Below are 72,089 nucleotides of genomic sequence, written 5' to 3'. Positions count from 1 at the left end.
ACCACAAAATGCAACTGAAACAAAATTTTACATTGTCAATGGCTTTTATAATGTCTGGGCGTCCCTATGAACAAAAAAGAACCAAAATGAACAAAAAGTAATTAGAGGATTCTTTTATGCTTAATGATAAAGAGAAAATTCTCGATAGTAGAGGCTTACATGATGAATCAGATTGTAGTTAAAGCAGATTTTGTTGGACTGTAAATTAAAGTAGAGAGACCCTAAAATATCCACTAGACAAATTCCTAAAATAAGTAGTTGGAAATTAATTTTTGTGACAAAACAAAGAGCTCGGGGCCGCACTTGTACCTTAAATGAAAAACATATCCACCTCTAGGCTGTAACATATTCATGTTTAATGGTCCCAATGGATCTAGTGGTCACAACGAATATTACATATAATCTTATTCCTATACCACACGTTAAAGAGAAAGAAGTAATGTAATGATTTTCAGAACTTTCTGGCTCGAATGCTGCAACACTATCAAAATATCTGTTAATGTTTAATGTTGTTATTCGGAGTAACGTACGTAATATATAAATATAAGATTTTTCTAGATCAACTAGGCTCCTTTTTTTTTTTTTGGTGAATTTATTCCAAAATTCGATCTGCAGGCTATCAAACGTTAACCTTCAATTAGGTACGTGATGGATCATCCGCATGGATATCGTGATCTAAATATGTGGCTCTTGGAATACTTCCATTTTATATTCACATGATCAGAAGATTGCACAAGCTGATTTTATTAGTCGTCTCTACTCTCTTATGTATCAACATGACTACAACTTGCAACACGAAGGACCTTTATATATGTTGCAAAAATGAAGTGTTCTTTTCATATTTTGTTATGTTTGTTCTTTAATTCCTTTCAGAATGTTGAAGACCAGTATTATAATAAAGTATATATATTTATGTTTTTAATTAGGTCTCCTCTTAGAATAGTTTGTACTTCTTTGCACCTTGTGAATCGTTACATATAATTGCTTCCTGGCAGATACGTACTTAATATTTTATTTTATGAGTTTTGAATTATAATTATTTTTGAATCAATAATTTATATATTTTAAATATATTTTTCAACATCATTATAGAATTTGAGTCAACGCTAGTGAATTATCGGAATTATCGAATTCAAGGGCATATTCAAAATTTGAAGAACATGGATTTTGATTTCTAGCCCAACCTTTATCTTTTCCTCTATTTCCAACTCTGATCAAACTCGTGAACATAACGGTGGTTCCACCCATACAAGCTCCCTGAGACATGGCAGAGGAGTTGGGTAAAGTTGAACATTTATCATGAGTTCCAATTTGTTACTTCTTCTCTCGCGAGTTATGTGACATTTTCGCTTATCGAGAGTCAATTTGATTAATTCTAAAGCTAAATTCGATTAGATTATATTCTAAAATTAAAAATACTACGAAAAGTACTACAAACTACAATTCTTTTCATGTCAAAATGATAAAAATAAAAAAAAGTTAAAATATTAATTAAAGTTTACGTAGCTTGAATCTCGATAAATAAAAGAAAAGTGTCACCTAAATTGAGACTGAGGGAACAGATGATAGGACGTTGAAATCATAGAGGAATTTGATGCATGCATGGCCGGCGTGTAAGGTTCTCATCGACACGCTATATATGGTTGCAAACGTTTGTCCACAATTCCATATATTCGGCCGTAATTAATATAATTCCTTTCAATACCCAACTTTGGGCTAATAATAAGCTAAAAAGGTACCACTAATATTACGTTTCCCCTTGAGCCTTGACTTAATCCTTACGTAAGACATGTATTCATGTTCAACTGAATACAGTTAGGAGTTAGGACCAACAACTTTTTCTGTTACAAGGTCGAAAACTTTTCTTTTATGTGTTCTGTTTTTCTTTTAAAGGAAAAAAAAAATATTACCCTTTAGATATGTATAGCCTTGAGGTTATTTTTCAAAACATTTGGGACAAAATAAAGCTTCTGAAAAATAACAAAAATAATCTCAGAATAAATTCGATGTAACATTTGATTGGCAGCAATGATCAGCAACATAAGAAAAAATAGTTTCACATAGCTTATGCAACATCTGGTTGATATTATTAAGTTTCGCAATGCTAATATATAGTACTCCTTTAGGTTATGCAATAATTTCTGTAGTTTCAATGTAGAATAAAATATGAAATAACATCTATATCACTAATATATTACCTATATTATCATTTGTCACATAACGATCTTTACATAATTATTCATGGCATGAATAATTTATTTATTATAATCTATGCACAATTAGATAGTGAGCAATCATATTCTGAGTGTCTGAACAAATCAAATAAGAAAAGAAACGCAAGCTCATAAGAAATCATACGCTGTGCTTTTTGGCAAATTATGGAACACTCAATTTTCTCCAAATTAGGTTAATGTTTAGCAAGAAAAAAAATCTGAGATATTTGATATGGCATTTAATGCAAGTTCTGCTTTGCAATAAATAACTTGAGCAGAAGTTGGGTGGATTTGGTTTTCAGCAATTTATAGATATTTTTCTCAGTAGAGATGAAAACAAAAAAGACTAGTACTACCACAAGTAAGGGACAAAATAATTGGGGACTTCCGTTTGGGTATAATTATCCTGCTTTCAAAATTTATTGATCAGACTAATTTAAATTTACACAATGTAAAACAATCTAAAGGATTCTCCCTATCATGAATTTTGCATTCCAGAACTCAAAACTCGAACCCTAAGTGCTTTTGGGGACTTCAATTGCTAAAGTGCCAAATTTCTGATCTTGAATTTGGGTTTCGTCCAAAAAGAAAATGAAGTACAACAAATGCCGGAATTTTGGCTAATTAAACCATGTTTGTGTGACCTCCAAAATATAAAGCTTGAATTTTAAAAGGAAATCTTAAGTTGTTAATATTTTAGGGCTACCCTTTAATTTAGTATATACCCTTATGATTTGACAAAGTACTTCCTCCGATCCTTTTGATCTGTCACGTTAGCAGAAAAGTTTCATCCAAAAGATATGTTTAAATTTAGAAAGCTGACCAAACATTAAGGGGAAAAAAAAATCGACTATATACACTCTGTAGTCTTTAATCTAAAAAGACATCACACGACCAGTATCAACAGTAATCAGAGCCAAATCCAGATCACTGATCAGTGACCACACCAGCTTAATTATTTAATTAAATGACGTTTCCAATTCAAGCCTAACTTCAATTAGTAGGCTAACACCATCGCTATAGTCGTTAGTCAACAAGAAAAAACAGCAACTCTTTTTTTTTTTTTTTAACAAATAGAAAATTATTCAAAACTGAAAGATGAATTTGGACCAAACATTTTTTTTTTTTTACAAATAGAAAATTATTCAAAACTGAAAGATGAATTTGGACCAAACATTTTAGAATATGTGGTACAGTAGCCAAACAACTACTTACAATTTATTATAACTCTCGGGACATTTTATTCTCATTTCTTAACATAGGTACGTAGACTTTCCCTTGTAAACAAAGCGAAACAAAATAATTAAAGGGTTCATTTCTGCTTAATTAGTAATTAGGTGACAATTCTCGAAAATAGTAGAGGCTTACAAGATGAAGAAGATCAAAATGTGAACACTCTTGAAATTAAGCACTTTCCATTGAGAGACAATAAAAGACCCACTTACTAATTGACAAATTCCTAATGTTAGTTCTTGGAATCGGAGTTTAAATAACACATACCGTCAGTAAAAATAATTTTTATGTTACCATATAACTTTTACCTCTTTTAGCAGATGATGTATTTTTTTTAAACATTAATTCTTATATTTTAGAGAAGATTACGTATAAATATCATTTGAATGCCTTGATGGTATAAAAACAGTACTCCCTCCGGATAAAAAAGAGTGTTCATTTAGCCGTTTACACAAGGACAAAAATAGGTAACTTGACTAAACTACTCCTAAATAAATAGATACAGGGATTTGAACACATAATACTTAATAAGGACAAATGTGAAAAAATAAGATTAATTCTTTCTGAATTTGATAAGTGAACACTCCTTTTGATTAAAAAAATAAATTAAATGAACACTCTTTTTTATTTGGAGAAAGTAATATATAAAACTTAAACTCTTCATTTTTTTGGCATCAAAACAAGACAAAGAGATTCGGGCCACACGTGCCTAAAATTGATTCTTCGAACTCCGAGTGATTCTACCGAGCAAATAGATCTCCATCTTTTAGAAGTTAGAACTACTAAAATTGTGGTTCCGCTGTACCCCACTCTAAAGAAAAAGAAGAGGGTCATTTGCACGATTGTCCCTCAAAAGGCACTTGTCTTTAATTTTGACCCTCAAATTGATGGTCGTTAATTTATACCCTTAGCTAAAAATCCTTTAATTTCGGATTTAAATTATTCAGTCAAAAAAAATTAAAAAAATCGCAAGGTAAAATTTAAATTCGCAAGGCATAGGCTAAATGCAAAACTCTCCCTTAGGCAGAGTTTCAAATCTCTACCTTAAGATAGAGTTTTGCATGCAAAAGAGTCTACCTTAAGGTAGAGTTTTTTCATTCAAAACTCTGCCTCAGTGAATTCAAATCTTTGCCTTGTGATTTTTTTTTTCTGAGCTGGGGTTCGAATCCAGAACCTCGGAATATTAGATGAAGGACAAAAATTAAAGACTACCAATTTAAGGGAAAAAATTAAAGGTCACTGCCTTTGAAGGGCAATCCGCAAAAAAAAAAAAAAAAAAAAAAGATATGAAAAATAATATTCAGAACTTTCTGGAGTGCAAAAATATCAAATATGCATGTTGTTGATAGATATGTAATCTAATATCAATTTATGATTATTCAAGGCTAGACTGTTGGGCAAAGATAACTCAAAAATTACTTTAAAAATGATGTGATATTATTCATTTAGATTAAGTTCTCGCGATTTTCTCAAAAGTCTTCGTACTATTATAAAAATTTAACACCTTATAAATAGCTAAATTATTTTCCCACCAGCAATATGAAATTTCATTCACGCAAACCCAACACATACATCATATGGCAGGCTCTCAAACATCTTCAAGTTATAAAAATCTTAACGGAGCAACAAACGTGTGGCTTATAGTGGTACCATTTTATTCATGAGGAGATTGATCTAAGGGTGTGTTTGGTACCAAGATTTTTTTTTTTTAATGAAAAATGTTTTCCTTGAAAAGGAAAATAAGTGGATTACCTTTCTTAATTACTTATTTTCTAGTGTTTAGTAAGCAAAAAAATATTATGCCAAAAGCATTTATATGTAATCTAGCAAAACACTATGGAAGGGGATCGGGTGGGGAGTATGAGTTTGGGGTGGGGGGCGATGATCAAGGGGTGAGGGGGCATTGGTTGGGAGGAGAAAATGAACTTGGAATGTCACGTATGAAAATTATTTTTTCCTATTTCCATTAGGAAAGTCATGATTTTCCTCATTTTTAAGGAACTTGTTTTCCTAAAAAAAAAAAAATTAAAATATTTTGACCAATCAAATTCAAAAAATTGAAGACTTTCTGAAAAAATATTTTTCTCCATACCAAACATGATGGGAATAAAATAAACCCGCAAAAATAATATTCACGGTATTAGTGATAAACGCGGAACACTAAGTTATGGTTAAATCAACAAGAATAAAAAATGCAGTAATAATGACACCAAGATTTTACGTGGAAACCCTTCTGAATAAGGGAAAAACCACGGCCAAGAGGAGCAGATGATATCACTATAGTAAGGAATTTTACACTGTGTAGTCACGAGTATAAATACTCCAAAGACCACTACACACTCAAAAAGAAATAACAAACACTCTTTTCTTTTTCCCACCTCACTACAATATCCCTTACACTTTGATTTTCTTCATAGACTATTTTCTTACAGTCTATGGAATACCTTGCTCTCTATAATTTTTTCTCTCTTTTCTGGTGTACCTAGCAAATGAGAAACTCTGCTCTATTTATAGCAGAGAATTACCTATGATAAGGTAAGCACTTACATCAAAAAAATGTGAACAAAGAAATTGGCTTGTCCGCCAATTCCACAATTGCTGCCATCTACAGACTTCAAAACAGAAAACATGCAACTTTCATCTTCTTTTCACATATTGCATTTATGGGCTGGACCTCACAAATCTCCCCCTCCAGACCCTTTCACCTGAAGGAGGGTACACCAGGCTTCTAGTTTGAGTGCATGCCGATAAGTTCTTTGCACAATTCGAACTTATCCCTTGGTACCACCTTGGTCAGTATATCTGCAGGATTCTCATTTGTAGAAATCTTCTTGACTTGGATAGATCTGTTCTCTATCTTTTCCCGAATCCAGTGATATCTCACATCGATGTGTTTTGTTCTCGCATGGTAGATGGAATTCTTACTCAAGTCTATTGCACTTTGACTGTCGCAATAGACAACATACTCCATTTGCTGCAATCCAAGTTCTTGAAGAAATCTCTTGAGCCATATCATCTCCTTACCAGCTTCAGTAGCCGCAATATACTCGGCTTCAGTTGTAGACAGTGCAACACACTTCTGCAACTTCAACTGCCATGATATAGCTCCCCCTGAAAAGTAAAACTGAAATTCCAACTGAGTCCTCACCTTTGTATGGACAACGGCAGATGTGCAATGACATGGTCATTGCTTGGCTATTGAACTCATTAAGTAAAGACATCTTTAAAAGTGTTATTTACTCTCAAACAGCAGCTGAGTTATGGAGTGAATTAGAAGAGAGGTATGGCCAACCTGATGGTTCCAAATTATTCCAGCTGCAAAGAGAGCTAAATAATATCAGTCAATGGACCAGTGACGTCGCATCATATTTTACTAAGTTGAAAAGGATTTGGGATCAGTTAAAATTTTTAAATACCTTTATGACATGCACATGTGAGTGCAAATGTGGAGCAAAAGCACATAACCACAAAAATAATGAGGACATGAAGTTAATACAGTTCCTGATGGGTCTAAATGAAGGTTATTCAGCAACAAAAGGCAACATACTGATATGAAACCACTGCCTACTGCAGCACAGACTTATTTTATTGTGTTACACCAGGAATCTCAAAAGGAAGTGCACTCAAGTAACCAGGTTTCTATTGAATCCTCGGCTTTTAATTCTACTGCTGGTTATAATTCTTCTAATCAAGCCTCTAAAAAGTGGGGAGAAGCAAGGGAAGTTCTGGTTTCAGGGGTAATACACAAACAAATGCTGGGAAGAACAACCTATTTTGTACTTACTGCAAGAGGATCAATCATATGAGGGAAAAATGCTACAGGTTGATCGGTTACCCAGATGACTTCAAGTTCACTAATCCCAAGGTCAAAAGGAATCAAAATGCCAAAGCAAATATAGTAGAAGCAGAAGAAGCTACAGGTTATAGAACAAAATCTGTTGCAGCAAAAACAGTCTCTGATTTGTTCAACTCCCAAGCTTTCACAAATGAACAATGTGATCATTTGGCACACATGTTTCAGTCAATGCATTCAAGGGATTATCAGGAAGCTTGTGCCAACTTGGCTGGTATTTTGGTTGCTTTACACATTTTTTCAAATTGTTCAAGCACTATGTTCAAAGACTCCTAGATAATTGATTCAGGAGCTTCCCAACATATGACTCATGACAAATCTTTATAGCATAACATAGAAATCCTTTCTAACCCTATATCTGTGACTCTCCCAAATTCCTATAAGGTTCAAGTTAGACAAGTTGGGTATGTTATTTTGTCCAGAAAGATACACTTAGAGAATGTTCTCTATGTCCCATCATTTCAGCACAACCTACTCTCTGTTAGCCAGTTTTGTGATCAAACTGATTTTGGTGTTCTTTTCACTAAGTTTGGTTGTTTCTTTCAGGACCTTTCCAACTTGAAGATGAGTGAGAAGTTTGGTGATTGTGCTGTAGGACTCTATGTACTCAAGGATGACACTTCCTTTTCCAGCAATTCCTCCAAGTTTTCTGTTTCTAAGTCTGTTTTGGTTTCTCCTAAATGTATTCCTATAGTTTTATCTGATGTCTCAAATGTTCAAGTTGTAGAATCAGATTTAGACAATGTAGTTTGTCCTGTTTTGTTATCCAAGTTTCCTATCAATGAAATAAATTCCAGTTTTGTTAATTCAGTCTCAAACAAGCTTTGGCATTTTAGATTAGGTCATCTACCTTATCCTGTTATGCACAATATTAAAGGTTTGATGATTTCTAACAAACAAGAACATGAATTCCTTTGTGATGTTTGTCCTATGGCAAGACAAGCTAAACTTCCTTTTCCTCCTAGTACAATTTCTTCTACACACTGTTTTGAGTTACTTCACATTGATACTTGGGGACCTTACAAGATTCCTACCTATAAGGGAGAGAAATATTTTTTGACCATTGTGGATGATTTCTCTAAAGGAACATGGACATACCTTTTGTCTACAAAGTTTAATGCATTTCCAGTCCTTAAATCCTTTTTAGCCTATACAGAAAGGTATTTTTCCAAGAAAGTGAAAATCATAAGGTCTGATAATGCTTATGAACTAGGGACAGGAAATTTAGAATCAGATTTTTTCACATCTAAGGGGATCATACACCAAACATCTTGTGTTGCTACCCCACAACAAAATGGGGTAGTTGAGAGAAAACACAAACATCTACTTGAGGTAAGCAGGGCTTTGCTTTTCCAGTCACATCTTCCTACCAAATATTGGGGGGAAAGTCTTTTGACAGCTACACATTTGATAAATCTCTTGCCTTCTAAAGTCCTGAATAACCGAACCCATTATGAAATTCTTTTTGGGAAGAAACCTGATTATACTAGGTTGAGGTCTTTTGGATGTTTATGTTTTGCATCTACCCTATCAGCTAATAGAGACAAATTGGCACCTAGAGCCATCCCTTGTGTTTTTCTGGGCTATCCTTTTGGAAAGAAAGGTTACAAGGTCTTAAATCTGAAAACAAATCAGATCTTTGTTACTAGAAATCTAAAGTTCCATGAACTAATTTTTCCTTTTAATCACTCTCAACCTATGGCTAAATTATTTCCAGCATCTTTTCCTTCTACGGAGCCCATTTATCCTAATTCTTCACTTAAATCTACTACAAATCACATAGCTTCTAATATGTCCCACTCTCCAGTCATGAATCCTTCTCCTCTTCCTCTCCGAGGAACATCAAATCCTACTTCTTCTCAACAATCCTATCTTGATACTACAAATTCTTCTCCTTCGCAGGTCATGTCTCCTGAAGTACAGGTTTTGCGCAAATAAACCAGAACTATGACCACTCCCTATTATCTTTCTGATTATATTTGTAACTTAGTTTCTAAAATTGTTACTTCTGATCCTCCTACTGTACCTTTGCATTGTTATTCTTATTATGTACTAAATACAGCAAATCAGCATGCTATTAACAATGTCTTGAACATAAAAGAACCTTCTTCTTACCAACATGCCAGTTCTCATCCAGGATGGAGGATGGCAATAGAACAAGAGCTTGATGCACTTAAAAGTAACTCCACTTGGGAAGTTGTAGTTCTTCCTCTTGGTAAAACACCTCTACCCTACAAATGGGTATACAAGATCAAGTTGAGATCAGATGGAAGTTTAGAAAGATTAAAAACACGATTAGTTGTAAGAGGGGATATTCAACGAGAGGGTATAAATTATAATGAAACTTACTCTCCGATGGTTAAAATGACGACAGTCCGTTGTCTTCTTAGCGTTGCAACCAAGCAAATGTGGGATCTTTTTCAGTTGGACGTCAACAACGCTTTTCTCCATGGCGACCTAGATGAGGAAGTCTATATGAGATTTCCTCCAGGTGTTGAGCCACCTTCATCTTCTCATGTCTGTAGGCTTCGTAAGTCGCTTTATGGATTAAAGTAGGCCTCACGCCAATGGTATTCATGACTATCAGCAGCTTTGGGAACCAGGGGATTTGCACATTCCCTCAACGACTACTCCCTGTTTACTAAGTCTCAGGGAACTCTCATCACTATCATTGCGGTTTACGTTGATGATATCCTATTGACATGCAACAATCACAAGGAAATTCGTGAGCTAAAAGACTTTTTTAATACAGAATTTTGGATTAAAGATTTAGGTAGAGCAAGTTATTATGGAGATTTTACCTGAATCAGATGGATTGATTGTGACACAACGCAAATTCACTCTTGATTTGCTCTCTGAGTATCCAAACATTGGTTCTCGCACTGCATCTATACCTCTTGATCCTTCCATCAAACTGAAGTCAAATTCAGGAACTCTTTTAACTGATGCCACTTTCTATCGACGACTTTTGGGGCAACTCAACTTCTTGACTCATACGAGACCAGATCTTTCGCATGCGGTTCAAACTCTGAGTCAATATATGCAAGCTCCACACACAGGCCATTTGCAAGCAGCTTATCACACTCTCAGGTACTTGAAGAAAGATCCAAATCTTGGTCTTTTCTTAAATTCTTCATCTTTTTTTCAAATCAAAGCCTTTTGCGATGCTGATTGGGCTGCTTGCTCAGATACACGAAGATCAGTGAGTGGTTTCTACCTCAGTTTAGGTGATTTCCCCATTTCTTGGAAATCCAAGAAACAATCTGTTGTCTCTTTGTCCTCGGCCGAAGCTGAATATCTTTCCATGCGACGATTGGTGGCAGCAATTACTTAGGTTGTTCGCTTACTCTCAGATCTGTCTATTTCACCTTCTCTTCTAGTAGATCTTCACTGTGACAACCAAACAGCCATACATATTGCTAAAAATCCCATTTTTCACGAACGAATGAAACATATCGAACTTGATTGTCACTTTGTTTGTGAAAAACTCTTAGATGGGCTTATTTCTTTATCTTTTGTCCCTTCATCTTCTCAAATAGCAGATCTCTTCACGAAAGCTCTTGCTGGACCTCTACACCGTCATTTTATTAGCAAGTTAGGAGTCCGATCACCGAACTCCTACTTGAGGGGGGATGTTGACTGTACAAGAATCCTAAATTACAATGAGGAAGAAGGAAGAACAGAGGACATATCTGGTCGTTGAATACAAGGTTCAAAAGGTGTCGGTCTAATGAAATACGTTTGGGCCTAGGTCATTAGTTCGATTGGGCCAAAGTAAATTCATTTACTCAACTAGGCTGATTTCTTACGTTTGGGCCTATTCGGTCACTTTCTCATTTAGCCTTGTACAGATACAACAAAATACATACATAGTATAGGAATATTCCTATCCTCAGATGCTTCTAGAATATAGAATAGGTGTACATATTTCTGTTACAATTGCTTAACTGTAGGGTTTTCTTTACAATTTATTTATTTACACTTAGGTCCCAGTTACATGTATAAATACATAGTCATAGTTTGTAATAGAGTAGAGAAGAAATACAGAAGGAATCTGTTTCCGAAAATGTCCATCTAGCTTGTTAATTTCTGCAACTTTCTTCAATGTTTGACAAGAAAAAAAAATCTGAGATATTTGATATGGCATTTAGTGCAAGTTCTGCTTTGCAATAAATAATTTGAGCAGAAGTTGGGTGGATTTGGTTTTCAGCAATTTATAGACGCGTTTCTCGGTAGAGATGAAAAAAAAAGACTACTCCCACAAGTAAGGGACAAAATATTGGGGACTTCTTTTTGGGTATAATTATTCTGCTTTTAAAATTTATTGATCAGACTAATTTAAATTTACATCGTGTAAGACAATCAAAAGGAAAACGCTCCCTATCACTGATTTTTGCATTCGGAACTCAAAACTCGAAACCTAGCAATCCAATCATTATATTACCCAAAGTACTTTTGGGGACCTCAATTGCTAAAGTGCCAAATTTCTGATCTTGAATTTTGGTTTCGTCCAAAAAGAAAATGAAGTACAACAAATGCCAGAATTTTGGCTGATTAAACCATATCTGTGTGACCTCCAAAATATAAAGCTTGAATTTTAAAAGGAAATCTTATGTTGATACTCCCTCCGTCCCATAACAAGTGTCACCTTAGCCAAAACACGCATATTAAGAAATCAATGATGAAGTGTAAAGTCTACCAAATTACCCTTATGTAAAAATAAAATAAAAAATCCTCTTGATGATTAGAGCATACACAAATAGTTCATCTTTTGACGTTGAGAATCGAACCATCATCATTTAGAGTACTGCTACTTCTTCTACCTCTTACTAATCCTATCTTACATAGGCTAAAACTTTCATTTTCTCGTGAAATCCAAAATTTGACATTGTGAATCCAAATGTTGGCCTTGAATAAAGAAACTTGTTATTTTTTGTCCAAAGGCAAAGATGAAAAAAACTAGTCAATATATGTATCGGTATCCTAAGATGAGTAGATGACACTTATTATGAGATGGAGGGAGTAATATTTTAGGGCTGCCCTTTAATTTAGTCATATACCCTTATGATTTGACAAAGTACTTTCTCCGATCCTTTTGATATGTCAGGTTAGCAAAAAAAATTGATCCAAAAGATATGTTAATTTAGAAAACTGGGAAAACATTAAAAACAATTCCAATAAATTTTAAAATAAAAACAATTTTTTTGTCGTTGTAATCCCAAATAATGGTTGTAGGTTAGCCAGCACAGCACAATGAGTTATGTTGGACGTGGAACTATCGAACCCTTAGCTAACGTACATGGTCGGCAACCGGCTTGTTCACCTGCAAATAGAGGCGGAGTCAGGATCTGAAGTTTGTGACTTTGGGGTTACTAATTCTTTAAAGTCATTGGGTTCTAAATTAATAATCTGTACATATTTAATAAAAATTCAATACTAATATATAGTTTGGACAAAAACTACTGAATTCGACTGAATACACGCCCGAAGGGCTAGCTCCGCCCCTGCCTGCAAATGATTCCATTCGGCATTTACTTCAATGTCCATCTTCTGTTGATACTATTAAAGCTAAAAATTAAAATAGTATTATAATTCAAATTGACTTAATCTCCACTAACATGACAGCTAAATAAAATTAATTAGATTAAATATCTTCAAGAAGTATACACGTTTTATTTGTGTGTTTATTAGTTGGTTCTATTTTAGTTTAAAAAAATTCACAAAAAAAATAATATAGAATAAGAGCTTTTTGCATTTTAAAAATTAATAATATCGACTTCATTGAAGAAAATATTCAGGATGAACCTTTTATAAAAACAATTATTGTACTAAACAATGTTGTTTTAGATTTTTTTTTTTATAAAACATGCATACTGCAACAAAGACCGATCTAATTACCTTAATGTATTGAGTCCGTGTGAACTTTGTTGCTTTTGTCCAAAACATGTATTTATATTAGGAGTAAGAAATTTACTACATGTATAAATTTTGATTTGTAAGCTTTTATTAGTATATATTAACTTAAGGTTTTTATAGAAAGTTAGGAACCGTTGAACTTTAATTTTTGAATCGGTCTTTGTAATGTATATATATCTTAAAAATTTCCCTCAAAACCAAATATTGACTGAATGCAAAGTACCCAACAAAATCTTAAAAAAAAAAAAAATCGCAAGCAAATGAAAAGATAGAAAGGTATCTAATTGTGGACTCGAACACGCATATGGTTGTCTTTAGTAAAATCAGCATCAGTGATAAGTAATGATACGACGAAGACTAATAAATTAATTAGTTTAACATATTTCAAAAAGAAATAAAGAATACACTTTTACCCTTGAATGTGAAAGCCAATTATTTTTACTATTAAGAAGAGTGAGTTCAACTCACTTTCTCGTCGTCCGTTTTCAATTTAATTAAAAAAAAAAACTTGTGGGCCCCACCCATATATATTAAAAAATAACACTTAATATATAAAAAAAACTGTGGGCCCCATAATTCTATGGCATATATATATCCGTTCCAATTTCCAATTTAATAAAAAAAAATTGTGGGCCCCACCCATATATATATTAAAAACAACAACTAATATAAAAAAAATTGTGGGCCCCATAATTCTATGGCATATATATATCCGTTCCAATTTTTTTAAAAAAAAGTTGTGGGCCTCATATATATTAAACAACAACTAATATTAAAAAAATAGTGCAAATTAATAATGTAAAAAAAAAAGTGTACCCCGTATTAAAAAATCAAACAATATTCATGTAATTTCTAAAGTATCTCATTAAGTCAATAATGATGGATTCATTGCCACGTTTGTATTCGTAGCAAACACTAATATAATAAAATTTTAAATACGAAGCACAAACTACAATATTATATTAATCGTGTTTTGAACATAGTATCACATATTGACAAAATCAAACAATATATAAAAAAAAAAGTTAATCCCATATTAAAAAAAAACAATGTCAAAAAAAAAAAGTGCACACTTTGTATTCGTAGCAAACACTAATATAATAAAGTTTTAGATACGGAGCACAAATTACAATGTTATATCAATCGTGTTTTGAACATAGTATATATATATATATTGTATGCATAAAAATAGTGCAAACTAATAATGTCCAAAATGGTGAGCCCCATACTAAACAACATTAAGCAATATAAAAAATAAAAATAAAAAAAGGAAGAAACTATATAAAGGATGGGTTTAGACCCATGCTTCGTCGTTCGTTGTTCCTTAAAAAAAAAGGGTGGCCCCATACTAAATAACATCGAGCAATAAAAAAAAGGGAAGAAAAAAAGGTGGAACTCGCCATCTCCAAACTCATGGGAAAAAAAAAGTGGACCCTATATTATCAAAATCAAGCAATATCAAAAAAAAAAAAAAAAAGTGAACCCCATATTAAAAAAAATATAATGTTAAAAACAAAAAGCGCTGGCTTTGTATTCGTAGCAAACACTAATATAATAAAGTTTTAGATACAGAGCACAAACTACAATGTTATATTAATCGTGTTTTGAACATAGTATATGTATATATATTATATGCATAAAAATGGTACAAACTAATAATATCAAAAAAAAAAAGTGCACCCCATAAAGGGTGGACCTCATACTAAACAACATCAACCAATATATATAAAAAAAAAAAAAAAAGTGGAACTCACCATCTCCAAACTCACTGTAAAAAAAAGTGGACCCCATATTAACAAAATTAAGCAATATCAAAAAAAAAAAAAAGTGAACCCCATATTAAAAAAAAAAGTGCAGACTTTGTATTCGTAGTAAACACTAATATACTAAAGTTTTAGATACGGAGTACAAACTACAATGTTATATTAATCGTGTTTTGAACATAGTGTGTGTGTGTGTGTATATATATATATATATATATATATGCATAAAAATAGTGCAAATTAATAATGTCAAAAAAAAAAGTGCACTCGATATCAAAAAATCAAACAATATTCATGTAATTTCCAAAGTATCTCATTAAGTCAATAATGATGGATTCATTGCCACATGCGTATCAATCCATTAGTGGGAGCAAATCAAATTGCTTTTCTTCAACAAGTTAAGTAGTCAAACCATACAGTTTTCTTTCATTTTTTATATTAGCCTGAGATCTAATCTAGATATTAAACTGTTGTATTTACTATTCCGCCATATCATTTATTTGTTATGTTCACTAAAATAAATATACTTAAAATATTTATGTTTTAAAATAAGATAGAATTTAATTACTTTTTTATTTTTATTCTTACTCTAATAAATGTGAAAAGAGATTAATGTCGTAAAAAAAAAAATCAAATGGAGATCAAATAATGAATAAGGTAAATTAGTCAAATTATAATTCTAATCGACGTTTTCTTAAAAAACCATGCAAAAGACAACATGACAAGTAAAATGAGCTAAACCGAGAATATTTACCAAAATTAAAAAATAGTATTTCTTCATTTAAATAGAAAATCAATTTCTACTTTGTTTCGTTTTAAACGTGTAAAATTAATTTAATAATTTGATTAGAATTATCCAAATCAAAATTTGATAAAAAATAATAAGTATTTTACACCTTTAAATTAATCGAATTAAAATTGAAAGTATCAACTGATGCTTAAATATTGCTATTGTTTTATCTCAAAGAGAGGAAAATAGTTTCCTTTTAAACAAATCTTCTCTTTTAAAAAATATTAATAAATTTGCTGATTTTGTATTCGTAGCAAACATTAATATAATAAAATTTTAGATACGGAGCACAACTATAATGTTATATTAATTGTGTTTTGAACATAATATATATATATATATAATCACTATTCAAAAACAACTACATACACATAGATGCATTATAATCTAAAGTGTTGGGCCCGTGCGCAGCACGGGCATAGGCGGTCTAGTTAGAAGTAAGAGACGTCAACGTTAGTTTGGTAGCTGGTTTTGAAAAGAATTGAACAATATTAATGGACTCATCTTAAACTATATTTACCAGGTTTTGAAAGGTTTTTTAAGCCTTGAAATCTTGTTTGTTAGGGACCACAACCTTTTGTAAACTAGGCCACTCTTCGAAAGCTAATTAACTTTTCAGACGCAAATCTTTAGTTATTGGCCCAAAGAGTTAAATGAAGTTTTACACATATAAAACTCATGCTTTGTTAATTAATAGTTTTGCAAACCTTATAATCAATGCTGTATGTTATTAGATCATAAAATAGGCTCTTTGATTGATAGCACACTGATGTATGATCATATTAAATATGTGCGTCTATAAAAATTACTAACAAATAATACTAACGACATTTGGTGTTTCGACTAGCGATTTTTCTGTTTGAAAGTGTGCACACTCCACTAAGTTGAATTGAATAATCAATGTCCTCCAATGTAGGTTTGTGGTGTTTACCCCGGATTCGAATAATCAATTAAATTTGTAAATGGGTATAGGATACGTGTTTTGTTCTTGATGTGTGTTGGATAAGGAAAGTGAATATTTGAGAGCGCCTTAGTAAAACGGCTAAAGATGATAGTTGGCTAGTAACACAAATGTCTGTGTATAATGTATGATACTTGATGGATGGAATGCAATAACAACAAAAACGAGTGGCCTTGGCCGAATCAAATAATGAGAGAGATTGTATATATGAATTTTTCTATTACAAGTGTTCTTGGAAAGTTAAAGGAGCCAACCCCCTCAAAGGAGGGGGATATGCCCTATTTATAGTGACCCTCCCATGGTTCTCCTACAATATGAGTTAATAAAATAATGACAACAAGGACTGTTCTGCATGGATTTGGTGGGATTGGACTGACGGCGCCACCTGACACACGCAAGGTAGGTAGTTGACTATGGCAGGACGCTACTGGCGCGTGGCCCGCATATACCGGTCACACGGACCAACGGCTACTCGGACTAACGGCCACGAATGCTCGGGTCATCGGGCCTGGATGTTCTAACGATGTCGAAGGCAGACCTGTCGGTGCCCATGCCCAGCTCCGGTTCAAGCATTACCCCGGTCTAGGGCGAACGATATCGCCACCCCATTCCCATTCCCATTCCTTGCTCCGGCTTCGTTCCTCCGGTTTGTCTCGTATCCGGTATTCACCGTATACAGATAACCCCCACACTCTCCGGATCTCCAATCTATCGGAGTAACGGGGAGTGGATAAGCTCCTCAACCGGTGGCTCTCTCATCCCGACCTTACCTTCGTATTTTGGCGGGAACGAGCGCGTAACGCATGCCCTTTATCGGCCTCGTGTCTCAACCCTGGTGGTCCACTTCTGTCAACCGCCTTTTTCACGTCGTTTCGAGTCGCTTCACATTAATGATGGGGCACGTGGCGCCATCCGATTGGTCGTCCTCGGTAACCGTTTCTCTCCCAACATGCCTATATAAGGCCTTCTACCCCTTCACTTTACCATTTTCACGTTTTGCATCCTCTTCAATCCTACTTCAATTCTGCGTTTTTTCTACTTGCTCCACACACAACCAACTTCATATCTGGTCTCCCTATTGATCTGTTGCTTCATATTGTGTGCACAAGAGTCAACCTTGTCACCGTTGCTGTCGAGTATCCTTTGTTCGAGCGTTGCTGTTTCAACTTTGCCTTTTATCGAACCATCAGTTCCTTCGTTCTTCTTAAATTTCTCTCTTCGACCTTCTTTCTTTCATATTTTCAGGATGTCTGAATCAACTTCCCATGATGCCCCATTGGTATCGTCCCCGGGAGCCGAGCCCTCGTCCCCGGTTAAATTCGAGCCCATGGCATCGGATATCATACCGGCCAAATTTAATTTCAACAAAGACCTTGAGGTCGAAAAGCCTTCCTCCGTCTCAGACAGGGGATTCGATGTGAGGCGGTATCCCTCATCCATCACCGAGGAGAAACTTGACATAGTCCGGGCCGATTGCGGATGGAACACTCGTCCTGTTCGGGTCTTCGCCCCCGGACCTGATGAATCTGTTACCGACCACCGTGAAGGGTTTTTTTACGTTTACACATACCCCTTCACTCTCAAACTCGACCCTCCGGTGGATCCGGTCATTCTCGATATGTGCCGCATTTACAGCGTTACGCTGGCCCAGATTGGCCCAAATGTTTGGAGGGTCGTAGCGTGTCTCCGGGCATTAGCCAACAACGCCGAGAAGGAGTTCACACTAGCCCATCTGATACGCCTATACTCCCCGAGGCTGTTCCGGGGTGGCGTAATGAAACTGGCCAAGCGCAGCCGGAATCCGTTCTTTGCGAAAATGGACGAAGACAGAGACCGGGGATGGTTGGAGCGATTCGTCCGGGTGAAGACCGAGGACATAATTCCATCCGAGCATATGCCTTTCCCGAAGAAATGGAATAACAAGCGTAAGTCCCAAGCCTCGAATAATTGCTTTGTCAAATTTTGATTCTTCTTTCTCACTGTTTCTCCTTTACTTTTGCTAGCCAATGGGTACGTTCCTCCGGTCATCTGGAATCTGAATGACTGGGTCACAGTGCTTCTCGCCCAGCATCCCTATGAAGACCGGACATGGGCCCATCTGTCCCGTGGCCGATGGATCGCCCAAAATCACGGTAGCCCTCTATTCTTATTCTGCCGCATTCTCCTTTACTCGTTTCGTCCTCTGATTTCTGCTAACATCTTGTCTTTTCGGGTTTTCCTAAGGGCTCGATAGCCCCCAGGTCGGAATCGGGGACCGCCCCTCCAGCATCGGCGCCCGAATTTGACACAGCAGGTTCTTCCCACGTCCTCTCCGATGCTACAAAAACAAAGTGGCCCTCCGAAAAGGGGTAGACACCGAAAGGGAAGAAGGCAAGAAGTGTTGCCCGCCCTTCGAGGGAAGAGGCAGAGCCCGATATCATTGTTCGGAGAGTCGGCTCCGTTCCTACCGTGGCTTCAATACCGGAGGAGGCGGTCTCTGTTCCGCCCCTTCCTTCCATTGGCGAAGGCCTCTCGGTTCCTGCTCCACATCCAGGTGCGGAAGAAATACTTTCACCAGCTCCTCTTCGGTCGATTGACTTTGTCGACATTTCAGGTGAAACTTCTTCGGAATATGCTCCCCTTCAAAGAAAAAGGTCTGGGGAAGCGGTTGCTGTTGAAGCCGATAAAAGGACCGAACCAGTACCGGAGAGCGAAGCCCCCACAGGCGCGCGTCCGTCTCCCGAGCACGAATCTGCTGCAAATGTGGAGCCCTCGGCCTTTGCCGAATTTATTGAGGCCGATCCAAGTTCATCTACCCCGGCTACGCGGGTGGATGACTTTGATGATATGTTCTCGAGAACCCCCCCCCCCCCCCCCCCCCGCTACCGGAGAAGCAGCGGGCTTTGGTAATCTCCCTATTCCTCGGGCCACAAAGCCGGCCAACCGGATCTCCGAGTCAGGGGCCAGGGTCAGCTTGGTAAACATCTTCCCGGCCCCAAGCGTGGAGCCAAGGAGAACCAGATCGGCCGTAGTCACCGTGCCCGAGGACTGCAGCTTTCTGTCGCGCCCGGTGGGCGTAGCGAGCTATTTACGACCCCTTATTTCTGACTCGGACAAGCGCAAAATGACCGGGCTCACTTGGCAGTGCCTCATTAACGAGGGTATGCATGCCAGTAATCGGGTAAGCTCTTCTGTCATCTTTGTACAGTTTATCTATGGATTTTATCCTCACTTCGCCTAAGTCTTCTGACTTGTTTTACCTGTAGAGTGTGGTGTTGGTTAACGAAGCCTTCATCCGTGCCCAACATGAGATAGATGATCTTCGAGGCCAACTGGATGCCCAAGGCCGAGAAACGGAGAAATACCGGCATATCCTTCAGGAGAAGGAGGAAGAGTTCAATCGGGCGACCGTGCTGGCCAACCTTCGTCCAGAGCTCGATGCGGCTAAGGACGAAAACCGTCATTTGAAGAGCGAGCTGGCTGCTATGACCGATTATAACCGGAGCCTTGAGGCTGAAAAGATCGGCCTTATCCGGGATAAAGCCCAATTTTCTTCGAGTCTAGATGAGCTGGAGACCACGGTTTCCCGACTCCGGGGGAAGCTGGACTCGGTGAATGCTGATGCAACAACCCTGGCCTAGAATAAGCGGTGGCTTGAGTCCGAGGCTGCTTTGTCCGACGAGCGCAGGAGGGTGTTTGAAGAGAAAGCCGAGGAGCGATCTCGGATATGCCAAGGCCTATGAACCGAGCTCGAGGAGGCGGCTATTGCCAACGATTCCCTTAAGGCCGAGCTGGACGCAACCATTGGTAGGATAAGTGTCTTTGAGGGGGACCGGGCTGATCTGGGAGCAAAACTGGCCAAGGCTGAGGCCGACTTGGAAGAAACATGGAGAAGCGTTGAGGCGGCCGAGGCTCATACTGCTATTGTTGCCGAGTATGAGAAGTGGAAGTCTCGGCGGATCACCCTCGAGCAAGCCGAGCATGGTCTCTCGGATCTCCCGGCTCTGATACTCGAGGCCAAGAGGATGGAGGAAGAAGCCGATCGTGCCCTCGGGTCCGAGTCAGACGACTCCGAGCGAACTGAGTCCGAGCATTCAACCACCTCTAGTCATGCCGGATAGTATGGGGTTGGTGCCTTGCTTTTTGCTTTTTGCCTTTGTAGGACTTTGTTTTTCTTTTGATGTAAGGGACATCCGTTGTATAAATAAAAAGTGCATTTTTCTTGCCTCTTCGTTTGAATGTTTGTTTACTGCTTTTGCTATAGTTGTTGATCCGTTGTAGGACCGGCCGACTCATAGTTGTTAATTCATTGTGCCCGCCGGTTTTATCCGATATTTTGGGGCCGGTGGCTTGCCAAATTTTGGCTTGGATCATAGTGATCTCGTTGCCTTTGTTGGATTTCGATCAAGGTACCCGGCGTAGGGTATGCGATCGAGGCAGCGTCGAGATACGACGGCTATCGACTGGGCAAAGTATATTTAACCGAGAGCTGTTTTCCCAACTTTTGGTAACTTGTATTTGCAAAAATGTTTGCATATCTGAGAATTTTAACTCTTTCTTGCTTAGCCGTAGAAAACGTAAAATGGGACACGATTCATTGTGATCGTTTGGTCCTTACATCGGAGGCTATGGCCGGTGGCCGGGCCTTAGTTTTGCCGTAGCAAATGTTGAATGAGACACGATTCATTATGATCGTTTGGTCCTTACATCGGAGGCTATGGCCGGTGGCCGGGCCTTAGTTTTGCCGTAGCAAATGTTGAATGGGACACGATTCATTATGATCGTTTGGTGCTTACATCGGAGGCTATGGCCGGTGGCCGGGCCTTAGTTTTGCCGTGGCAAATGTTAAGTTTCTCCGTTTGTTGTAATCGGTGTCATCTTTGGTGTAGCATAGTACTCCCCTAGCACTTATCCGATCTTCAAGGTCGGGTGAGTGTTATTATGTCCCCAATCGGAGGGTGCGACACCGGGTATTCGGGTACTTGCCCTTCATATTCGTTAAGTAACACGTTGTACTCGTTGCCTCGTTAAAAACCTTGTCGGAAAACCCATTTTGGGACAAAACCGTACTAAAGAAAAGAGTGCAACACGTGTTTTCAGATCTGGGTTCTAATTTTGTCCCACTCCTGCCTTCCTGCAAAAAAGAGAGAAGTTAACGAGAGAATACGGGGGGACCATATCTTAGCAGTAGTATCTCTTTAGGTGGGCCACGTTCCAGTTATTACGTAGACGCTGCCCGTCCATGGAATCCAACTGATACGACCCTTTGCCCGTTATACCGGTTATCTTGTACGGGCCTTCCCAGTTCGGAGCCAGCTTTCCCTCGTTGGGGTTCTTGGTGTGCAAGGTAACTTTTCGAAGTACCAAAACCCCAACTTGGAAATGCTGAAAGTTGGCTCTTCAGTTGTAATATCTCTCCATCCTTTGTTTTTGGGCCGCTATGCGGACCGACGCTCTTTCGCGCAGTTCATCCGCGAGGTCGAGCTTCACGGCCATGGCCTCCCCGTTTGAATCTTCGGTGGTATACCTGAAACGGAGGGTCGGTTCGCCAACCTCCACGGGGATGAGGGCTTCGGCTCCGTAAACCAATGAGAACGGGGTTTCCCCCGTGCTCGACTTGGATGTGGTTCTGTAAGCCCACAACACCTCCGGAAGTATCTCCCTCCAATGATGCTTCGAAGCTTCAAGTCTCTTCTTCAGATTTTGAATTATTGTTTTGTTCGTTGATTCTGCCTGTCCATTTGCACACGGGTGATACGGGGTTGACACGATTTTTTTGATCTTCAACCCCTCGAGAAAACTGTTGACCTTGCTACCCACGAACTGGGGGCCATTATCACAGGTTATCTCGGAGGGGACGCCGAAACGGCAGATGATGTGGTCCCATATGAAGTCGATGACCTCCTTCTCCCTTATCTTTTCGAAAGCCTGCGCTTCAACCCACATAGAAAAATAGTCAGTCATAAATAAAATGAAACGGGCCTTACCTGGTGCCCGAGGTAACAGACCCACAATGTTTATTCCCCACTTGATGAAAGGCCAAGGTGAGATGACCGAATGCAGCAACTCCCCGGGTTGGTGAATCATCGGAGCATGTTTCTGACACCCGTCACATTTTCGGACAAAACTTTTCGTGTCCTCGTCCATCTGGTTCCAGTAATAACCGGCCCTGACAATTTTTCGAACCAAAGCCTCTACACCGGAGTGGTTGCCGCAGGTTTCCTCGTGTACCTCCCATATCACGTATTCCGTTTCACCGGGGCCCAAACACTTGGCCAGAGGACCGAGGAAAGAGCGCCGATACAGTTGGCCGTCCACCAAGCAAAAGCGGGCAGCCTTGGTCCGTAGCGATCATGACTCCTTCGGGTCATTTGGGAGCTTACCATCACACAAGTAGTCGATGTACTTGTTGCGCCAATCCCAGTTCAAGCCCATTGTATATATTTCAGCGTGCCCGGTTTCTATGGCCGTGTTCGATAAGTGCACCGTTGCCCCGAGGTCGATTTCCTCCCCCTCGACCGAGGATCCCAAGTTTGCTAATGCATCGGCTTCGCTGTTCTGCTCCCTTGGTACATGCTGCATGATTAATTCTTTGAATTGATGAAGTACCACTTGGGTTTTTTCGAGGTATCGCTGCATCCATTCGTCCTTTACCTCGATTACGCCGTTCACCTGGTTTACGACTAAAAGCGAGTCGCACTTTGCTTCGATTGTTTCGGCTCCCATGCTCCGAGCTAATTCCAAACCTGCAATCATAGCCTCATACTCGGCTTCATTGTTAGTTAGTCTAGCAGTTCTAACGGACTGTCGGATGACCTCCCCGGCCGGGGTCCTAAGGACAATCCCGAGTCCGGAACCTCTAAGATTCGAGGCCCCGTCCGTATGTAGAGACCAAACGCCCGTGATCTTTCCCGGGGTCAACAAAAGTTCCTTCTCGACCTCGAGGACCATGGCCGGGGTAAAGTCTGCCACAAAATCGGCCAAGATTTGGGATTTGATGGCTGTTCGAGGTTTGTACTCGATATCGTAACCGCTAATTTCTACAGCCCATTTTGTTAATCTACCGGATAACTCAGGTTTATGCATGATGTTTTTTAAAGGGTAAGTGGTTATTACACATATGGGGTGGCATTGAAAATAAGGTTTGAGCTTTCTGGAAGCGCTTACCAATGCTAATGCCAGCTTTTCCAAATGGGGATAACGGGTCTCTGCATCCCCCAAAGTTCTACTTACATAATAGATAGGGAATTGCGTACCTGATTCTTCTCGGAACAAAACGCCGCTTACCGTCATTTCGGAGACTGCTAGGTAGAGAAAAAGCGGCTCATCAGCCTTCGGTGTGTGCAGTAACGGGGGGCTGGACAGATACTTCTTCAACTCCCTTAGGGCTTCTTGGCACTCCGGTGTCCAATCGAAGTCGTTCTTCTTTCTGAGCAAAGAGAAGAAACGGTGACTCTTGTCCGAGGACCTCAAAATGAAGCGACTCAGCGCCGCTATCCGCCCGGTGAGCTTCTGCACGCCCTTTATGTTGTTCACGACCTCGATGTCCTCGATGACCTTGATCTTTTCCGGGTTGATTTCAATTCCCCGGTTCGACACCATGAACCCCAGAAATTTACCAGACCTTACGCCGAAGGCACACTTCTCCGGGTTGAGTTTCATGTTGTATCTGCGGAGTACATCGAAGGTTTCCTGCAAATGCTTTAAATGGTCCTTTGTTTCCAGGGACTTAACAACCATATCGTCAACATAAACCTCCATTGTTTTCCCTATTTGTTCTTCGAACATCCCATTAACTAGGCGTTGGTAAGTTGCACCGACATTTTTTAATCCGAAAGGCATGACGTTATAACAGTAAGTCCCATAACGGGTGATGAAGGATGTTTTCTCTTGATCCTCCGGGTGCATCCAGATTTGGTTGTACCCGGAGTAAGCATCGAGAAAACTTAACATTTCATGTCCGGCCGTCGCATCGATCATTCTGTTGATGTGAGGCAATGGAAATGAATCCTTCGGGCATGCATTGTTTAAATCCTTATAATCGACACACATTCGAAGTTTATTACCTTTTTTGGGCACCACCACCATGTTAGCAAGCCAATCCGGGTATTTCACCTCCCGGATGGAGCCTATATTCAAAAGCTTTGTTACCTCGTCTTTCACGAAGGCGTGTTTTTGCTCTGACATGGGCCTTCTTTTTTGCTTCACCGGTTGAAATTTTCCGTCCAAGCTGAGTTTGTGTGACGCTATTTTCGGCGATATACCTGTCATGTCTATATGCGACAATGCAAAGCAATCGGCGTTAGCTTGAAGAAATTCAATTAATTTACGCCTGAGCTCCAGGGTAAGCCCCGTGCCCAGGTATACCTTTCTGTCCGGTAAGAACTCGAACAAAATAATCTGCTCCAGCTCCTCCACGGTTGACTTGGTCGCGTCCGAGTCATCCGGCGTGACGAAGGACCTGGGTGTTCCGAAGTCATCCTCTTCATGTACTGGATCCGGTCCAGTGCTCTTTAGTTGCTATTGGGGGACCTGTCCTCCGGTTGTACCCTTCTCTTCCTGAGCCGGCTTCTCGGGCCGGGGAGCTGCCTCGTCTACTGCGAACATTTCCTTTGCTGCGGGCTGCTCGCCCCGGATAGTTTTCACCCCCTCCGGAGTGGGGAATTTCAGCAACTGATGCAGTGTTGAGGGAACTGCCTTCATGCTATGTATCCAAGGTCTGCCCAATAACGCATTGTATTTCATGTCCCCTTCGATCACATAGAACATCGTTTGCTGAATGGTGCCATCCACGTTTACGGAAACGAGATCTCTCCCTTCGTGGTTTCGCTAGCCATATTGAACCCACTGAGTACCCGAGCTACCGGTACAATCCTATCAAGCAACCCTAGCTGTTCGACCACTCTCCATTGAATGATGTTGGCCAAGCTACCTGGGTCAACCAAAATGCATTTAACCTTAGTTTTAAAGACAAGTACAGAAATTACCAGTGCATCGTTGTGCGGCTGAACGATGCCTTCCGCGTCTTCGTCATCGAAGAAAATAGCGCCCCAGGTCGAATGGTCTCGAATGCGTTTTTCGTGAACAATTGAGACCTTGGTCCGTTTCATTACCGGTCCCCGAGGGACGTCAATACCCCCAACTATCATGTTGATCGTATGATGGTGTTCGGCCGGTTCGACCCTTCGATGAGCTTCCCGCTCTTTGTAGCGATTTTTGGCTTGCTCGCTCAATAGGTCTCGAAGGTGGCCGTTTTTTAATAACCGGGCCACCTCTTCTCTCAACTGGCGGCAATCCTCAGTTTTGTGACAATGGGTTCCGTGATACTCACACACCATGCTAGGATCCCGCTGTCCCGGGTCTGACCTCAGCGGTTTCGGCCATCGCACATCCGGTACTCGATCGATGGCCGATACAAGGCCCGAGGTATTGACGTTGAAGTTGTACTCCGAAATCTTCGGTGGACCCCTATGGTTGACGGAACTCCCGGCGTCGCTCCTGAACGAGAGTCCCCGACTGTTTGACGTGCGCTCGACCCGCTTGCTACCCCGACCGGAGAGGTGGTTTGGGCTCTCCCTCGACCCTTCCGACCTGAAGTTTGGTCTCTCCGAGTGGGAGTATGGCCGAAACCTCTCGTTTGACGATTCAGACTTCATTTCATAACCCTTCCTCGACTACTCGAAACCTCTATCCACTTTTAACTTCATCGGGGAGAGCTCGCACTGATCATCATCTACCCGAATCTTCGATTCATACCGATTGTGGACATCGGCCCACGTCACGGCCTCGTATTCCAGCAAATTTTCCTTTAACTTGGCCGAGGCAACCGAACTTAGCATGTTGAGCCCTTTTGTGAAAGCTTGTGCTGCCCATTCTTCTGCCACCGGGGGTAGTTCCATCCGTTCCCTCTGGAACCGGGTGACGAACTCCCATAGTAGCTCATTGTCCCTTTGAGTTATCCGGAAGATATCGGCCTTATGGGCCTGCACCTTTATGGCACCGGCATGTGCCTTTACGAAGGCATCGGCGAGCATTTCGAAAGAAGTGCTCGGGTAGATGGTCATACCACGTCAACGCTCCCTTCGACAGAGTTTCCCCAAATTTTTTCAGCAATACCGACTCGATCTCATCTTCTTCCATATCATTGCCTTTTATGGCACAAGTATATGAGGTCACGTGCTCGTGTGGGTCCGTGGTGCCGTCATACTTCTGTACGTCGGGCATTTTGAACCTCTTCGGGATCAGTTTCGGGGCCGCACTCGGTGGAAAAGGCCTTTGGATGTACCTTTTCGAATTCGGCCCCTTCAGTAAAGATGGCGCCCCCGGTATCTGGTCCACCCGAGAATTGTATGTCTCGACCCTCTTTTCGGTCGAATCCACCCGTTTCGCCAAAGTCTCGAGCATCTTTAGGACCTCAGTCGAGGAGCCAGCTCCGGAGCCGTCGCTCTCAACCATTCGTACTTCGTTTCTTTCGGTCCCGACTGTACTCTTTGCCTTTACCGGCCCTGCTTCACCCTTTCCGCTCTGTAGTTGGGCAATTGCTAATCCTTGCTCGGCGATCGCCACCCTCTGCTCCTGCAGCATTTCAAAAATTAAGCGTAAGTTAATGCCGTCGTTTGGCGCGTCCGGTTCTCTCCGGCCCCGATCCCGGGGTAACGTAACAGAATGGTGAGTGTTGAGAGGATCGGTGGCCGGTATGGCGGCGTTCTCTTGATCTACGGTATTTTGCCGGTTGAGTCCTTCCCTTGAATCAACGGGGTTCGGATCAGCGGGGTTCGACAATGCCCGCAGCCCGCTCCCTTCGTTTTCCGCCACGATCTCGGTATTATTGACATGACCGGATTGTTCGACGTCAGCCATTCGGACCGTTTTCACAGAGATGGGTAGGGACGCTTTTGGTTTTGATGAATATGGTAGAAATCAAGGCCAAAGACCACTATTATCCTAGCCCCACGGTGGGCGCCAAACTGTTTACCCTGGATTCAGATAATCAATTAAATTTGTAAATGGGTATAGGATACGTGCTTTGTTCTTGATGTGTGGTGGATAAGGAAAGTGAATATTTGAGAGCGCCTTAGTAAAACGGCTAAAGATGATAGTTGGCTAGTAACACAAATGTCTGTGTATAATGTATGATACTTGATGGATGGAATGCAATAACAACAAAAACGAGTGGCTTTGGCCGAATCAAATAATGAGAGAGATTGTATATATGAATTCTTCTATTACAAGTGTTCTTGGAAAGTTAAAGGAGCCAACCCCCTCAAAGGAGGGGGATATGCCCTATTTATAGTGACCCTCTCATGGTTCTCCTACAATATGAGTTAATAAAATAATGACAACAAGGACTGTTCTGCACGGATTTGATGGGATTGGACTGACGGCGCCGCCTGACACACGCAAGGTAGGTAGTTGACTATGGCAGGACGCTACTGGCGCGTGGCCCGCATATACCGGTCACACGGACCAACGGCTACTCGGACTAACGGCCACGAATGCTCGGGTCATCGGGCCTGGATGTTCTAATGATGTCGAAGGCAGACCTGTCGGTGCCCATGCCCAGCTCCGGTTCAAGCATTACCCCGGTCTAGGGCGAACGATATCGCCACCCCATTCCTATTCCTTGCTCCGGCTTCGTTCCTCCGGTTTGTCTCGTATCCGGTATTCACCGTATACATGTGTAAGTACCGAAGATCCTAAAACTAAATTAGCAGTGTGTAATTATTAATATCAGCAGTGTGTGATAGGAGTCAAGTGGGTCCTAAGACACCAATTTTCCTTTGGCATTTAATGCAAGAGTTGTAATTCTTTGACTAATTTGCATTTCACGTCATCGCGGGTGTTCACGGAAACCACTAAATCAAACTAAATCGAAAATCGAAAAAAATAATGATATTTTTAAGGTTTGATATGATTTGATTTTTAATTTTTAAAATCGACAACATTTGATTTAATTTTGATTTTAAGTAAAAAATAATCAAAAAAAAAATCGAATCAAACCGATCATACAAATTATATTGTTTAAAAATTATAATTTTACCCACTTACACACGCACATGAATTTTCTTTTGGGTTTTATTCTAAAAGTATTACAGTACTTTATTAGTATCCTAAGTTAACAAGATTAATATTCAAAGAACAAAACTGTCCTACATAGCCCATAGGGAAACCTTTGGCATTCGGCACTTACTATTCACGTCCTCTCTACCGGACGAGTTCAAGAGCAATTATAAGACCAAACCTTTTGAGCTTTCACAAATTGCAGGTAACGTTATTGAGTTTACGTATATGTTTTTATTAGTTTGTTTTTAATAATTTTAATTATAAAATCTATATTATATATGATGAGTCTCTAGGACAATATGACTGTATCATGTAATATCTGTACTACATGAAGAGTATATTATATTTCCTTCACTTCATATACTAATTTAATTGTCATGTACTCTAGTCTCTAGGTATGTCTACTGAAGAGTATATTATGATGAGCTTTTATATTTTACAAATCAATCAATCTTATTAAAAATCGATAAAAACTGAAAAAATCGAAAAATCCGAAAAAATCAACTTAATTAATTTGATTTGATTCTTGTATTTGGAAAATCAACTTGATTGATTTGATTATCTTTTAGGTAGAAATCCAACCATGAACGCTCCTAGATTCACGTGGCTAAAGGTTGGTGAGAGTTGGTTTTCAGGTATTTAATTATAATCTATTCCCACTAATTTTATTAAAGAAAAGACCACCCCAGTCTCCCACTAACAAATATTTGGAGACTAATGCTAAAACGCCAAATTTCTAATTTCGAATTTTCCTTTGGTCAAAAAGAAGAGGAAACTTGTATATTCAAAAAGTTTTGAATAGGATGGTTATGATGATTGTAGACTTTTTCATTTGTATGCGAGTCTAACCAATGAAGGGGGAAAATAACAGCATAAATGAGAATTCATTATATTTGTACAGGAGTGTGATTGAGTTACTATTATACTAGTTAACTTGTCCGCGCGTCGCGCGATCATGCATAAAAGAATATCAATGAATTTATTAAGTGATCATTTTATGAATTAGTTTGTATAAAAATAGATGAAACATGACAAATACTTCAACTAATTTCCACTCATAAAAATTATGTCTAAATACTAAACAAATCAAATCTCCTTTTAAGTAAAATTCGTAGAGTATTATAAAATAATAATTCATGATTGAAAAAACTTCTAAATTATAGTAAATCACAAAAAAAAAATAGATACTTTTGGTCTAATTATTCCTCACTCATCAATTTTTCCTCCAAAATAACATAAATAAAAACAATAGTTAAAAGGAAGAACAAATTCCTCTTATTGTTTAGAAAATTATATAGGAAAGAAACCTATATGCTCCTAATTATAAAAGTAAAAAGTATATAAATCAATACTTCAATCACAAAGAAAGTAAAAAAAAAAAAATGGATACATTGGAAAAGATTTAAAAAGTTTACGGTCGTTCAAAAGTGACATCGTCTAAATCTGTCATGAGAAGAAACTCCATATCTTTGAACGCATTATTCTCTAGATTATTAAATTTTCATCGTGTTTGTAGCTTTAGTTTATCATAAAGTCGGCACATTGATTCGCCTCTCTCTATATGTGTTTGATAGAGGCCTTTGTTGACATTCACCAAAGGAAATCTTTGCGAGTGCTGAAATTATATAGAAGAAATCTTCTTTTACTACAACACCTTTTCAAAGAACATATGCATCTCATGAGAATATATGATAGTTTTTCACATTTAAATTTTTGAATACCCTAAAATAACTAAAAACATTCTTTTCATTTTTCATCATCTTCTTCCTACAATATGTTACAAAATTGGTCGCTGTTTAATCTAGCACTAAATCCCATTGTCTCTCTGTATCTACATTACTACACAATAAACTCAAGCTTAACAAAATAAGCGATAAATAATAGTAGAGAAGTTTTGCCTACCGACCCAAATCCGAAAGCAGTGCTATTAGCATGCATTAAGGCCCGGATAAGGCAAAAATTCCAAGACCATTTCAAAAATATTTAAAGATAAAATATATGGCGGTGCGAAAGCACGAAGTAAAAGCCAATTTGAGTCCTCAGTTATACACATTATACAAAGAACATAGCAAAAATACAAGAATATAGTAAACTTCCAATCACATTAAACGTGAAACAATGAAAAATCACGGACAAAGAAAATTATACAGCAACAATGAAAACTATGATTGTAATACAAAATGTACATCAGGCCTTGTAATTTGGCATATGGAACTGACCAATTTAATCCCAATTCCCAACATTGCAAGAGGAAGAAGACGAATCAGCAGCTTCTTTAGTTGGTATTACTTCACCCTGACATTTGCCATGATGATTTTCTTGACTGTCACTGGTGAATTAAGCATCACCTGGTCTGTGGCATTAGCCATCCCCACAATTATGAAAATTATGTGATATTTATGGGAAAAGAAGAAGATGGGCAAGTGGAAAGCTTTGTAACTTATCTGAAATTATTACATTTAATTAGTGATTCAATCAATAGGATAACAAATGATTAGATTTAAGAGACTTTAAGAACGGTCTTTTGGGTTTCTTAACATAGCTAGCACGTAAATGGAAGATATCGGAAGTTTAAAAGTAAAAAATGTTATGAATATTATTAATTACTAATTAAAAGTAGAAGTTATGAAAATCAATGAATGTGAGTTATGGAGATGATATTTTAAAGTGAAATAATTAAAAAAATGAGAGAGAAAACCAAAAAAAGGAGAAAAAAGATAAATAGCATTCTTGACCAAAGAGAGGTGTCACATCACTTTTCTATTGCCTAGCTTTATATTATATATAGATTTGCCTAGAATTTTCATAGTACACGGGTCTAAATATTAATTCTTAAAATATAAAGTATATGTACAATTAAATGAGTGTTTAGAAGTAATTTTTTTAAAATAAAAAAAGTAGAAAAAAATGAAAAGATGGAACGAAATAACCACACTTACCACACTTTTACTTAATTTCTTTGAACACCCCTCTCTCTTAAAATTTCAACTTGAAACTCTCACAAAGTCACACCATAACCCTTTTACCAAATAATGTATCCTCACATCACATGACCAATACCAACAAGAGTTAGAGCCTGTTTGGATGGGCTTATGTCTATAAGCTGTTTGCAGCTTATAAGCTAAAAAAAATAAGTTGGGTAGTCTAACTTTTTTTTTTTGGCTTATAAGCTGTTTTCAACTTATAAGCTGCTTTAGATAAGTTAAGTCAAATGGACCCAATTATTTTTTTGAGCTTATTTTAAACACAAAATGACTTTAAGCTGACCAGTCAAACACTCAAAAAAACTGAAAACAGCTTATAAGTTGCTTATAAGCAACTTATAAGCCAATCCAAACGGGCTCTTAGCACCAAATCCAAAATCCCACCTTTAAGTATTCAAGCCTAACCCCAATTAGGCAAACACCACCCTAGAGTCAACAAAAAAGTAAGAAAATAAAAATAAAAAAAGGGGAAAGAGTCAAATATACCCCTCTATTTTAGTTTATTGGCTAACTTTGCCCTCCGTTAGCCAAAGAGTCAAATATACCCCTCCCGTCACAAGTTGGGGCCAAATATACCCCTACCGTTACCAAAATTTCAAAATACCCCTCATTTCTAACATATTCCCACATAAGCAAGTCCAGTTATTGGAATTGGGTGACATGGACGCCACATGACATTTAAATTATTCCATATGGTGCATACGTAGTAATTTTTTTAAAAACAATCTAGAAAATTGACTTTTTTAAAACAAATCTGAAAAAAAATGACTTTTATTAAAAATATGAAACTTTTTTGTTTTAATAAAACCCGTTTTTTTTAAATATATTCTCGAAAATTCGATATTTTAGTTAAAAAATCTGGAAAATGATTTTTTTAAAATCAGTTTTTCAGATTTTTTAAAAATTAATCCATTTTTTAAAAAAAATAGGACACTTTTTTTTTAAAAAAATATTTACAGTTTTCCAGATTTTAAAAAATCAATTTTCTAGATTGCGTCCATGTCACCCAATTCCAATGACTAGACTTGCTTATGTGGTAATATGTTAGAAATGAGACGTATTTTTGAAACGTTGCTAACGGTAGGGGTATATTTGGCCCCAACTTGTAACGGGAGGGATATATTTGACTACTTTAACTAACGGAGGACAAAATTAAATAAACTAAAGTAGAGGAGGGTATATTTGACCCTTTTCCCAATAAAAAAAAAGAACAACAAAGACACCACTACTACAGCAAAACCAGCAACTCCTTTTTTTTTTTTTCCTTCCCCAAAATAGAAAAGCTAACAAAAGTAAAATTTACCAGATCAAGCATTTTATATATTTTAAATAAAATATACGTATGCTTTATAAGTAACGGAACCTACTAAAATAAAGGGGTGTGTATTGTGTAGTCATCAAGATTCAAGCGTGTGTTGCGTCCAGAAATCTCTCTCTTTCTGGCCAGCGAAGCATCATTCATCAAATACAGCCTAACTGTTTTATTTTATCATTTTCCTTGTTTGTTTTAGATAGATTCCCATACACCAACGACGACGTCGTTTCCCGTCCTTGAACAATGGTAGATTTGAGTGTCTCCGGATCTGTTCTTGCTGTGTTGCTTGGACTCATTGCTGTTTTCTGGTTCTACATCATTCAGAGACATATTAGTGGCCCCAAACATAAAATTGATGATGACGTGGCTACCAGTACCACGACAACAACGGAATATGATGGAGAAAACAGATCAAAGGATGGAAACGACGACGTTGACATCATCATTGTCGGTGCCGGTGTTGCTGGTGCCGCTCTCGCTCACACCCTTGGCAAGGTTTGTTTTCTTCTCTTTCGTCCTCGTTCTTTTCATTTATTCAACTTTGGTCCTTCAACTATTTCTATCTACATCTTTTGCCACAAAAACTAATTTATGTTCCACAGTTGGAATTTCGAGAGTGCCTTTTAAATATTTTAAGTTAATTGTTGTGATTTATACTACTTTTTATGTAATTTCTACCTACATAAATTTTATTTTCAAAAAGCTTAAAGATTGTATGTCCGAATTCACGTAGTTTGAATCTCGAAATTCCAATTGTGCCATATAAATTGGGACAGAGGGAGTATAATTAAAATTTCCTTGTGTATTTTACATACGTCTTTGATATATGTGAGCAAACTGTGTTGTGGTGGATTGATATTGAATTGTGATAAATAGTGAACCCGAGATTTGTTTGGGTGACCCGACTAATTTGGGATTGATGAGCGGTTAAGATTGATTGAATTACGTATCTGAAGGCTATAGTTGATGTGATTATTCATAAAAGACATGAACTTGATTGTTAATTTGATGAAATCGGAGAAATGAAAAATGACTTGATGATGAAAGCATTTTGTGTGAAGGAAAAAACAATATTTCACCCTACAAGTTTTTGTCCCGATATATGAGAAGAAATGAATGATTACAATATAGAATCAAGTATCGGGTTCATCTGAACTTAGTACTTCCAATGTGTAGCGTAAATTTATGTGTAAAAATCCACTAAAATGACAATAAATAGTAGTAGTAGATATGAACCCGTAACTTTGAAAATATAGTGGGTTCATGGGAAGAACCTTAAAGATTGAACCCCTAGAATTTAAATATCAGCATCTGGGAAAAAGGGAATCTTTTTGCTGAGACTTATGATTATATGTTTTGGACTACAGGAAGGGCGTCGTGTAAAAGTAATTGAAAGAGATTTGACAGAGCCTGATAGAATTGTTGGAGAACTCCTTCAACCGGGTGGCTACCTCAAATTGCAGGAGTTGGGATTGGAAGGTAAAGTCCAAATAATTTGGTTTGTGTCAGGTCTGGTTAATCTACTCTCTTGAAGAGAAAAAAAGGAAGTCAGTCTTATATTTTTAGCTTCTCATTGTCTCTTTTTTTTTTTCTCTCATATTTGTATTTTGGTCTACTACAGATTGTGTGGAGAAAATTGATGCTCAACGAGTGTTTGGGTATGCTCTTTTCAAGGATGGCAAGAGCACGCGTCTTTCTTATCCCCTGGAGAAATTTCACTCTGATGTTGCTGGAAGGAGCTTTCACAATGGGCGTTTCATTCAAAGAATGCGAGAGAAAGCTGCATCTCTTCCCAAGTATGCCTTCTTACCATTTTGTCCTTTTTTACCTTGGCAGATATCTCTCTCTCTTGCTTGCGTCATTCTCAATATGTTACAATGTTTTTCATCTTCAAATAATTTCCTGTTTGAACATATAGAGAGGTTTCAGATTGCTGATCCTTACTAGTTTGGGGTGGAGGCTTAGTTGATTGATAGAAATAGTTTCCTCTTGAAGTATCTCTGCTTTTATTGATTAAATGTCACGTTTGATATATTAACAGTGTCAAACTAGAGCAAGGTACTGTTACATCTCTGCTCGAAGAAAAGGGGACCATTAGAGGTGTTCAGTACAAGACTAAATCTGGTGAAGAGTTGAAAGCATATGCACCATTAACCATAGTATGTGATGGTTGTTTCTCGAATCTGCGGCGTACCCTTTGCGACCCAAAGGTAAGGGCGCTTATCACTATTGCTCTTGGTTTTGGTTTAATAAAAAGAGGATGGCATTGGGTGATTTAGGTGCCGTTTGGCCATAAAAATTATTCACTTTTTTCCGGAATTTTTTTTCACCTTTTTCCGGAATCAGCGTTTGGCCATGAAAATTCCGAATACAACTTGAAGTTGTATTCCGGAATACCAAAAACTCAAAAAACTTGTTTGTCAAAATTTTCACTTTTTTCACTTTTTTACAACTACATTTCACCAAAAACTACAATTTCAAAAACTATGGCCAAACACAACTCCAACTCCAAAATTCCAAAAAAAAAAGTGATTTTTTTTTTGGTATCTATGGACAAACGGGGCCTTAGTTGTTTAGATAGCTCATTTGTGAAATCTTTTGCTTTTACTTATTGTATGAATAAGAAGTAGCATACCCAAGGTTGTCTGAATGAACAAATTTCTTCTATGAACATCACCATTGTTATCCCCTCCTATTGTTTCTCGACACTCACAATGACGTATCACATTGTACAGGTAGAAGTGCCTTCTTGTTTTGTTGGTCTGGTCCTGGAGAACTGCCAGCTTCCACATGAAAATCATGGACATGTCGTTTTGGGTGACCCATCACCTATCTTGTTCTATCCCATAAGCAGTACCGAGGTCCGCTGTCTGGTTGATGTACCTGGTCAAAAAGTGCCTTCCATTTCGAATGGTGAAATGGCCAAATATTTGAAAAGCGTCGTTGCTCCCCAGGTAAAGAATTGATGAAAATTTTCTCCTGAATTCCATACCATGTCATTATAGTAGTATGCATACTTAAGTTGTATGATGTTCAATGAAATGGTTTTGTGGTTGTTCCAGGTCCCTCCTGAGATAAAAGATTCATTCATTGCCGCAGTCGATAAAGGGAACATCAGGACAATGCCAAACCGAAGCATGCCAGCTGCTCCTCATCCAACTCCTGGTGCTCTGCTCATGGGAGATGCATTCAATATGCGCCATCCCTTGACTGGTGGAGGAATGACCGTAGCATTGTCTGATATTGTTGTATTGCGTGATCTTCTCAAACCTCTTCGTGATTTGAATGACGCATCTACTCTTTGCAGATATCTGGAGTCCTTTTACACCTTGCGTAAGGTAAAAATCATTTGAAATCCTCCCTCGCATAAGCAACATATTTGGTTGCTGTAAGACGGTACTCGTTTTCTACTTTAAGAATCCTTAGTGAAGTTAAGGGCTCTATGTTGACTAGTGAGTAATCAAGGATCTGGAACTACAAAACTGACATATCTTTGATGATCTCACTAGCTATCAATCTACAAATAACAACAGTAATGTGAAAAGGCATGGTTCATTACAGTGTTTTAGGATTTTCAACTCACTCATTTCTCCTATAACTTACATTTTCGAGAAAAAGAGGATCATAAAAAGATTGTAGCAATTAGAGACTTAACTAGAATATTACTACTCCCTCCGTCCCAATTTATGTAACACTCTTTCCCTTTTAGTCAGTCACAAAAAGAATGACCCCTTTCTATAGTTATCGACTTCGAACTTCCCATTTTACCCTTAGTGAGATGATTTACAGCTACACAAATATCTAGGACTTATTTTGAACCATAAGTTTCAAAAGTTTTCTTTTCATTTTTAAACTCTGTGCCCTGTCAAACACCTTCACATGTTTGGGACGGAGGGAGTATTACCTTATAGCTATTGACTTGTTCTGCTGGCATATTTTATCTGCAGCCTGTGGCCTCCACCATCAATACATTGGCTGGTGCCTTGTATAAGGTGTTTTGTGCTTCACCTGATCAAGCTAGGAAGGAGATGCGCGAAGCATGCTTTGATTATTTGAGCCTCGGTGGAGTATTCTCAGAAGGACCAGTGTCTTTGCTTTCTGGCTTAAACCCTCGTCCATTAAGTCTTGTTTGTCATTTCTTTGCTGTGGCTATCTTTGGTGTTGGCCGCTTGCTACTGCCTTTCCCATCACCCAAACGTATATGGATTGGAGCCCGGTTAATATCGGTAGGTGTCAATCTTGCTTCCAATATTTGCAATCTTACACATGTTTTCGTGTGACCTTGTATTTTGACAATTCTCACGTTGATTCAAATGCAGGGTGCATCTGCAATCATTTTCCCTATCATCAAGGCAGAAGGGTTTAGGCAGATGTTCTTCCCTGCTACTGTTCCGGCATATTACAGGGCTCCTCCTGAAGTGAAGAAGTTGTAACTGTTAAAAGCAGAATAAGGCTATGCCATTCTGTCACCTCCATCAGTATTCTGGTTGCGAGTGTCAAAAGTTTAGTCCAACTGTTACATATTTTTTGGTTGCTAGTGTTTTCTTGTTTTCTTTTTTCTTTTGTTTGTTCCCAATGATTGATTTCACATTATTAACTGGGAAGTATATATAAGTTGTCCAATCATATATTTGTCTCTTCTCTGTACATTGATTTCTTCTTCTCCTTTTTGTTTTGTTTTTGCTTTTCCCTATTGTTCTCCCACATAGGCCTAGATTTGCCAATAACAGTAAGCCTCTTAAGCCTACCAACTAGGGGAATCACATGCAAATAAAAGGTGTGGGTTTCAACGCAGAAACTAGCATACATTATTATTAGTTTACTTCTCATTGTCATGTTTGCTACTCTCACTCATGTCTAGTGGTGTTGCCATTACAGACTCAGGCTCTGTCCATTCTTACGATTCGATTCTCAGCTATTTTGGCCAACGCTTTGTACAAATTTCATTTATTTGACAATCGAGAAAAGGGAACAAACAAGCTCCTCATTGTTTACTGTAATCTACACGTTCACATAAACAGACGAAAAGCGCACACAAGTTTTGTGTTAGAATCGAATTATTGCTCTTTATCGAGTTATTGACCAGCCAAATAACACTTCGCGAGATTTCAAAAAACGAAAATTTTGCATGGAGCAGAGCAACATCGAGTAATTATTTTAGTAATTACGTCCAAAAGAACGCCGTTTAATTCTTGTCAATCTATTTCAAGTTGGAGTAAATTCTTGCAAACTAATGACACCAACATACAAATGACAAAGTATTAGAAGGAAACAAATACCGTCTATTTATATTGCTGGACAAATTTGGAATTGAAGAATAGTTGGTTGATTACACCGATATCAAAGAAGTAATCATTTTTTGAGCCTGACAATGGAAGAGAAATTGAGCAAGCATGAAACCTGATAGCTGAAAAGCTCGAAGCTTAACATTGAAATTACTGTAATAATTGCTTATGGGATCTACCTTGACAGAACAATTAGCATAGAAATTGGGGTTTTTTCCCTCTAAATTTCGACCATTTATGATACTACAATGAACAATTTCAAGAAGTTTCTACAAATCCTTTCCACCAAGTCACCAAGGATATAACATAATCAACTACTTACATGAGTGATGCAGCCTTGGCCACTCAGATTTAATACAAGGCAAAATTCATAGGCTGATTACAGCCTTTCCTCTCTTTATTTGACATCTTGAGCTATCTTACATTGTACTAAAGCCTGTGTGATATACAATGTTAATCTATATGTTCAGCTATCCCATGTCACAAATTGAGCTCTTCCAGGAAAAGGAATTACAATAGCAACTAATCTTGGAAGTTACAACCTCCTTGGCTGTACAAGTAGTCTTATACTCGTGATTTTTGAAGAAAAAAGAAACGAGAACCTATTTCAAAGCGTATCTTGCAAACATCAATAAGAAGCCAAGAATGTCAGGAGACTACGTGTACCAGTCGTCTAGCACAAGGCTGGAAGCAAATGGCTCGACAGTCGACCAGGAATCCATCGGAAGGACCACTTGGATTAGCTAGACTAACATACGCATCAAGTGGACATGACCTCTTAAAATGTTACAGAAAATTTGCAGGCACTTTCATGGCTTTTTTATCGGTTCATGCCATTTTTCCTTTCCGATTTTATTGCCTCATAGGACTTCATGACTTCCTTAAACTTTGCTTCAGCAGCCTCTGCAACCAAGTCACAATATCACATATTTATCACCTGATGCAGGTAGTCGAAATTCTTTGCTTTTGTTTTTCTCGAATTTGAAATAGGTAATACAAGTATAAAAATATCAAATAGACCAGCCAATATGATTCACCTTTATTTTGCTGATTCTGATCAGGGTGAAACTGCTTTGCCTTTGCCCTAAAGGCAGACTGCAAGTTAAAAGAAAAAAAAATGCACTTTCAATACCAAGTAAATGTTTTCATATGTGTGCATAACAGACGGAGAAAGAAGCAGAATTAGATAGTCAAAACTGAAGGACCATTACAATGTCTACTATCAGATGCCCTTGCAAATAGCTCAAATTGGATAATACTAGCAGAGATCTGTGCGTATAAGTATGTACAATAAATTTTCGTTGAAGTTAAAAACTTTATTTTGTTGAAGATAAGTATGTACAATAAATTATCAGCTTCACGTAATCTCCTACTAATCGGCGATGCCAGCACCTCCCAGATTATATTAGGCATCAACTTGTTAAATTTGAAGAGGCAGTCAAAAAATGGACTTGGTCAATACTCAATTGTTTGTTTCTTTTTCTTCTTTCCCTACCAACTACTCTCAACATTTCCTAGTGAATGCTTTTGTTTAATTTACAACAGTTCATAGAGTTGAAAATGTTTAAATATTGTTGAGACATGTAGGGTGACGTAGGGACTTTTGGTTCTTGATGAATAGAATAACGAGAAAATTTTACTGAAAAAAGTAAACATGTCCAATGACTCTACCCCACAAAGGTAGGGGTAAGGTCTGCATACATCCTACCCTCCCCAGACCCCACTTGTGGAACTACACTGGGTATGCTGCTGTTGTTGTTTATGTCCAATGTCATTTTTTGTGAAGTATAATACGCTTGAACGGTTAGCCTAAATTGGTTTCCGACAAAGATTGGAGTGGAAAAGGTGGACATTCAATTTGACATAGAGGAGAAGCAAGCTAATAGATGGAAGTCCTTGTGTTGTGGATATCCATTTCCCAATATCAAAAGACACACTCCTCATTGGATTCTATCAGACACAATTTTGCAGAGCAGACAATTCTTGTTAGTTCTGTAATGTTTTTTTAACTGAAATTCATTGGAAACTGCTTGAGTGTCTTTGTTGTAGCACGACAGTAAATTAAGACCCCACCATAAGTGTTCTGTTCTACAAAGGCTAGTTGCATGATAATTTTACATAATAAAGCAATGCACTTGATCTAATTCCTTTGGAAATATATGTTTATTCCCTGATTTTTTTGTGGCAGGCAACAGAAGTAAAGCAGCTTGGCTTGCAGTCTCTATTGAAGTACACTAGGAACAAAGAAAAGTAAAGTTGTTGAGTAAATTAACAGAGCTTCTAGCTGCTAAAATTGATGATATGAGAAATTTATCAGGAGAAGTATCATTTCATTTTATTTTCACCTTTTCCAGGACAGTAGTTTTCTATAAGAGGCTACAGATGATTTTGCTCGCTCTTTTTCCTGCCTAGCGACAAATATAGACCTACATATGTTTTATTCGGAATAATCAGAAAAATAGGAGCAGCTCAAAGGAGATAAATGTTAAGTCTGTCATTCACGCAGGGTGGTAGCGCGCAAAAAGAAAAATACTTCTATACATTCAAAAAAGCTGCAGAATAAAGGAGATAAATGTTTTAAGGCTTTAATTATTGCAGGATGGCAGGGGCGGTTAGCACCCCAAAAAAGTTTTCTCCGTTATTTAGTTCTCTAGAGTCTAGACCATCCTCCTCCATAAATAAGAGGTGGGATCAGGGAATCTTAAAACAATGGAAGGTAATAAAGATAAATAGATAAAACAAAGGGAGGTAAAATGTACATAACAACACTACTTTCATTTAATACTGGAAGAATTTTCAGATATGCTGGAGAATGACAATTACCTTTATCTCATCATCCGTGTAAGGCTTTGTCCTAGACCTGTCATAATGGAGGCATCAAACATGTTAAGTTTCATGTCAATGTCAATATCATCGCCAAACAACTTGAGAACACATCCACGACCTCTTGGCCACATGAAAAACTGATATAGCTGATTATGTAAGAGAAAAGCTGCAAATAGGCAAGAACAGAAAGTATCTGTAATTTACAGAAGAAAGAATATCCTTTAGAGCAGCAAAGCCTTCTATCCTAGACCACCTCATCGTAGGTGAAACAGTGTTTTACAACATAATTTTCAGTGTCATGATTTAACCATGGTGAAAGTAAAACTCAGCACGAGATTAATCACAAATATGGCATCTAACTATCCAGAGTCTGCAAAACAGATCTTCCCCTTCCATCTAAGTAAGATACATGGCGCACTTGATAGGTTGCACCATTCATAGGGTACCATTATCTTTTCCTTGTTATGTTGCAGTAAGTGAATAAGTTGAAAACAAAACTACTCATAGTATTTCAGTTTAGTCAACGTGACTTCAAATAAAAGAACCATGGCATTGGTAAGCTACAACAGGTACTTCTATGAGGCATATTCTTTTAGGGTTAAGGTGTATGCTTTGGTCCTTGAGTTGCCAACAAAAGAATGCAAATTAGTTATTTTTCTTCTTTGTAAACTCTTCTTCCTTCTGTTTTGATCCAGAACACCCTAGCAAAAGAATTGGCCAAAAAGCTCGCCTAATGGAAAAAAGCATATGCCTCAAACCATTATAAATGAACAGCAATGTGTCCTAAACAACTTTGATTTTAGGACTATCATTTTTGCAATGTAGTCCACTCTCTTTTTTCCTCTTTTTTTTTGATTAAGCACCGGGTGTCCGGGTCTCTTTGAGCCCCGACTAATCCCGGGGGTGCACAGGCCCTCTTTTTTCCTCTTTTGGGTTGTGCGTTGGCTTAAAAAGGTCTGAGGAAGATCATAAAGAACGATCGAAGTTATACAACAAACATCCAAATACATTTTTTTGCGTGATAATCTAGAATAGATGATTAACAAACTTTCCTAATTACTAGCTCTTACTTAGGAGGAGGAGGAGGTCTAATATATACTCCATTTTAGCAGTTTTTTCAAAGGCGTATGAAAGGCTTTAGGAGACCCCAGAGTAAGGCATCAATAAGATGCCCTGATGCATCAGGTAAAACACAAGACTCCTCTATAAACATATAGCTGTATGTCAAGGCATACACATAGGTGCACATTTTTAAGCCTTTGCAGAAGGCGTTCACTTTTTGGGCCTGTAAATTAGAGTTTCATCAACATGCAAAGAGGGCCTATTATGTTTTAAGAGTCAACGAGAGAATAAAGAATAAGGGTTTTTTTTTGCTCTCGTGGATAGTGTATACACCATTACTATTAAGTATCATATTATAAGTCAGACAACAGAATGCACTAGAAGCATCTTCTTCATGGATACAACTACTCAGCAAGGTCCTCTAGGAGGATCTAACCAAGCGACTACAATTAGTACGTCTTTCCCAACTCATAAGAGATGAACGATTTGCTAATCACTGAGCCTAAAGTAATCGCCCCAGAGAGACGCATGACCAGACACATGCTAAGTGCTGGCTTGACAGGTCCATCCACATGAACTGACCGCATCAGTTTCAGTAAACGTGGACTAAATCTATGTGATACGATTTTCACCGATTTATTCATCGAGATGAGACTTTTGACGAATTGGGATAACATCAAAGAAAGACGTAAAAAGGAGTGCATGCCACTGAAACAGTCACTAGAAACAAATAAGGAATCAAATAACTCACTGATATACACCAAGTTGGTGTCCTGATATAAATGTGGATAAAGCTTCTAGGAAATCTAATCAGCTATCTATACATCATAAGATTTCCTGATTACCAATAAAAATTATATAAGGAAAACAAACGAACTAAGAGGTAGCTTTTAATAGCGTTACTATTCTAACAATAAACAAGAAAGAGGTAGAACATAGTAAAGAGAATCGCAAAAAGTTTCTTTGGCCGGGTAAGCGGAAGCCACTTATGTGTCCATTGGAAATGCAAAAACTCTGGTACCATGTGAAACGAGAGAGACGAACAACATACTGAAAGACCCCTCATATAGGACCTTGAGCTACATGAAAAATGGAAGTTCCCTAATTCATGAAATTCCAAATAATTATGGCATAATCATTCTTAATGATTCATTTGACATTTGACACTTATCGTTCAGCTAACTAACACCATAAAGAGGAAGAACTGGTATGCCAAAAGAATAACACTCAGACACTAAGTAACAAATAAGAGAACATAAATCAACTGAAGAAGCAGCTCACTGAAATCCTTAAAGATGCTATGGCCGAGGCAATTTGAGGTCCGAAATGGCTTATCTAATTGATGATAACATGCAAACCACTATTAATATAGATCAATTCAACTTCTGAAAACATATTACTACCTGTCCAGACCCAAAACCGAGTAGTCATGTGACAATGGGTAGCTTGCATTGGCCCTAGGAGCTTCCCTGTAATTAGTTCCCCGGTCTCTGAACGACGTATCAGCCTTCCAATACCAGTCATTCCTTTGAAAGTGCTGATGATATGCACTTTGCCCATTTTCTTGCCAGCTCTCATAGCTCCTCTTGTATTTGTTTCTCTCCCTATTGAAAACACTTTGCATACGGCGTATGCGCTCCTACGAAATGCATAGAATATTGGGTCAACAATAATCCAATGGTTAAGGTAGAATACACAGATAAATTTCAGAATAAACTCAAAAATGGAAGTTTATCCGTGATCTCATTACGTTTTTCTTTAGCTCAGATATGTTAGTCACTAGATCTAATATCTGTAGTTGGCTTGTGAGGGTCACAAATTATGGGATCAAAAGCAGAAACAATCAACAGTTCAATCAGGCAAAGAAAAAAGGTAGGAGTGACATTTCACTTGAATGAACGACGGACAAGGATGTGTGTTCACTACTATTAATGTCCAATGGTTCTGTACAACCTCAGTGTATCATTGCAGATGAAAAAATAAGGGTAAATCTTAAGTCCATCCTCCAACCTTCTAACTATAAGATTTTCCAGATATTTTTACTCGCAGCTTGTCCAAGAAAGCGGGTTTACGCGCTTGTCCAAGAAAGCGGGTTTACGCGCTTGTCCAGGAGAACGAATGGTATTTGAATTCTTTTGACACAACAAGTTTATATTCAAAGAGCTGCACGCACATTCTAACAAATACGCATAGGGGCCTGGATTTATAAAACAAATATCACAATGTCTTCACACGGTGACTTTCCACTTGCTTTTAGTTGAAAAAGACTTTGACAAAGTTCTCTTTCAATTCGATATAAGGAATGAGAGTGAAATTGTTGAAGATGAAAATGTAGCTCACCACTCTCTCCATTTCTTCTTCATACTCCTCCCGCATCCTGCGATTATATCTTTTCCATGCTTCCTCCTGAAAACTTGTCCTAAAAGAACCACCAGCTCGACTTCTCCGTGCTGACTGCTTCAACTTTTGCAATTCAAAGAAATAGTTATTAGCTCAAGAAAAACATTTCTTTCCTCCCCCCTGCACAGTATTTATCAAAACAACTAGAACCAAACCCTTTTTTAAGCAAAAATGTCAATAGAATATGAATATCTTGAGTTCCACCAACAAGAACGCCACTCCATATAATGGGCTTCATCTTAGACATGCAACAGTTAATTAGTTTTGAACTTGCACACTGGAACATTGCAAGAAAACAGCAAAAGCAATTATGTGCACACAATCAATTTTATGGCAACACCTCATTTCACAGAGTAAACATAGATTTCCTGTATCCGAAAGAAAATAGCACTATTATATTAAGAGAGTGACGCACTTTATTCTTTTACCATTATTTTCTGATACTTTTTAACCATGAAAGTGAGTTATAAAACTTTTTCTGTACTTGATAACTGCAGTTGATAAATATGCAAGAGTTTATTTCCAAAAATTAAAGAATCAATATCCAAATTCACATCTGATGATCATTCCCCGAACACCTCGTTCTTATTAGGATAAAGGGATTTTTCAGTTTCATCTCTTTATTATGATCAAGAATATCCTAGGGCTAGATTGCCCATAGTTCGAAACTCAGTGTATCATGAGCTCGTCACCGTGCCCTTCTCCACTTAAATACCAAACTTCAGACCAGGACGACTTTCAAACTCATCACGTGCGGCTCTAATCCACAAATTGCTTAGCTCTCGCCAGTGAACCAAAGACCTGGAAGCACTGTTTTTTCAGTCATCTTCTGAGTGGTGAATTATATTTAGACGTGAGTTAAAACTGACTCACATATTTTTTTTTTGAAACTGGTAACTGTAAAACTGACTCACATATTTTGAAGATCTAGACCATCGACAAGAGCACTTATGTAGAATGATCGATGCAGATTAAACATATCAATATCACATTTTCCTGCCCTTGACATATATCTCTATCTTTTAGTTTAAGAAAAAGAAATTCTTTGAGCTAGAGATAGCACTAATTTTTCATTAAAAGGTCTTCCCGTTAGTTAGAGATAGTCTTATCTTTTAGTTAGAGAAACAGGTTTTAATCGTCTCTAGTTTTGACTTGCTCAGTGTTCCCTATTCTATAAGTAGGACCCTAGTGCATTTTGGTCGAAAGACTATATTAAATATCCTATAATGATTGGATACTACAATTCTTCCCTTTATATTCTTCTTCCTGCTCCCTTCTCCTATCGCCAGCACACCCAACCCCCCCTCCCCCCCTCCCTTCTCATTTTTTGCCTTTTCTTCCCCTTATTTTCGTTCTCCTATTTGGTGCTACACCAAAGATTACAAGAGAAAAAATGATCAAACCAGATAAGAGGTAGTCGAAGGAAGCAAAGATTGCTCACTATGACTATGCACAAGCAACAGGCACCTAGGACGTAACTTAGACTGAATGCAGGGAGGGTAACACTGGGGTACACTGAAATTCTACATTTATCCAAATGAGATTGAATAATGACGCTCATTACCTGAGAGTAGACAAAATCCACTGTACTTCGCAATTGTGTAACCTGCCAAATTTCTCAGGCTGTTAATTAATAATCAGCAGCAACCCAAAGGTGGAAAAAGGAGGACACAAGGAAAGCTACAAAATTCCTTTAAAACTTTTTCATTGTTTCAACAGAATACAGAAGAACATGAAAGTTTAAAGTGGTCACAAACGGCAACGACCCCACCCGGGTGGAAAAATCATCTGACCCACTCAACTTCAATTTGTAGAATTTATTATTATATGTCTCCAAGAAAAGAAGAATATGCAAAAAGTCACTGAATACTAGTCCCTCGTTAATAATAAAGTGTTGCAATGCACAAAGGTATTCATATCGAATTTTATATTCATATCTTCTTCCACCTTGGTTTTCCGTGCCCTCCCTTTATAGTATGTCTTTCATCAATACATGCAAATACAAAAGCTGTCCACTCCGTTCTATCCTCCTTATCTCCCACACTTGAGTAACTATAAATCCTTTGCATGAACTCCACTTCTCATTCCCAATGCCAAGTGGCTCTTTGCAAACTAATTTCCTGGGATATTTCTACATGTTTCTTGTGACAAAATCGAATATACTACCCAATCTATCATAGAAATGGCTAACATCCAAGGATATGCATACACCCCATCCAACCAAAAACGTATATGTCGCTCCTGACAGTTTCGCTTTAAGGGTCATTGTCCTGACAAAGAACTTTGTAAAATCATCTTTTTCCTTCATAATCTCTTTTTTTAATAACCAAAAGAGAACAAAGGTTATATCATTCCGTTGCCGGGAGACGAACTTTCCACAAAATTATCAATAAAGAGACAATCATACGGTCATTTGAACATCTTCATCTTCCACTACCTGATAGTTTGTATCTGGCAACAATAACTTTTCCTGGTAATGTCTCTATGTGCAAAACACATTTCTCCATTAGTGCCACATCAAATATATCCGACCTCTTTATCATAATCCTCCCCCTACCCATAGAGAGATATATTCTTCTCCACCAAAAGATATTTCCTTCGCCATCCCTTTTCCTTATAACCGAGAAATCTCCAAAGGACATTGGTGCACGGTTCGAAACTAGGTGAATAATGGGCCTGCACCTCATTCTCTACTTAGATAACAAAATTTTGTTTGCGATGACAAGTTCGAGCCCTTAATGTGCGCCTAACTTGCAAACCAGTTCTGGTGGCCCAATCTTTCTGTTGAACCTTTCAACGAAAAATGACCTAAGGTATCACCTCCGGCTTTTAATTTCATCAGCTGAAACTGAGAATAGAAGCTCATTCTGGATAGATAATAACCAGCATCTTCCATCCATGGTGGTCCCACGCTCTGCCACTTCTTTGAAAGATTTTCCCTTTGCAATCAACACCCTTTCACTCTACAAGTTCACTGGTGCTTTGAATATCTAAATCACGTCTTCCTTTTTCTTATAAATCTTCTAAAAAGATTACTTTAGAAAGAGCAGAGTTCCACGGGTTCTGACGGAGTAGGACATAGTGCCTAGATTCTTTGGCTCCTAAACCGGGGAATGAACATGTTATTTATAGTAAGGGAATGAATAACTATGCATAGTACAATGTATTGGTGTACAAAATCTATGCATCAGTACCATATGAGGCAAGACTCTTCCCTTTTACAAAAGTCCTATAGAGTAGAATCTTTGAGGATTTGCCTGAGCCAATTTGTTAAACTTAATTCTGTTACTTGAGACTATTCCTTTTACGGTAACAAAAAGTGTAGGCAGAGAGGATCAAAATCTTGTAAAGCTCATTTCGTCCTTTGACAAAGACTTCATTTTTCCTGCGTTTTCCTTTCCATTATATACTTCCTTTAGGGCTTTAGGTAATTTATCAATTATTGATTCCTCCTCTTACCCCCATGGTCCACACACAACGCAAACCCCTTAAAAATTAAAAAAAAAAAAAACAAATGATGGCCATCCCAAAGTTACAGCATATCAACCTATATGCAATTAGCATCATTGTGGTTCCTAAATATGAATAGCAGTCATATGGCAGAATTACTACTATAATGGCAATTAATCAGGGCAAAATTTATTCACAACTATGCATAAAAAAGTGAGAAACCTAAATATCCCCAATTTTCTTCCTTTCCCAGTTTGATCAAAGCCTACACTTAAGTTTCCTTGCAATACCCACCAACATATCAACCCACACAAAAATCTCCACAACCCATTTCCCTTAAATACCCAATTTTCACAATATCCCTGATACTGCAACATACTACAGATTATAGATTTCAAGAATACTCAATAAATCATTAAAACTTTACAGAAAGCACTGAATTGCACAAATACCCAAATTCAAATTGATGAAAGAAGTATAGAAACCAAAAAAGGATGAAATGGGCTTTTTGTAAAATTTATTTATTACCCGCAACCCATTTTCCCTAAATGCCCAATTATTACATTTCCTCTGATACTGCAGCACACTATAGATCAAATATTTCAAGATTACTCAATAAAGCACAGAACTTTACAGAAACCAAATACAAATTGTATAGAAACCAAAAAAATCATGAGATGGGCTAAATGCCCAATTATTGCATTTTCTCTGATACTGCAACATATTAAAGACTATAAATTTCAAGATTACTCAATAAAGCATACAACTTTACAGAAACCAAAACAAAAAAGATTGAATGGGGTAAGAACCTACAGCAAAGGTGGTGGCAGTAGCTCCAATCAATGCAAATACAAAAATACCCCAAAGTTTCATCTCATCCTTTTCTTCATAATGTTTTTCCCCATTGTCTTTACCAGTACCCATATTTGATTAGCTTTGATTAAATTCACCACAGAATTGTAATCACTCAAATTAACACATCCTATGCTGTGTGCCTAATAGAATCCAGAATATTTGATTTTTCTTCTGCTACGCCGACTTTACATGAAATTCTACTTCGTTTTTGTTTTTTACTTTTTTTTTTCTTTTTTCTTTCGACTTACTATTTTTTTTTTTGTCTCTTTGTGTGGTTTTAATTGGTTGTGATTTGTGATAATTCCCAGTTACCCGTTACCGCCCGTCGGATCTTTTTGGGTCAACTGTTTTACTCTGTCGATGTAAAAGTAAAAGTAACCAATTTTGACTTTTTTTTTTTCTCGTCCGGTACCCGCATTAGAGCCCGACTAATCTAGATTCGTGCCGGGTAATCTCGGTGGCAAAACACTCTCTAACAATGATGGCTCCGTAGCTAAGGGAGCTCGAACAGTGGTGAAGCCAGAATTTTCATCTAAGGGATTCAAAAATTCTAAAAGGTTAATACACAAAGAAGTCAGGGGGTTCAATATCTACTATATATACATAATAAAATAATTTTAACTTTGAAAATACACTGTAATTTTTCGCTGTGGCCTGGAGCCAATGTGGCTCCGCCCCTGAGCTCGAACTCGAGACCTTAATTAAGGATTGAATAATACCGATCACTACACCATAATCATTATTGATATTTTGACTTTTATTTTGCTGTTGATACTCGAGACTGAAGCTCATTATTATATATTGCTGTTGATACTCAAGGCTGAAGCTCATAATTATATATCAAGAGAAAAGGGTCATGTTTGCCCCTCAACTATTTAAAAAGGTTTAAATATGTAGTTCGTTATATTATCGGTCCATATATACCTTTAACATTATAATAGTAGTTCAAATTTATCCCTCTACTACTGAAAAAAGTTTTATATTGCCCTTCATCCATTAACATCGTCTATTTTGTGCAGGATTAAATTTGACAAGACACGTGGCGTAAGATGACATGTGACAGAGGGAGACGATTGAGACACATTTCATTCATAGACCCGATGGAAATCATCCCACACTAGCCCAGAGCAAGGAGTCATAAGCAGTTGCTAGAGAGCAATTATGAGTTTCAAGCTTCGATATCCGGTCCGAATACGTAGCCATACGTTTCGTTTTTGTAATTAAGTAGTATTTATTGTCCATTATTGTCAATAATGAGGCGCGATTCACGGCTTTATGCTAGTGGATTAGCACCTATAAGAGGAGCCCAACATCAGTGGTAGAGGCAGGGGTGAATTTATGTATAGAAAATGGCTCGCGCGAACCCATGATCACCCGATTAAACTCACTATATTATGTATATAATCCTTAAAGTATATATAATATTAACTAAAGGAATACATGATTAAATGAGACTAAGTGGAGCACTGGCCAAGTGTTGGGTTTGATCACTAAATGCACTTTTGCGTCTTTCTTTTTTTAATTTCTAAGCAGCCATTAACGTTTAGCTCACCAAGTTGATGCTACTGTAAAATTTTATATCTCATTTTATTAGCAATAGTGAACTCATCCACTTGAAATCCTAGATTCGTCTCTGGTTAGAGGGCATTCAATTCTAGCTTAACAATTTATACTTATGCATACAAGCAAATACTACTACTTTTACTTACTTTTTGTACTGGATCCAAAGTGTTCCTCAAGGCTAAAGTGTTCATTCGGAGTTGTCCTCATTGCGAGATTCCTCGGAGTTCATACGGCTCAGGCACAATCTAATACATTCTCATTTCATATTTACTTGATTATATGACCTGTCATTTATAATTTACTCTTGTATTTAACGAATCACTCGTGTATCATTTAAACCACTAAACAAATTCAGTTGTACCCTTTTGGGTAAACAATTTTAGCTAACATGGCATGCCGTTAAAATTATATGTGTTGATACAACTAGGTTGATCAAACATATATAACTTCAAGTGAATAAATAAAACTCTTAAAACTGTATGCGTTGATACAATCAATGAGAGCGAACGAATACATGCGGATACCAAATGAACTTTAGCTACTAATGAAAATTATCCAAATTGTAATTACGCACGGTAAATAACCATCAAACTATAGTGCTTTGTGAAATTTTATGTACTTTAGCATATATGTGCACATCAGGCCAAAGAATCATATGGTGCAATAAATTATTAAGTGCGACTCATAAGTGAAATAGAGTTTCAAATCTCCATATTTTTCCTATTACTTTTTTTTTTTTTTTTTGGTCTAGCATTGGATTCACCCATTGAATGGCCATGTTTGGTACCCCTTCTTGCGTTTTAATTAAGTATTTCTTCCTTTTTCTTTCTTTCTTTCTTCATTCTTTCAAAATTTTCAAACTTGACACACTGAAATATACGTACATTATACTTTTATCATTATAAAATCTTATACAATTAAATCAAATGTCTATATTAAAACTAGTAGTAGTGGATTTTGTATCATATAGTCAACAGGTTAAACTAATCTCAACACTTACTAAGAGGGTATACTTTAAACAAATTTAATTTAAACTTATCATTTAAAAAACGGCAAAGGGCCAAAATTACTCCCAAACTTTGAGAAATAGTTCATTCATACCCTTCGTTATATTTTAGGGCCAATTATACCCTTACCGTTATACTATAGGGTCAATTATACCCTTATGGCTAACGGTTGCCACGTGACATCATCTCAAGCCTTTAAAATTATTTTTCCCTCAAATAATTTTTTACCCACTAAAATAACCAACCCGACCCGAATTTATTATTTTCAGCCCAACTAATACTTACCCACTACAATAACCAACCCGACCCGAACTTATTATTTTCAGCCAAACTAATACGACCCAACCCATTTACCCTAAAAAACTATTTCCCTCTCAAAACTCCCACTCTCTCTCTCCATCGTCTTCAACTTCCATAGCCGACTGAAGGAATCTTTGAGGGAAAAATAATTTTAAAGGCTTGAGATGATGCCACGTGACAATCGTTAGCCATAAGAGTATAATTGACCTTATAGTATAACAGTAAAAATATAATTAACCCTAAAGTATAACGAAGGGTATGAATGAACTATTTATCAGAGTTCAACTAGTTTTGGCCCTTTTCCGGTTAAAAAATGTAACGAATCAAATGGTAATAGTGCAAACCTATCTTCTTGAAATCCACAACAACACAAACAAAGAAGAAGAAAGAAAAATTAAAAAAGAAAGAAAATGTTGTGTGCGTCGGTGATTATTTCCTAATCAGAATCGAAGCTCCCGAAGAGTGAGCAGAGCCGTTGAATAACAACCGTTCCCATTCCCAACGCGCCAATTTCAGTAATCTTCCATACGCGCCTTACTTTCCAAATCTCCAACAAAAAATTTCACTCTCTTTCTCTATACAATTTCCAATTTTTGTATTCATCAATATACATATCACATTGAGTGCTAGAATTACAAAATATTTGTAAATTACGGATCTTTATTCGGGTTTCAACGTTGTTAATTACTGTTTCAGGTACAAATGATGTTTTGCCATTGCCTATCTTCCTTTTTTTTTCCTTCTTCCCCTTGTATAAAAATGGGTACAATGTTGTTTTTTTGTTCGTTAATTATAGTTAAAGATTGAATTTTTTGTCTCTTTCTTGACACCCTCGTAGTTTCAATTCATGGGTGTGGTTAACAAATACTCCCTCCGTCCCATATAAGTGTTACTTTAGCTAAATTTTTTTGTCCCATAATAAGTGTCACCCTGGTAAACCAAGATATAAATTGGCTGGTTTTTTCCAATTCTACCCTTGGACAATAAAGTAACATCTAAATGATGATTGGAAAAGCCATATAGTAACTTAGTATTGTTGGATTCCTAATGTCAAAAGATTTACTTCTTGTGCATGCTCTAATCAAGAGGTAAAAGTAATTTGTTTTTATTATATAGGGTAATCTGGTAAACTTCACATTGCATTATTAGTTTCTTAATATGCGTGTTTTTGGCTAAGGTGACGCTTATTATGGGACGGAGGGAGTAACAAATATATGGTTAAATGCTTCACCACATTACTTTGTATTTTTCCTCGTATCAAAATGGGTGCTTTTTGCTCTTTTTGTTGGCTTATTATACTGAATGATTGAATGTGTTGTTCTTGGCACCCTTTTAGTTTAGCTCCTTTTCATGTGTGTGGTTAATAAATCGATAGTTACTAATCATTGTTTTCTTAAAAGATTGGTTCTTTTTCCTAATATTGAGATAATGCCATATTTGGAGACCTCTGAGAAAATTATCAAAGCTGCCATAAATGAGAAATGTTACAGCTTTTGGTATCTAGTTTTGATTTTGACATTATTGGCTCTTGATTGATTTTTAATGATTAGAATTTGCCTTCTATGTTGCCCAGAAAATTAGGTTTTTTGGTTGCAAGGAACCTATATAATGATGTCAAGGAGGCCTATCAACCCATCTCGACGTGTAGCAGATAATGGAGCTGCGTCATTAGAAGCCTCAATTCGGTCAAAGACACGGTCTCCCCCATATTTAACAATTGGCCTTGTTATCGTGGTACTTATTCCCAGATTCTGATACTAATAGTTATAAACTTTGGAAAATTACTAGACTCAAGTCATTTAACTGCATTTGTAACTCTACTTTTCCTTTTGGATATTCCAGGGAGCATTTCTTCTCATAGGGTATTTTTACCGTGACACAGGTATATATCCGAATCCTTGGAATTTTATAAATTACATTTATCTGTGAAAATATAGTAAAATGTGCAACAACAAAAATGAAGAAAAAAGTAAACAAGATATTTTAGCTGATTGCTCAACACTGGAGCTCCGTCATGACACTAGACTCCAACATTCCTTATGAAAGGCTTGAACTTCTTGTCATCAAAATTTACTTTTGTGAATAGGTGAAAATTGTTGGGTATGAAAACTAGAGGCATTACAGTTTGTGGCCTAGAGCCTCTAGTTTAAATTAAATACTAGTTAAACAGTTTAGTTGACTTGGAGGACTCCCTATACATTCTTTGTTTAGAGTAAGTTGTATATTGAAATCAATCGTTAATTACTTGTGCATGACTAGCATTCCCTTCAAAAAAAAAAAAAAAAAAAAAAAAAAAACAAAAGAAGAAGAAGAAGAAGAAGAAGAAGGAAAAGATGTCGAAACATAGTTTAATGGCATCTACATATGAACAAGTAAAAGATGTCTCTTATTGAATTGTTTTCGACATATTTCTTAATGTTTATCCGCAAACAAATAGTGGTCTATCTGCAAATTAATCGTTAATTACTTGTGCATGACCAGCATTCCCTTCAATCAACAAAAAAAAAAAAAAAAAAAAAAAAAAAAAAGAAGAAGAAGGAAAAGATGTCGAAACATAGTTTAATGGCATCTACATATGAACAAGTATAAGATATCTCTTATTGAATTGTTTTCGACATATTTCTTAATGTTTATCTGCAAACAAATAGTGGTCTATCTGCAAACAAGTAGTGGCCTCACCTCAATGTCTTTTAAATAAAAATCTCGAATGAATCCCTGTTGTCAGTAATGGGCACGCAGGTTATTTAAATACGGAAAATGAGAATGTTGCGATGGATGTGTGGGCACACCAGACGAGATAGGATTAGGAATGGAGATATCCGGGATAAGGTGGGAGTGGCATCAGTGGAGGACAAGATGCGGGAAGCGCGGCTGAGATGGTTTGGGCATGTGAGGAGGAGAGACACAGATGCCCCAGTGCGGAGGTGTGAGAGGTTAGCTATGGATGGTTTCAGAAGAGGTAGGGGTAGGCCGAAGAAGTATTCGGGAGAGGTGCTTAGACAGGACATGGAGTTTCAGCTTACCGAGGACATGACCTTAGATAGGAGGGTATGGAGGACTCAGATTAGGGTAGAAGGCTAGTAGGTAGTCGCAGTTTTGATCTATAGTCTATTTTCCTTTGATTCTTGCTACTATATGTTGTTTCTTGTACTTCGATTATCTTATTTATCTCTGGTAGCTACTGCTTCCTTTTTTCAGACTGCTCTATCATGACTTATTCGCTTTCTTTTGTTTCGTTTTCATTTTGCTTTGAACTGCTTGTGCTTATCTGACCTTTTCTCGTTGTGTTTTCTCTTGAGCCGAGGGTCTTTCGGAAACAGCCTCCCTATCTTCCGAGATATGGGTAAGGTCTGCGTACACTTTACCCTCCCCAGACCCCACATTGTGGGATTTCACTGGGTATGTTGTTGTTGTGTATCCTTTTCTCGACTTGGACGTTTTGTTCTGCCTCTAAGTATTGTTCTTTACCTCACTTTCTGCCTGTAAGTATTGTTCCTTACTTCAATCTGACGCTGATGGAGGGATATCATCGGTTGTAGGTACTTTTGCCAGTATTAAAGGAGCTATCAGTAGAGTGGAAGGTAAGTGCTCATGCAGTATTCTGAAGGATTTGAGTTTTGACATATTTATCTTTCAAATGCCATATGTATTATGTGTTTTAATCAAAGTGCCGAGACATTTCTATTAATTGCTTGGTGAAAATGGTCTATGTATTCATGAGTCATGATCACCTCATATATGTATCCAGAACTTCAGTTTGGTCCTTAATGATAACCGCTGTCACTTTTGGGTTCTGCCTGGGGCTTTACTCCAAGGAAAATTATAAAAATCTATTATAGGAAGGCTCGTGTAGTAGGAACCATCTAAAAGTTACTTAAAAGTAATGTCTGTTCAGATATAATAAAACTAACTATTCTCTCTAACAGCTTATGCATATCAAGAATCTTGATGTAGTCTATAGTTTTTGATGAAGAATCTTGATATAGTCTATATACAGAGCTACTGACTTCCAATCTTCATATTAGAAGATATCTTAACTTTATTGCTTTATTTTAATTTGGATAATAGTTTCTATCAGTTTATTTGCCTTGACATTTATTAAGATAAAGTTACTGCCTTTTTTATATTAAAGTTGACTTAGAATCTTCAACCTGTTTTACCTCTGCAGGGGATTTTTTATGTACGGTAGAGGTTCAAAAGGCGATCCCTTTTTTGAAGAAAGCATATGGAGATAGCATGCATAAGGTGCTGCATGTTGGTCCTGATACTTGTTCGGTAGTTGCTAAATTGTTAGGAGAGGAAGATACTGAAGCATGGGGTATAGAACCATATGATATAGAGGATGCAGGTCGTTTTTGCAAGAAACTCGTGCATAAGGGCATTGTTCGCGTGGCTGATATAAAATTTCCTCTGCCGTATCGTGCAAAATCATTTTCTCTAGTGATTGTCTCAGATGCGTTGGACTACTTGTCTCCAAAGTATCTTAATAGGACCCTTCCTGAATTGGCGAGGGTGTCATCTCATGGACTCGTTATTTTCACGGGTAAGAAGAATTTGTTAATTAGGTGTAATGTTTAGATGACAGCCAGTCTAAAATGGAAGTTTATTCTGCATTCCTGTCGATCTCTATTTTGGTGTTTGGCCTTTTGGGTTACACACATATGAGTGGAAGTATTTATCTAAATCCTAGAAAGATATGCCTTTTGACATGTGAATGTTTTTTTTATTTTCAGTACTTGGTGATACTAGCATATTCCTCTCTTTGGTAGACAAAGCTAGAAACTTGATTATTTGTTGCCTGAATTTTTATTTCTTTCTGCACTGATGTCTCTTATACGGTATGCTTTCAATCTATGTTGCTCGGACTCAGGTGCGGGTGTCGGATATGGGTACGGATCTAGAGGTCGGATTCGTGATGATCTAAATTTAAAGATTTGTGGGTACGGATACGGGTGCGTGGATTCGGCAAAAACTAATTCAAAATTCTAAAAATAGAGTTATAAAACTTAAATTATGAGATATTATGTGGAAAACTTGAGGAGAAAATATTGCTCAAGAGTACTCGCAAGGGTGGCTCAGTTGGTTGAGCATGGGACTTTCATAATGGAGGTCTCAGGTTCGAAACCCCCTGCCTATGACAATAGGGGATTTGTCTTCTGGGTCGAGCTCGTCGCATGGGCTTGCCTAGTATTACCTCTCCTGTGTGGTTTGTGAGCTATTGCACAGGAGCTGGGTTTACCCTGTGCGCACCCGAAGGGTAGTGGCTGTGGGTTCCCATGTCATCAAAAAAAGAAAAAAAATTGCTCAAGAGGAGAATCTCGGAAGGAGATAAAAGGCAAAGTAGTGACATAGAAATTTCTATATACAGGTTATTCCATTTTCTTCAATTTCACCATAGCTTTTGTTTTGATTACATAAATCATTGAATCTGTTCGGCATTTCTCCCTCGATTTTGGTCAAAGTACCCAAAATTGGTTGACCAGATCAGGTACGGATCCCACACCCACACCCATGTCGTGTCGACATGGGTGCGGCATTGAAAGTGAAGAGTACAAAACATAGCTTTCAATAGGTTTCTATCCCCCTTTATACCAGGTCCAATAATGTTCTATCCAGTTTTCTCCTTTGAAGTAGGACAAAGCTGATGTCTCTCCAGTTTTCACCATTTCTCAAGTTACCTAAATAATATCAAGAAAAGCTGAATATCTATACGATTTTATAGCAGGGATATTAACGACAAGATGTTGGGTTCCACACCCCCATACACAGAGAAAAGAAGAGGACATCTGTGTCCAGTGGATGATTTTTTTTTTTTTTTTTAAAATAAAAATAAATAAATGGCACTAATAACTGTTTTCTCAGAAGTGGATATAACAGGCGTGACAGTGAGGAGATACAGCAAACAGGGGAATATTGGATGACCAGGGTCTATGTATAACTGAAAGAGAGAATCTGTGTTAGTAGAAGAATATAGCAGAAACATCACGGCTTTTTCCGTTCCTTCCATTTTACTGGAAAAGAACAAATTCATTCCTAAATTATGCAAGACTTCGTTGTTACTATAAAAAGAAAAGATACTTGAGAATTCATTTTGTCTCCTTTCCCGTTTAACAGTGATAACTTGCATATAATATTCTCAAAGAATGATATGGTGATAGTAGGATCTATTTTGATGATACCTCAAGCATACATATCCTTCTAAACTAATGGTTCGCTATTGATGCCAAATCAATGCAACATGCGTACTTTCAGTTCAGCCAGCGTGCTTTTATTCTTGTAAAACTTTTGGTCAGTTGACCTCTATAGAGTAACATTTTGTATTTTGGATGTGTTGGAGAGTCTGATCACCTTGCTTTCATTGAGCTGTTAACTCCTTCAGCTTTCTCCTTTAAGATTTAACCATATCATTCCATACATAAGTTGCACTTTCATACCTGCGTCCTTTATTCCACATGGTTACTACATAGTATAAGATATTGGCAGGTTTCTGGGGAAACTTTGTAATCCATAGAATTCTACGGATGTTCATCTGATGTTAATCTTTGATAATTGCAGGTTATCCACGTCACCATAAAGCTAAGTTTACGGAAAAGTCCAGATTTGGGGGGCTGGTGAGTGACTTGCTCCTGCATCTTATAAACTTAGATAAATTTGTTACAGTGCGTGGACATTTTATCTCTCATAAATTTTAGGGGTGTGGAGCCAATGTGTTGGATCCTAAGACTTTAATCCTAGTTAGAAGCCTTGCCTTTTATTACGTCTTATTTGGCCCGGGGGGGGGGGGGGGGGGGGGGGGGTGTCCTATTATCTTCTGATAGAAATGGCCTATCCCGTCTTGCTCTTTTAGTTTTAGTTGATCTAGATTCTTGATGGTGCCTTGACAAAATTTGAGTGCATTTTAGCAGTTCATTTGAAACCTCATTATAACATCTTCATTCATGCAGTAGCATATCACTGTTTGTCAAAAGTCAGATCTTCTATTTTCCAATCAAAGAGAAAAAGTGTTTATCTACATTTGTCGAAGATACTTCATGCTGCAAAGCTGCGGCCCCAATAAAATGGCAGCCAAAGGCCTGCCCGTTATTTTTTTTTTTCCATATTATTCTTCCCTTCATAAAAATTGATAGTATATGTACTTAGATTATCTTGCTAAATTTGAAATCTGATGCCAACTACTTACTTTTGCTTTCTGTTCTCTCAAAAGGCCAAATTGAGGAGCTCAACGTGGTGGGTCCGATATTTTGTTCAAACAAGTTTAGAGGAAAATGAAGTTGCCATTAAGAAGTTTGACCAAGCTGCTTCGAAGAAATCATATGTTCCTAGCTGCCAAATTTTCCACCTGAGATCTTACCGTTGATATAATTATGTGAAGTTATACACAAAAGGAATCGCGCATAGCTTGTGGATGATGTGAAGATATGTTATGACAACTTTCAGCTGTTTCGATAAGTTGTTGAGAGTAGCAGGTGTCTCCTTGAAAAAATATTGAGTATGCCATCTTAGTGTATTAATTCTCATTAGATATATGGGGTTATAGCAATTTGTTGATTTGTTGAAAATGGGAATTACATTGCTGTTTCATGGGGAATTTTTGTGATTCTGGTTGTAATGGCCACATAAGCTAAATGATAACATCATCTATATTTCTCTTTTTGGTTCTTTATTTGTTTATTTTGTTTCATATTTAATTATTGGTGACAAACTCCTTCCACCTTGTCTTTCCTTTTCATGCCTTACTTTTATTTTGGTCGTCTAAATGTAAGGCACTCATAATCTGCTGCTTTAACGTTCCCTTTTGCGTGATTCGACATATTTTCACCTACTCATGTATAGCCTGTAGAAACTAGAATGTGATACATTAGGCAAAAATCTTAAATGAGACGAGTATTTATTGCGGTATAATATCTTTATATTATTTGATATTATTTGATAGCATATTTGTAGGGAGATAATTACCATATATTAGTTAGTTTTCTTGTTGCACTAATTATCATATATTAGTTAGTTTTCTTGTTTCACTAGGGTTCAAGATTGTATCCTATATATATTCTCTCTTGGTGAATGAATGGAACAAGTCAAGATTGTGTAGTTTCTACATGGTATCAGGCCACACGTTTTTTTTCTTCTCTTCATCGTAAATTTCCATGGCCGGTGACGCCGTACCTGCTCCACCACCACCCAAAATTGAGTCTAATTTTTCCTATTTTCTCGGTCCTCAAGACCGACCCGGGGACTATATCACGCCTACTCGTTTCAAGGGCGCATCAAATAACGCTGCTGTCGGTCAGCACTTTACTTCCGAACAATGGAAGGCTATTACGGGATTTTTTGGTAATGCTACAATTCCCGAAAATCGCTTGAATGGTAAGTTTGATGTTTTTTCTTGGATTATCGACACTGGTGCTACTCATCATGTTGCCGGTGAGAAATCTTGGTTGTTTGATGTCCATACTGTTGATTGTCCTATTGGTTTGCCTAATGGTGAAAAGGTGCTTGCTTCTTTGGAAGGTTCTGTTCGACTGTCAGATAAAATCACCTTACATCATGTCCTTTATGTGCCTTATTTACGTTGCAACTTACTCTCCGTCCCCCAACTTACTGATAATTTACATACTATTGTCTCTTTTAATTCTTATATGTGTGCTATTCATGACCCACTGAAGGAGCTGATTGGAACGGGAGTTAGGAGGGACGGACTATATTATTTTAGCAAACCGGACGTGGTGCAACATGTGTCTACTGTCGTGGCAACGTCCGCATTGGAATTGTGGCATCGACGATTGAGGCATCCTTCCGAGAGAGTAGTTAAGTTGCTTCCTCATGTCAGTAGTGATAAGAGTAGTTTAGCAAAGGATTGTGAAGTGTGTTTACGTGCTAAGAATCCTAGAGACAAATTTCCTTTAAGTGATAATAATGCATCTAGAATATTTGAGAAAATACATTGTGATTTGTGGGGCCCATATCGCCATGTTTCGTCGTGTGGAGCTCGTTATTTTTTAACAATTGTTGATGATTTTTCCCGAGCTGTTTGGATTTACTTGTTGGTTGATAAAACAAAAGTGTTTTCGATGTTTATGGCTTTTGTTGCTATGGTTGATCGACAATTTAATTAAACAATTAAAGTTGTACAAAGTGATAATGGTACAGAATTTAATTGTTTGATCGATTATTTTTCCGCCACTGGTATTTTGTTTCAAACCTCTTGTGTGGGTACTCCGCAACAGAATGGGAGGGTAGAGAGGAAGCATAAACATGTGTTGAATGTTGCGAGGGCTCTCAGATTTCAGGCCAATTTGCCTATTTTTTTCTGGGGTGAATGTGTTCTTGCTGCATCTCATCTCATAAATCGTATCCCCACACCCAAATTGGAAAATAAAACACCTTTTGAAATTTTATTCAATAAACCTCCTTCTTTTGATGCTATTCGTACTTTTGGGTGTTTGTGCTTTGCTCATAATCAAAAAACTCAAGGTGACAAATTTGCTAGTCGGAGCAGAAAATGTTTGTTTGTGGGATATCCATTTGGTAAGAAGGGGTGGCGGTTGTTTGATCTTGATACGAAGGAATTTTTTGTCTCTCGTGATGTAAAGTTTGTGGAGGATGTGTTTCCTTTTGCTTGTCCGGAAGATGTTAATATTTTGTCTAGTTTTTTTTATGAGGGTGCTGAAATTGATCGTGATTTTATGGTGTACGGGGATGAATTAGGGGGCGAAGTTGATAGTTCGGAGGCTGCTGAGCAGCAGCCGCAAACCATTGCCCAACCAGCGCCTGCTGGCAGCCAGGCTGAGCTGCAGCCAGCGGCCACTGTCCAGTCAGCTGGGAACCCAGCGCCAGCTGGCAGCGAGGTTGAACGACTGCCAACAGCCACTGCACAGCTCGCTTGGAACCCAGCGCCCGCTGGCAGCGAGGGGGGGGGGGGGGGCAGCAACACCATACCTCAGTCACGAATGTGGAAGGTGGCTTGGGGTGTGATTTTCGGGAGAAATTTCCCCCTGTTGTGCTTCGTGATTATGTGACACACTCAGTTTTTGCTAATAGTCTGTCCCCTACAACTCCTGTTAACAATCAATCCTCAGGTACTCCCTATCCTTTAGCACACTATATTAATTGTGATAATTTTTCTATAAATTATAGTAAGTTTCTTGTAGCTATTATTTCGGGTAAGGATCCTAAGACCTTCAAAGAAGCCATGAAACACGAAGGTTGGAGACATTCAATGAAAGAAGAGATACGTGCATTGGAAGACAATGGTACATGGACTTTGGAACATCTTCCTCCGGGTAAGAAAACACTTGGTAATCAGTGGGTGTACAAGACCAAGTTTTTGTCAAATGGAGATGTGGAACGGCTCAAATCGCGCTTGGTTGTGTTGGGAAATCATCAACAAGCGGGGATTGACTACAATGAAACTTTTGCTCCGGTCGCCAAGATGACTAATGTTCGAGCCTTCCTAGCCATTGCAGCATCCAAAAATTGGGAACTTCACCAAATGGATGTTCATAATGCCTTTTTACATGGTGACCTTGATGAGGAGGTGTATATGAAGCTCCCTCCCGGGTTTGAAAGTCCAGATCCTACGTTGGTGTGTCGTTTGTGCAAATCGCTGTATGGGTTGAAACAGGCCCCTAGATGTTGGTTTGCAAAATTGGTAACTGCTTTTTGAAAGGGTACGGTTTCCTTCAATCTTATTCTGATTATTCTCTTTTTACATTTACTAGAGGGAATATTCAGATTAATATCTTGGTTTATGTTGATGATCTTATTATTTCTGGGAATGATTCCGCTGCACTTGCAACTTTCAAAGCCTATTTGAGTGATTGTTTCAAAATGAAAGACCTTGGGTCTCTCAAATATTTTTGGGTATTGAAGTAGCTCGTAGTTCATCAGGGTTGTTTTTGTGTCAACGCAAGTATACTCCTGATATTATCTCTGAAGCAGGATTGTTAGGTGCAAAGCCAAGTGGGTTCCCTATTGAGCAAAACCATAAACTTGGCCTTGCAAATGGAGATTTGTTGTCGGATCCGGAGGTCTACCGTAGATTAGTCGGGCGTTTGATTTATTTGGGGGTCACTCGACCGGACTTGGCATATTCTGTTCATATTTTTTCTCAATTCACCCAAGAACCCCGGATTGAACATTGGGAAGCGGCCTTACGAGTGGTCCGTTATTTGAAAGGCACACCAGGACAGGGTATTTTGTTACGTGCCGACAGTGAGTTGACTTTGCAGGGATGGTGTGATTCTGATTGGGCGGCTTGTTCGCTTACTTGTCGTTCGTTGACAGGTTGGCTAGTATTTCTAGGTCAATCTCCCATCTCTTGGAAGACAAAGAAGCAGCACACAGTTTCTAGATCTTCTGCAGAGGCTGAATATAGGTCCATGGCTGCGGTCACTTGTGAGTTGAAGTGGCTGAGAGGTCTGTTGTTGAGTTTAGGTATACAACATCCCAAGGCGATCAAATTGTTTTGTGATAGTCAGTCCGCTTTGCACATCGCAAAAAATCCGGTTTTTCATAAATGAACAAAGCACATTGAGGTAGATTGTCACTTTGTTCGTGATGCAATTAATGAAGGTTTGATTTCTCCGTCACACGTTTCAACATCTTCACAATTGGCAGACATTTTCTCAGTTTGACTTCTTGCTTTCCAAGTTGGGCATTTTTGATTCCCATGCTTCAACTTGAGGGGGGGTATTTGGTAGCATATTTGTAGGGAGATAATTACTATATATTAGTTAGTTTCCTTGTTTCACTAGGGTTCAAGATTGTATCCTATATATATTCTCTCTTGGTGAATGAATGGAACAAGTCAAGAATGTGTAGTTTCTACAGTATTGGATCAATAGAATTCTAAAGAAGTATTGAACTAATTATAGTGTAAACACATAATCAAAGAAATGCAGGTTGATTTATGCAAATGTCCCTTTTTAGGTCATTATTTAGATTTTGTCCCTATCTTTGAAAGTTGTGCAAATATAGACTTTGGGAAACTACCTTTCCGGACAACGTCAGACTTGGATTTAATAATTGCTCGTATATTTCTCAACTTTACAGATAATATTAGACTGTCGTCTAACTTCTACAATAATAAAAGATTTTCATTTTGCTCAAAAGGAATTTTTAAACCGTTGTCTAAAAGGTCTGCGAGAAAAAAAAATGGTATCATCTACTAAACACGAGTTATTTAAAAAAAGGATAATTCACAGAAATGCATCACTTCTCTGACGCGTGCTATGGTAACAGTATTTTGGTCAGAAGTGAAAGCCATTATTTTCAAATTTTAGTACTAAGCTCCCAAGAAAAATGTACAATGAACTCCAATAAGGGAAGTGGTGGAATTAAGTACAGACAAGATCAGCTGACTTTAAACTTCACTTGAAAGGGCCTTTTTATGGATACAGCTGGGAATAAAGTGAGAACAGTGTATAAATAATGGTAGGACAACTTGGCCAATTGTTGCTATCAGTGTCCTAATAAAGCATTAGTGTGTCCAATTTAGTTTAACTTATTTTCATAAATTTGGAACCTTTGGTCCCATTCTAATTTGAGGCCACCTGATTGGATAATCCTTGCAATAATCATGCATAATTGTTGCATTCCATGCAACCCGCACAAAATATATCATAATAGCCATCTAGCTAGCTCATCCCAGCTAGAGTTACTTAAACTACGTACACTAATAATGTAAAATTTTTTTATACTATCAACAAATTTAGCTAAGTCATATTGGAAAAAATTGAGAAGGTATAAAGAGTTCATTGCTTAGATGATCACTGAACTATTAAAAACAGGTGAACAAAGTCATCTTCTTTCTTTTGTATTAGAAAATTTACTTATCTTTTGCTATTAATTCACCTTTTTTCTTTTGTAATAGAGAAACTCACATATCAAAACATTAACTTAAAGGTATTCCTAACATTTGAATTGCGAGACTTTTTTTTTTATTATTATTGAAATAGCAAAAGATAAGTTGTTTTTCTGGTATAAAAAAGTGACATTTCGAATCAAATACAAAAGATAAATGACTTTTTTGATAAAAATAAATAAATGAATGAATAGGACTGTTTAGGCAATGAACTCGGATATAAAGCAAAAGAGAGAGATGGTAATGTCTAGATTGGAAAAATGTAAAAGGACAAAGCCTATAGCATAACCTATTCGAGGAAAAATATCTTAAATTTATGCCTTAAATGGAACAATAGTTCTTTTTCAAGTAAGATTATAAGAGTAAGCCTATCAATATTATTGCCAATTGGACACAGGCAACTCAACAAATTTAGAAAAATGTACTGGAACACTAAAAAGACAATTCGATAGTACTGTTAGTCGGTGTGACTGTATTAGTACATCTTATCCATAGAGTTCTAACTTCTTACAATATATAAAACGTAAATGAATTTAGTATACACTTCCACGAGTCGTCATTAATGTCTATAACTTTGGGGTACCATAAATTCTACCTTTAATGGAAATAGAGAACATAATAGAGGTACATATAGACTCTTATCTTATGCTTTTTATAATCAAACATGATAATTTGGGTATGGATGTACTTACATTTTATTACCTAGACAAGAAGTTACACTACTATTAGATCATGTGGCTGTGTATTTATGCAAACAGGTATGCATGAATTTAATCCTAAACTCCTAAAATTCTACCTTATCCATAGACAGTCAAGTCGTATTGTCGTAAGCTAATATAATTATTCCTACATTTATGTTTTGTCAAAGAATTCAAATAATTGTTTCCAATATTTGAACATGAAGATATACACGTCGCACCCTTTACACCCCAAAACATTAGCTATAAAGAGAAAAATGGATAGCAATTCCTTTAACGTACTTCATGCATGTGTTATATATTTTATTTCTATTTTAGTGTTTAAAGGTATGGACTTCGTTCTTGGTGGACAAGAAACACCTGGATAATAGAGGGGGAAATGTATCTACTTTAGATATAACACACATTTATTTTGTTTGTAGGTCTGAATGGATTGACGCAGAGGCGAATTTATGCTTAAAATTTGGGTCACATGAATACATGGTCACTCGACTAAACTCGATATATTATGTGTATAATTTTGAAAATATATTTAATATTAATTGAAGGAACACATAGTCAAACTAGGCTGAGTGGAGCACTGGTTAGGGACTATGTTTATTTCCTCAAGGTCTTGGGATTGAACCCGAGCTCTTGCGCATTTTTGTTTTTTGCTTTTATTTTCTAAAGTAGCCTTTTAACTTTCATTTTTATATTATTCTAAATCTTTTTTCTTCTATAATTCTAATTTACATCTAATGACTTTTTTTTACAGACGGCCCCCTTTTATTTATTAAATAATAATTGACTTCAACATAAAGTTTCAAAATCAATTCTAGCAACCACTTCCATATATATACACACACGCACACCCACACCCACACACACACACCCACACCCACACACACACACACTCATATAAGAATTATTGGGGGGAAATGGTGGAAAGTTGAAAGAGCCCATAGTATGAAGTAGAAACTTTTAACATGTAGGTGCTTTTCCAAACATATTTACAGAAAATTCTTGCTGGAATATGTACTTTTGGATGAATGCCTGCAAAGAAAGCATTCAAAATTTTGACTTTTCTCTCATTGCTGCCAAATTCTGAAAATTAATATCACGAGGAAATTTCTCTAGTCTTCGATGGTAGTCTGGTATAATTAATACCATTTGAGCTGCGTGCATGCTAGCTAGCTGTATATTCATGTTATCACCATTTCTTTTCGTACTCCATATCAATAAAGGAAGTTGGTAAATAACATGATTAATTCCTTCCGCATATCATAACAATTCATTCTTAAGTGTGTGTATCATGTGCATATACGGGTTTGTTTCTCTGTGGTATTACTTTTCAAAAGAATTACTCGAGTCAGTAATTTCATTAACCGTGTTCAAAATTTAATATACATGTATAAAAAGTAATTTTTGCCCTATATATTTAGTATAATTTTCTATATATATAATATAATTTTTCAACGAAGATTGTCTTCACTGTGCGTGGCTACACTACTGCTTATGGTGTCAGTGTAGTTTTACATATGGTAACATCTCATTTATTATGTTTTGTAGTAACTTATATCAATCCATGCTTTGTATAAAAAGAAACTTACATTTTTTTCTTTTTCTTTTTACATCATCAGTGTATATTATATTAAATTCTTTTTTTGGGTGGGGGTAGGAGGGAAGATTGTGCAGTAAAGGAAACAAAATGTTCCCGTGGTTTTGTTCTTAGAACAATGAGTTATGGTGTAACGTGGGCATCACATTATATGTTACAAAATGAAGTGCCCTTAAGGACCCAAAGATCTTAGAATGATGGTTTTAAGGGTGCATTAAAGAACCCTAGAACGATGCTCTCACATGATCATTCATAGTCTTTTTATTCACAAGCCACATGATCTCCTCTTACAACATTTATTCGCAACACAGTTTGGTTCCCATATTAGAGAAGCGCCCGAGTCAATTTTTTAAGCGCACTAGAATATTAGAGATCTTGAGTTTAAACTTTAAGAAAATAGAGAAATTCTAGGTAAGAAGCACACCCCTCTTTTGTGGGTGGCGGCTCAGCATGAATACGAATTAGTCTGTCAGTGTGTACGAACACCGAATGCACAAAAAAGTTCTATCAACCAACCATATTGAAACGGTAGTACATGTTAACCATGTTTTGAAATAATTATATATACGGCATTATCGCCTAACTTATGTCCGAAACAAACACCAACTAATTAACACAATAGTACTAATTATTAATATGCAGCTTTTTAGATCGTTAAACCTACAAGTGGAAATTAGAGAAAAAAGTATAGTTTTTCCTATATATAAATACATAGTAAAATGCCTTGATCCATCAAACAACTGAGTGGCTGCCGATTATAGGTTTTATCTGGAGAAACCCGAGTTGATGATGTGCACATACTTATAGAGTAGCACGTCTGCTAAATAATAAGTCCAGAAAATCTAGCAAATTAAATAATACATAAATCTAAGAATTACATATGCATGTGCTATATAGTTACAATTAAAGGACTTATATTGTTGAAACTTGTTTTGTCCAATGACGTGGATGAGAAAACGATGCTAGCCGTTGGTTCATTTTCTTCATTTATAGAATAGAAAGTATATAGAAATTCGCCTTTTCATTAATCATTTTGTATTTGTATGTGATTAGGGAAAATAATTCTCCTCCCTTTCCATTTTGTTTAGCACTATATTTTATAGTCAGTTTAGAAAAAATATGACACATTTCTATATTTTTTTAATGAGTAACTTTTATAGTTACACTACCAATGGAGAATGCAGAATTTTCATGAAGGAGGTTCAACACTCTACATAAAACAAAAATTAACCTTGTATATTAATTGTGATTTTTTAGCAAAGGGGTTCGGATGAACCCCCTTATACCGCTCTAGCTCCGACCCTGCAGACAAATGCTATAACATAATTAAGATCAAAAGTTACAAAAGTTTTATAGCCATACAAATGTTATGACATATTTAAGACTTCAAGTTTAAAAAATCTTTCTTTCTTTATTAAGTTTTGTGGCAGGTTAAACTATGACAAACAAAGTGAAACAGAGGTTAGAAACTTAGCCGCCTTCTAGTCCAACTGTGGAAACTCTACTGTTTTATCAATGCGTTACTATAATTGTGAGTGAAATATTTTAGCTTTCCATGGCTTTATCAGTCTATCTTACCAAATTTCACTACAAGTTCACAAAGTCACGTTTTACTCGATGAAGGTAACCTTGTCAATATTTATCTTCTACTTTTCTTGAACCGTAATTTAATTGCAAAAAACTGAAACGTCAAGAATATGCCAATTTTGAGGAAACATGACTTGTTCCCTTAGTTCCAAGTGTCAAACGGTGGATAATTTTGGTATTATCCTGCACCGGCCACTGCCTCGACGACTTGGAGTCAAATTATTTATCGAGAACACTCAATTGCTCAAGTCTTGTCACAAAGACTTCAGAAAAATGAAAAAAAAAATGACAAAGAAAGTTCTTCCTCAGAGCACTGAGCTCTAGGATAAGTGCAATTTTGAATAAGAAAAGTTTGGCCATATATATGATAGATAGAGGAAAAAGAGGCTACAATTCATTGTTGAATATATAGTTGTCATTCCTTATATGGAAAGCACACATGGCTTGTGCGTTACATGTGAAATAAAGGGTTTAAATCCCAGAAAGACATAATAATAAGTTTGCTGAAAATAGGACCAAACGGGAACAGTTCTGCTTCAGACTACTTCAGAGGAGGGCCTTCCATTGCCCAAACAATTTGTATCGTTAAGAATGGGTGCTTATATATATGGACCACCATGGAGTATAGATGGGAGCAGGACACATGTCGCTCGACACCAGTATTTGTATTATTATGGTGTGATATTATTCGTTTTAGTCAATTAGCTCACACCATTTTTCTCAAAAGACATTTATATGATTAAAAGTATTCATTTATTTTATATGTAGCTTCCATCTCTTTTCAGCTATGAATATGAGATTTGTTTGCACGTCCAACAATCTCCCTCTTAAATTAAGTACCGCGTGCCTATCACTAAGAATCACGGACCTGGAGATATATTGTGTGTCACCCATATCATCCTGAGTATTTAATCCCATAGGCTTTCTTTTTGTGTATACCCGTTTTCAAGCTCCGAGTAAAAGTAATAAATCGGCTTGTAAACAAGCAAAGACAATAAGTCGAGCATCACACTATCACTCCGCTATCTCCATACTCGTCTCACCGAACCATTGGTATTGGTACTAGTTCTTTGGCTAAAACAATCCAAAAATACTCTTAACATGGTATAGTATTATTGGTTTGGCCCAAGCCTGCATGGCTATTTCAAAAGGCGTCACACCATTAAAACTATTCTTGCACCATATATATATAGTTTTTTTTTTTTCATTGCTACCAATACGGGACTTTATTCGCACACACCTAAAAATATAATCTAATTTGGAATAATTACTCTAACAATATCTTTTAATTCCAAAATATTACAAATTACTTTTGTAATAGCCATTTTGAATGATTTAACCCCTATTTAATTTGTTCATTGTATATATTTTTTGGTATACATATATATGTCACACAAGATATACTATGAATACAAGCTATTTAATGCTTCGAAGGACTCTTTTTCAATTCTGGACCGTGAGAACTATTTCATTCCATCTCCATCTTTTTTCCCAGTAATTGGTTCTTTCATTAATTTGCAATTAACAAGGTCAAAGTTACTCTATTTTTTTTATTGATAATTTGGATGATTATGTGCTATTTGGTTTTTCACTTTAGGACTTCGGAAATTATATTGTTGAAATGAGCGAAAATACCGTTGAACCTAGTTGATTTTTGAGCCATAGCTCACAACAAGTGTTGTTGTGTACTACTATTCTTCTTGTTATTTCGAAGCGTAAGTGGACCCTTTTTTTCCTAAGTTACGGAGTGTAATAATGGTTCCATAAAAATATTATCTTAAAAAAAATTACAGTTTTTTAATTGTTTCTTTGGGGGTGAGGATGGCCGGGTTTATGAATAGTGAAGATGAATAGCAAAGAGTTTTCGGGTTCTAGTCCCCCTTGGATATGGAGTCGGGTCTCAATGTGAGACTTTCCAGATTTAGTTAGTCACCTAATGCGAATACCGGACATCTGGCGGAAAACAAAACAAAAAAAGATAGAAATTTGAAGAAGGTAAGATTTTTCATGGAACTCGAATCTCACACTTAATGTCATAGGATGAAGTAAGCACTAAATTACAACTCTCAAACATGTTGTATGGTTCTTTCAGAGTATTTTCTTGAGGCTGCTTTCAGAATTAAGTTTCAGTAGTATCATTTGGCATGTGGGCTCTGGGTGTTTGATACTGCTTTAAGACGCAATGTAATCAATTTGGAAAAGGATTTAACGTATGTATATATATATATGTATACACACACACAGAGACTAAAAAACTTTTATACTATCTATATTTAACTTATCGTAACATGTTATTTGTGTTATTTATATGAAATTATTAGCAGTTAATTTTTAGTGCTTTTGTAGTTTTTTCTAATAATTGTAAAAGTTAAAAAATGCACAATTTGGTGTTGTATATTTTGTGCACGATATTCTAGAGATGCAAATTTAATATAAACCTTGCCACTCACATACTGATCATATATTTATGATTCTAAACTATAATATCTTATTATCACAAATGTAAAACCTAGAAAAAGACTGCAAGTATAGGCGTCATGAATTGAAATGTGACTGAAGATAAAATTCATTTAATTGGGAGTAATAGGCTAATTAAGTATGTGAGAAAGAAGAAATTTTTTATGAAGGGTTTAAATTTTTTGAGTACCAAAGAAATAACCATCAAAATTGTGGAGGAATTGATATAAATTTCCCCCCTAATTATAAGTCTCAAATTCGAGCCCTAAAGATGATTTATTTTTATTTTTATAGGAAGTGTTTTCTTTTTTAATGAGTCGACATGAATTTGTATTAATTTACACTCTAAAAGCTAAATCAAATACTGAATGATAGATAAAAAAAAGAAAAAACACAAGAGCATCAAAGAAATAGACAAGTGAGACAAGATTGAAAGTTGGATGTTGGATTGGACATACAAAAGGAGCCCTTGTTCCATGAAAAGTAGAAAATGTAAAAAGTTTTCCCTTTTAAAAGATGATTATTTTAATATACTTTATGGACACAGGCTTGAGTGTTTGGTACGCACCATACAAGGAGTAAATAATGGCCTAAAAGGATTTGACTTTATCATGTACTATAATCCACCTGGTAAATAGGCAAGTTTCCTACGTGTATCAGGATTTTGACCCCTCTTTATTTTTCATTTCCTCAAATTTCTACTTGAACGCGGTACACTTTATATTACTTAAGCATCAAAGGTCTAAATTAATTAATTCAAACCAAAAAAGTATACAAATTAACCATGATTAGAAGAAGAGATGATGTTATTAGAGTTTTCCCGTCGCCGCATATATATATATATATATATATATATATATATATATATATATATATATATATATATATAAAGGGGGAGAGGAGAAGGAAGAACAGCCGTTTGTAGCTTGAGAATACCAAGGAGTCACAATCAAGCTCTGTTGTAAACATTTTTAAAAAATTTGTCTATTTATTTTTAAAAAAAAGTTTGTCTAACAAAAATTTCAGTTTATGTCAATTGGCAAAGTGATTTTCACTACTTTTTACTTAAT

At 37.2% G+C, this 72,089-nt stretch overlaps 3 protein-coding genes across 6 annotated transcripts; 2 read left to right on the top strand and 1 right to left on the bottom strand.

Annotated features, from left to right (window-relative positions):
• Window positions 1-33,124: 33,124 nt before the first annotated feature.
• Window positions 33,125-37,717, top strand: LOC132627737 (squalene monooxygenase SE1-like). Its single transcript, XM_060343296.1, has 8 exons — window positions 33,125-33,565; window positions 34,438-34,549; window positions 34,692-34,866; window positions 35,112-35,280; window positions 35,806-36,024; window positions 36,133-36,408; window positions 37,018-37,296; window positions 37,390-37,717. Exons 1-8 carry the CDS (start codon window positions 33,314-33,316, stop codon window positions 37,501-37,503), a joined length of 1,596 nt encoding a protein of 531 aa, XP_060199279.1. The 5' UTR covers window positions 33,125-33,313; the 3' UTR covers window positions 37,504-37,717.
• Window positions 37,718-38,547: 830 nt separating this feature from the next.
• On the bottom strand, window positions 38,548-49,207 carry LOC132627738 (uncharacterized). Of its 3 annotated transcripts, none has more exons than XM_060343298.1 (7): window positions 48,907-49,207; window positions 46,208-46,249; window positions 44,584-44,697; window positions 43,647-43,882; window positions 41,179-41,215; window positions 39,393-39,450; window positions 38,548-39,258 (listed from the first exon to the last, which is right to left on the bottom strand). In XM_060343298.1, exons 1-7 carry the CDS (start codon window positions 49,015-49,017, stop codon window positions 39,176-39,178), a joined length of 681 nt encoding a protein of 226 aa, XP_060199281.1. In that variant the 5' UTR covers window positions 49,018-49,207; the 3' UTR covers window positions 38,548-39,175. The 3 variants fall into 3 exon arrangements, with proteins under 3 accessions (XP_060199281.1, XP_060199280.1, XP_060199282.1); XM_060343297.1 differs by having other exon boundaries at window positions 44,584-44,706; window positions 48,907-49,205; XM_060343299.1 differs by lacking the exon at window positions 46,208-46,249 and having other exon boundaries at window positions 44,584-44,706.
• Window positions 49,208-52,153: 2,946 nt separating this feature from the next.
• Window positions 52,154-59,481, top strand: LOC132627736 (probable pectin methylesterase CGR3). 2 transcript variants are annotated; one of them, XM_060343295.1, is made up of 7 exons: window positions 52,154-52,333; window positions 53,392-53,552; window positions 53,661-53,700; window positions 55,358-55,399; window positions 55,987-56,361; window positions 58,374-58,429; window positions 59,023-59,481. In XM_060343295.1, the coding sequence occupies exons 2-7, from the start codon at window positions 53,427-53,429 to the stop codon at window positions 59,173-59,175; spliced, it is 792 nt and encodes a 263-aa protein (XP_060199278.1). In that variant the 5' UTR covers window positions 52,154-52,333; window positions 53,392-53,426; the 3' UTR covers window positions 59,176-59,481. The 2 variants fall into 2 exon arrangements, with proteins under 2 accessions (XP_060199278.1, XP_060199277.1); XM_060343294.1 differs by having other exon boundaries at window positions 52,154-52,514.
• The last annotated feature ends 12,608 nt before the right edge of the window (window positions 59,482-72,089 follow it).

Source organism: Lycium barbarum, chromosome 2, assembly GCF_019175385.1.
Source record: "Lycium barbarum isolate Lr01 chromosome 2, ASM1917538v2, whole genome shotgun sequence".
NCBI lineage: Eukaryota > Viridiplantae > Streptophyta > Magnoliopsida > Solanales > Solanaceae > Lycium > Lycium barbarum.
The sequence above is the reverse complement of the archived record's forward strand: the minus strand, read 5'-3'. Positions and strand labels throughout refer to the sequence as shown.

Bases quoted from the DNA above. Each gene is read 5' to 3' on its own strand.
- LOC132627737 (XM_060343296.1), top strand. From the start codon at position 33,314: ATGGTAGATTTGAGTGTCTCCGGATCTGTTCTTGCTGTGTTGCTTGGA. The intron at 36,025-36,132 runs GTAAAGAATTGA...TGGTTGTTCCAG, and splicing joins AAAGCGTCGTTGCTCCCCAG to GTCCCTCCTGAGATAAAAGA. The intron at 37,297-37,389 runs GTAGGTGTCAAT...ATTCAAATGCAG, and splicing joins TTGGAGCCCGGTTAATATCG to GGTGCATCTGCAATCATTTT.
- LOC132627738 (XM_060343297.1), bottom strand. From the start codon at position 49,017: ATGGGTACTGGTAAAGACAATGGGGAAAAACATTATGAAGAAAAGGAT. The intron at 44,707-46,207 runs GTAATGAGCGTC...GAATTGCAAAAG, and splicing joins TGGATTTTGTCTACTCTCAG to TTGAAGCAGTCAGCACGGAG. The intron at 39,451-41,178 runs GTAATTGTCATT...TTTAACTTGCAG, and splicing joins ACACGGATGATGAGATAAAG to TCTGCCTTTAGGGCAAAGGC.
- LOC132627736 (XM_060343295.1), top strand. From the start codon at position 53,427: ATGATGTCAAGGAGGCCTATCAACCCATCTCGACGTGTAGCAGATAAT. The intron at 53,553-53,660 runs GTACTTATTCCC...TGGATATTCCAG, and splicing joins CAATTGGCCTTGTTATCGTG to GGAGCATTTCTTCTCATAGG. The intron at 56,362-58,373 runs GTAAGAAGAATT...TGATAATTGCAG, and splicing joins TGGACTCGTTATTTTCACGG to GTTATCCACGTCACCATAAA.